General features: G+C 34.2%; 1 pseudogene; it reads left to right on the top strand.

Annotated features, from left to right (window-relative positions):
- Positions 1-9,604: 9,604 nt before the first annotated feature.
- On the top strand, positions 9,605-38,772 carry LOC149771169 (dynein axonemal heavy chain 2-like; annotated as a pseudogene).
- Positions 38,773-72,089: the final 33,317 nt, after the last annotated feature.

Genomic DNA, 72,089 nt, shown 5'->3' on the forward strand with positions numbered 1-72,089 from the left:
TAAAATACGCACACCTCAGTTTTATATTTTACCAAAAATACATAAAAAGGTTGATAAGTCACTACCTTTAGGATATCCAGGTAGACCCATTATTTCTACATACAACTCAGTTACAAATAATATATCGCAATATATTGATCACATTTTACAACCACTAATGAAATTACTACCTTCATACGTCAAAGGTACTTTTGATTTCATTACCAAATTGAAATCTTTACCGAAACTAACTGAAAATTCATTCCTTGTTACACTTGATGTGGTTTCACTCTACACGAATATACCACACAATGATGGTATCGAAGCGTGTAAATATTATCTTGAAGATAACGAATATGCATATAAACTATCAAAAGAACATATTTGTGATTTGATAAAACTTGTGCTTGAAAATAACTTTTTTCAATTTGGTAATACAAACTATCTCCAAAAAATGGGAACAGCAATGGGTAGTCCTATGGCACCTGCTTATGCATCTTTATTTATGGGAAAATTAGAAAATGATTTTCTAAATAAATGCCTCTTAACACCGAATGTATGGTTAAGGTTTTTAGACGATATCTTTATGATTTGGAGTTATTCATTAGAAGACCTTTATTACTTTATAGACAATTTAAACAAATTACATCCAACAATAAAATTTACATTCAATGTCTCTAACACTAAAGTTCCATTTTGGACGATGATGTCGTGAAAAATGAAAATAATGTCATTACTACCCTGGTTCATGTTCAAAACACGAATATTTATCAATATCTTGAATATTCTTCATGCCATCCTAAATCATCTAAAAATGGGATACCATATAGTCAAACAAAAAGATACAGAAGAATTATTTCGGATGAGGCTGTTTTTAAATCATCTTTGACAGAGCTAGGTCAGCATTTTTTAAAATAGAAATTACCTTATTGACATCATTAATACTGCTTTCCAAAGAGTATCTTCTCTTACACGGCTTGAATCTTTACAATATAAAATCAAAAGTAAAAATGAAGATATCATTCCTTTTGTTATTGAATATAATCCAAGTTTGCCTAATATAGGTAAGATTATCAATAAGTATTGGGATTTATTAAACTTATCATGTAAAGCAAGTGTTAAATCGCTACACGAAAGCAAACCCACACTTGCTTATAAAAGAACTAAAAATCTTAAAGATTTCCTAACTAATTCCAAATTAGAAAAATCATCATATAAAATAGGATCATCAACTAAATGTAATAGACCTAGATGTTCACACTGTTCATTTATTAATGGAAATACTTCTTTCAATAGCAATAATACGAAAGAAACTTTTAATATGCGTTGTGATATTAATTGTGCAACATCAAATGTTATTTATTTGATAACATGCAAAAAATGTGGCATCCAATATGTTGGACAAACCAGTCAACAAATATTTATGAACCAACAAAGATCAGATATAAAAATTATATCGATCAATCATTTTCATCTCATGTTGCCGCACATTTTAACAAAAATTCCCATACATTGCAAGATTTCTCCTTCCAACCTATTGTTAAAGCTGATTCTGAAATGGAACGTCTACTAAAGGAAACCTATTGGATTCACCGTCTTAATACGGTATATCCAAAAGGTCTAAATTCAAAAATACTATATGACATTTAGTAACTTTTTTTTAAAATTATTTTTCTTTTTGAATTATATCACCTGTTTACAATTAGAGATGAATATTTCATATTATTTTACTTTGCCGAAAATCTTAATTGGTAAAAGTATAATCTAATAACATAAAAATAAGTTTACTAATTCTTTAAAAGTGAAAAATGAATTTGTAAATAAATTTTTGATATAATATGATTAATTATTTATAAAATACTTGATAGTAAGCGTTATGCACACCATATTTTTTATTGTATAAAGTTCTGATAACTTCTTTAACAGTTGTAAAGATTATATTAGTATATATATATATTCTATATATTTATCTTTATAATTATTTTTATTTTATTAATTAATTTAATATTTTTTCTCTTTTGTATTTCTTTTTTATCTTTTCTATATATTTATTTTCTATATCTCTAAATAGTGTGCATTATACATAATACAAATATAACTAAAACTGTTTATCTCTATTTATTAATAAATTATATATATAACACCAACACGTAGAATGTGTGACCTGTTTCGGTTTAATGCTTCATCAGACTGAAATCAAACTGAATTCAATATCATTGCTAACGTCATTAAATATGTCGTTTTTAAGTGATCAATGAAGGTGGCGCTCTACAGTTTCGTATTTTGCAAAGGGTTAGAATTTTAAGGAAAAAGAATTTCCCATGACTTCTTCACTGGTTATGCAGGCTATATAATAAAGACTTTGTATATCTTAGTGCAGTTAAAAGAACTTTTAATTCCATTTATTTTGATATATGATTGATGGGTGTACTATGTGTTCTAGAGTATACAGCTTGGGCTCACTTAAGATGTGCTCGTTTAAAAAAACTGCTAGCTCCGCATGGTCATTTTCACTTCCTGGACCTAGATGTAAAGTGTAGAAAAAAGAACCGATAACTTTTTATACTTTTCAGATATTTTGTACTTGGTCCATTGCGCTTTCAGTAAATGCTATTGTCTACTTCAGCAAAATTCGTTTTCCCTATTTTAATAATTGCTAAAATTAATGTACTTTTGATTAATTCTGGTTAATTTGTCAAGCACAGGGGAGCATCCATTTTGTTCTACCGTGTGCTTAGGTCATGTACAATTTCCACAAGTACAGTATCCAAAGAAATGTCAGCCACATTACATAAAAGTAACATAGAGGTATGCCAACATTATCCCCACTGTGCATCTTACAAATGCAAACAACTTTACCTTACCTACGTCACTCTCTCAAAAGTTCGAATTAATTGGTGAGCGCCACTGAAATAAGCAATGACATAAACAAGATGACGTCATAGCTTACATTTTTAACGCAATTATCTTATACTTTAAAGAAAAATTTACATGAAGATGTGCATATACAGCAAAGATGAATGATATCTTAATACATAAAAATATATAAAACTGGATCTTAAAGATACATATATCTCTACTGATAACTATATATAAAATTTATTAATAAATAGAGATAAACAGTTTTAGTAATATTTTATTATGTATAATTCACACTTATTAGATGTATAGAAAACAAATAAATAGAAGAAAAACATTGAAAAAATAAAATAAAACAAACCCCCACTTGCTTATAAAAGGACAAAAAATCTTAAAGATTTCCTAACTAATTCCAAATTAGAAAAATCATCATATAAAATAGGGTCATCAACTAAATGTAATAGACCTAGATGTTCACACTGTTCATTTATTAATGAAAATACTTATTTTAATAGTAATAATACGAAAGAAACTTTTAATATGCGTTGTGACATTAATTGTGCAACATCAAATGTTATTTATTTGAAAACATGCAAAACATGTGACATCCAATATGTTGGACAAACCAGTCAACACGTATCTAAACGTATGAGCCAACAAAGATCAGATATAAAAAATTATATTGATCAATCATTTTCATCTCATATTGCCGCACATTTTAACAAAAATTCCAATACATTGCAAGATTTCTCCTTCCAACCTATTGTTAAAGCTGATTCTGAAATGGAACGTCTACTAAAGAAAACCTGTTGGATTCACCGTCTTAATACGGTATAGCCAAAAGGTCTAAATTCAAAAACACTATATGACATTTAGTATTTTTTCTGAATTATGTCCTCTGTTTACAATTAGATATGATTATTTCATATTATTTTACTTTACAGAAAATCTTAATTGGTAAAAGTATAATCTAATGACATAAAAATAAGTTTACTAATTCTTTAAAAATGAAATTGAATTTGTAATTAATTTTCAATATAATATGATTAATTATTTACAAAATACTTGATAGTAAACGTTATGCACACCATATTTTTATTACATAAATTGAGTTCTGATAACCTTTTTAACAGTTGTGAAGATTATATTGGTATATATGTTCTATATATTTATCTTTATAATGTTTTTACTTTTTTAATTGTTATTTTATTTTTGTTATTTTTTATATTCATTTGTTTTCTATGCCTCTAATAAGCGTGCATTATACATAATACAAATATTACTAAAACTGTTTATCTCTATTTATTAATAAATTTGATATATATTCACCAGACATTATGTAGTGGGGATAAAAAAAAATTAAAAAAAATGTTTTCAAAAGCTTATATTTTAAAACAAATGACGTTTCAGCAAAAGGTCTGTTTACCCTCTCTGCTGCCTGATGTAAGACTTGCTATCTTGCTTTGCCAATTTAATAGTGAAATATTTTCGAAGCAGCTCATTCACTTTTGTGGAAAATCAAATGAGTTAACGTTGTTTTATTAAGATACAATAGATAGTCATCAGCAGCCATATTTGTGGTATGCTGGCCATTTTTCCGTTGAGTTTATATGGTGCTGGAAATTTAAATAAGTTCATTAAATCTCACGATCCTTTTCCCCATAATAATACATTTATAAAAAGAACGCAAATCAGGCTTTCTGTTATTATCTTTATTTGTAAGCTGATTTTCCTTCAGTGTACCTTGTTAAAATTGATGTTTTTTGGTGGTCATCTAAAAGAGAAACTGCCAGGCTATCCATCATCCATGTAATATGGGTAGAATATCGTCTGCTAGTATATTGACAAAAGTCGGGTCTTTGTTTGTTTTTTTTTTGTTTTTTTTTTTTTTTTTTTTTTTTTTTTTTAATTTATCGTTATGCCACTTATTGAATTATATTCTGATAGAACTTAATCAAATTGTACAGGCCTAATAAACATTGAAATTCTGGTCCTGACAAATGCATGCTTTAACTCAAAATAGTATCGTACGTCTTCATTCTGCGAATTTTATGGACCTCGTATTCATTATAATAATAAACTATTTTTAATGATTAGAATATAAAACATATACTGTATTCAATTGTTTATCTTTCTTATATAATATTTCACATAATCCTATATAAGCCAGAATTTTCGTGGAGCAATGTGGATCGACCATCCTTCGATTCGAATATGACATCCTATTAGCATGTGTCTTGCATGAAATCTCACAAATCCTCCTTGGAAACGTGAATTCAGATGGATTGTCAAAATAAACATACAGTTGCAAATAACAGGCACTTGATTATGTGGAAATTAATGCGTATACTCACTATATAGTGAGTGTACACATTAGTTTCCACAGAATCAAGTGCCTGTGTTTCAAATGCCTGAAGTGGTGCAAAACTATATGTGGAAAAGTTCTTTTTGCAGCTAAATGTATCAGAAAACAGCATAAAGCACAATGTCATGAAACACTTTGGACGATTAAGGTAGGGTAGATGTATGTTACTCACATTTTTTTTTACAAAACCTAACTCGACGCTAGGATTAAACTTGCAGGTCAGTGCGCGCTTAATGGCTTTCATCGCACAAGGACTTGGAATATAACGATGGGGTATTTGTGGTGAAATTTAGGATTGGAGAAATCGATTTATGCCATAACGAGACTGACTTGTGTATCAAGTTCGGACATTTTACATTGCATAATAATTTATTGCACAGCCACACCCCCACCCCAACTTTACTCGATAGCCAGTTGTGCTAGCTATGGTATTCTTACACCATCCCATTTGTTTGCAGTCCCTACCGATTTTATAAACAGAGAGCATCGAGGATATAAAATAAAATAACAACATTCATTTCATTCATTGATTTGTAAGTTCTAACTTAATTGTCGCCAGTTGGTCCCAAACAGTGTCAAAACGTAATTTCGTTAGCAACACGATCGCCATCTTTGCTTAGACCAGTCTATGTTTTCAAACAATACATATGATATAGTTCACTGTATTGGAAAATCTCAATAATTCCATAAATTTTGGATTTACATCTCTTTGAAGACATTTATACAAGATTTCCTCATATTTGTTTTTTTCAATTTGTTTTAGAAATATTAAAACTAGACATTGTTAATGTTGGAAGCAGACGACACATTTGTTTACTAAAAGAGACTATTCTATTAACCAGAAATGGACAGCAGCAGTCTGATTGGTTGGTTACATCTGGACTAGCTTTCATTTGCATTGAAATGCCAATAATTTGATAGAATTAGGGACCCTGTGGCAGCAATCATGTTAGAAATGATTAATACAAAGTGAATGAAAATGACTACGTTTTGTTCATTTTTTTATATTGTTGATGCTTTTCATTTTTAAAATTGGTTGGGAGGTACAAACAAGCTGGAATGTATGTGAATACTATATAAATAAATAGAGGAGCGTCCCACCAACTTAACATTCTCTCTCCTCTATTTTCAGTGACATTGTACTCACATCCCTTGAAAACTTACATGCTTTTCTTCAACAGTATTTTACTATTTACAAACTCCCATGTGGCCTTGAGTGGCCTATTGGCCTATGGCACTCACCGTTACGGATCATTGCTATCTCACCTATGTCTGCATAAATCTGAGTCTTGGGTTAGGCCAACATGGGCATATGAGAAAGCTTGCCAGTAATTTCTAGTGGGTCGGTGGTTCTTTCCGGGTTTTTCCAGGTTTTTCTTTTACCATTTATACTGGCCACCATGTACAGCCTATCTTGTTCTGAAAGATGGCGTTAAACCCTACAACAAGAAAATCCCACAGGATTGGTCACTAGCAAATACTGTTCCAACAAATGTAAGCAGGCAGTGACCATAAATGACTCTCCATTTGTCATTCATTTGGGTCTCTTGTAAAAATGTTTGTTGAGCCATTATGAAGCACTTAAATAATGTGTATATCATATCTGCTAAATAGTATGCCTTCCAGAAATTGCACAGTTGCAAAACACAACTTTGTTGTGTTCTTGATTATAGGGATCAACACTTAGATACAGGTAACCAAATAAATATGTTATACTCAACTTTGAAATAGCTTTTGACACTGTATCACATGAAATGTTTAAGAGTAAATTATCTTATTATAAAACTGTAGGCAGTATTACAAGCTGTATTACATCTTTGTTGAACATTTTGAGTATAATGAATGGTGGTAAATTGTGGGTCCTGAGTACATAAAGGAACAGTACTTGGATTTGTGCTTTTTTCCTTTGCACATCAATGATATCATGATTGAAATTGCTTCAGAAGCTCACATCAGTTGTAAATGAACGCATGGTATACATCAATCCAGACCTGGCAGGACATTACCAAGATACTACAAAATGATATTTACTTTGGACATTGGACATGCAGATGCGATGTGTGATTACAACACATTCTTAACAGTTTAAAGCATAATGCAGAAGAAAAAAAAAACAGGTTCTATCAGGACAGAACGGGAGATTTCCAGAATTTACATTTTTTTTTATATTACAATAACCACTTAATCTGATCGAGTAAGTCCTTCAACCCATTATGCCATGGAGGTTTTTGTCGTTTTCGCCTGAATTTCGAGTAGGAAACACATTTTGAAAGCTATTTCTGAATACATCTTAATACATCAACTTTCAGGTGATCTTCCAATAACATAATGCCTAGTTGTGTTAGAAACATCGTCTGGCTCGCAGATGAGCAGAAGGGTAAAAGTTGGAGTTCTTTATTATTTGTGTTCATTGCAGAGCTACATCTGTCTACCTTTCTATAATACCACCCACTTGAGTGTATCATACGTGACACGGACGCTACAGAGCTCAGCAGTAGGCTACTACCTCCAGCCAAGTAAACTCATCACCAGGGGTTAATGTGTTAAACTGTTGACATTCATGCTCTTCTTATATATACCACAAGCATTTCTTTGATGATTACTGAATTATATAGATTGAAGTCCTCATCAATGTGGATTGTAACACTTAGGAGATGATGTACTGTTACTGGATCCAGGTTTCCTCTGGAGACATACTGAATGTTCCTCGGAATAGAAATGTCCATGTTTGTTGTACTATTATGAAGCACTTAAATAATGTTTATGCATTGGAATGTAGCAATGTAATTACATCTCTACTGTTTTCACCAAGACGTTTAAATCATTACGAGCCAGTGGATACATTCAGTTTGCTGACTACCTGCTAGAACTGTTCAAGTTTGGAACTATCTGGGTTTAATTGCAATATTGTTTTAATGTCCGTAACATTCTTAATCTGAGATACGAACATATACCATCACACTCTTTAAGCCTGATTTGCAGATACCATTGTTGTTATAATTGTCATCGCAATCGCTGTTCTTTAATAATGACAATGAAATCTGGAAAATGATTATCACTTGCTATAAACAAAGACAAAGACTCCATTCATCGTAGGCATTCCAAAATAAAAGTGCAGTTAGTGACATGTTCTTTACTTTGATTTATATTCATGTTTACAATGGGTCAATTTCATCATGTTCAGTGGAGTGTATATCATCTTTTGTGATGAGGTCATTCATATTAGTGTCAAATGCACATTTTGGGTAAAACTTGTGATCGCTGGTCACATTCTCCAGATAGTCACCTACAATATATTTGTTTGGCTGTAAAGTTGGACAAATATATCTCCACTTACCTGACTTTATCCACATTTGATTATGTGAACATGGACTTTCAGTGATAGCATATTTGTTGTCACTGTTAATGTTAATGTTTTATGAGTTCCTAATGCTGCATGACATCTGATGCTGTTGTTGCTGGTGTAAGGGTTTAATGTCATTTTTCAGCGCACGATAGGCTGTACATGGCGGCCAGTATTAGTGGTGGAGGAAGAAACCGGGAAAACCCCTGAAAGAACCACCGACCCTCGAGAAGCTACTGGCAAGCTTTCTCACATACCTACATTAACCAGATATGAGACTCGAGCCCACGCAGATAGAGGTGAGATGGCAGTGATCCGTAACAGAGAGCGCTTTATGTGACAACACATCATGGTCCATGTTCTTTGCAGTTGAACTCAACCTGTGAGTATATTGTGTGTGGTGAATAATTCTTTAAACCAGTAAAAGGTTGAGATTATATTAAATTGGCATATTTTTTTAAAATGTGTAAGTGTTCATGGTGTGACTGCATTATATATGGTATATCTTTATAATGAAGGTACATTATGACAATGAAAGTTGTACATTGTTTTTCCTTTAACTTACTACAATATGGTCTTCAATTTAGTTAAATATTAACAATTTCTGGATGTAACTAATTTGAATAATTTTAGACCTTAATCAACATTTTGTTGCACTATTTGAAAGTATTGAGTTTATAGTCATAATCTTTTTTGGCACAATTACATTGTATAAGTGGAAAGAAAGTTTGAGAGACCTCTAATATGTTTACATGTAAATAGAATTTTGCACCAATTTTAAATAATTTCACAGGTCGCCTTTTCATTGTTTCCTTTATAATTTACATGTTTGATTTTATTTGGGGATGCAATGGAAATGTATGTTCAATACAAATTACAAATCTAATTTAGTTTCCTTAAACACGGGTGATCAGATATTTATGAAATTACAGAAAAGTTTTGTTTTGTCAGTCCAGATAAATGACGGTTTATATGTATAATTAAATTTATAATTTGATGTAGATACATTTCCTGACATTTTACAGAACTAGGATTAAGAAGTTTTGATGACCCAAAATATGTCACAGAAGGGTTCAAGGTCAGGAACCCCGAAAGGAGAATCAACCAATGGATCAAAAACAGGAACGCCACTAAGTTCCAAAACTGGAACACCAAAGGCATCAAAAAGTAAACCGCCACTTCCTGTTGAGGTTGATGATGGTGCAGCAAATGGAATTTCAGATCAGCAGGTCTTAGGAACAGGTTTGTTTCCTATCAAAATAAATGTGCACACCTATCCCGATTACAAATTAATGGAATATTAGTGACCTGCTTTCCTATGCTTTAACTGTACAGATGGATGGATGGATGAGTATGGATGATTCAGTGGATGGATGGATGGATTTATTGTGTGTGTGTGTGTGTGTGTGTGTGTGTGTGTGTGTACAGTGTGTTCCCACTATAGCATGCTCCGTTAAAACAAAAATGTATATATATCTCGGTTGTGGCATGGCTTCCTAAATTGCAGATACATGTACTTTTCTTATGCACGAAAACAAAATCTTTTTTAAAAGTATGAAATGTAACATGTAAAAAGTTTCTTATTATTTTTGGGGCATAGATCATATATGAATTCTAATATAACATGATCATGGTGTGGCTCCTGCAATTTCATACGTATTTTTCTTGTACTTGATAAAAAAGGTTTTTCTTAAAAGTACAAAAAATACCTTATTGTTTATTCAGGGATCACGCTGGGCTCCGCCACTGTCGCAGATTGCAATTTATATTCCTTATTGGTGACAAAATATACCATCTGGCAACCTTTCCCCAACAGTATTGACTCTTTAACCTGTATATACAACTTTCGGTTTGGATTGAAGAAATTCAGAGACATCATGAAAGGAAGCCACACACCTGATATGAAATGCACTGGAATTTATATATTGTTAGATAAAACAAACTTTTTGTTAATATTGACAAACCATTTTAACGATGCATTGTTATAACATAATCTGCTTACTCTGACATCTGGCCAGAGTACTGCATGCTGTGGGATCTCAGCATTTTTATTTTTATTTTTAACATTTCTGGTAGCAGAGATCAATTGGACAAGGCATTCTCTCATAATATATTTTTAGGATGAAATATTTATGGATTATCTGCTGCTCACCAGTAACTAATTTATTTATTTTGACTGAACTCTGTGCGTGGATGGAAAATAAAATTCCTCATCTCTTCACTCATTGAATAACATCCTTCAGAGTACTGGCATTTTCTTTGTAATTCCTGTCAGACCAGAACACGTGTATTCGTTGTCTGTTAGCCTTTTTTAAAATTTCTGATGAATGTGTGGAAGGCAGCATAATTCTGCCACTAGAGACAAATCCACAAAAAATGAATCTCTACTTGTTGGTATATCGGTGTTACTGGGACTAGCTACAACCAACCAACTTTTGAAGGCAGGAAAAGTAACTGCTACAATTGACCGAACAACGGGTAATTTCTTTTGTTTTTACAATGTGCCAAGAAATAAATAGTGTTGCTGAAATTTCAAAGAAAACTGATCACCTTTGAAGCGCTAGTAGTTCTTTATAAATGCTAGGCAGATGAAAACATAATCAGTCTCATTCAATGGTCCACAATTATTTTAAGGCAGAAAAATTAATGGCTACAATTAACAGAACAATGGCTATTTTTTTGTTTTTAAAATGTGCCAAGAAATAAATAGTTTTGCTGAAATTTCAAAGAAAACTGATCACCTTTGAAGCGCTAGTAGTTCTGTATAAATACTAAGCAAATGAAAACATAATCAGTCTCATTCAATGGTCCACAATTTTTTTAAGGCAGTAAAAATAATGGCTACAATTGACAGAACAATGGCTAATTTCTTTTGTTTTTAAAATGTGCCAAGAAATAAAAAGTTTTGCTGAAATTGCAAAGAAAACTGATCATCTTTGAAGCGCTAGTAGTTCTGTATAAATACTAAGCAAATGAAAACATAATCAGTTTCATTCAATGGTCTACAATTATTTGATGTTGCCGCTGCAAAAAGAAACAGACTTCTGTTTGGTCCTCTAAAACTGTCCTTTAGTGGTAATTGCAATCACACATACACCTTTATCAAAGAAAGCCTACAATCTTCAATAAAAACAAATACCCTTTCATCAGAGGAAGTCAGCACCAAACTTAAATAAAAGCGAAGTGATTGGAACACATTTATTGTGCCATAAAAATTTCATAGAGAAAAAATTATGCTTACGGTCGCTACCAACGGTGGCATAAAATGCAAAATTAAGTTTACAGTCTTTTCAAATCATTGATATATGGCTGTCAGCTTCATGAAAAAAGAAATATATTGCTAAGACATTTGTTAAACTTTTTTAATTTCGAGTTTTCATTCCTTATCATCCCCATGTGAAGCCAGGCAAAATAATACTGTCTTCAGCTGACCAAAATCTAGACCAGTTTAAGTACATGTACCTACATTATGCAAAACGCTTTTGTCATTTGTTACTTGCGACAATTGTAGTGAATTGTTAATTGACAATCACATATTGATTTAAAAAAAGACTACCATTTTTTTTATAAAAATACACGTCATTTGTGTTTTCTAGTGGGGTTAAGTCATACATGAGGTTTATAACATGCGATTTATATTAAAATTCATGGATTTGTTATATGTAAGTATAGTACTTAACAAAATATGAATTGTACTGCACAAAGGTAAGTTGTCAATATGCAGGTAATTTTCAGACTAGATCTTTATCTCATTGTAGTGCCAAACAAATTGTACTTTAGTTATCTTTAAAACTGGAAATAAAATCAGTAATCATTTCTTTATGATTGTCAATAGGGATTTGATTACATAAGTCCCTATTTCTATGACCATCATAAGTTCAAATCTGAGACGCCAGCAAGAAAAAGACTTGTAATAATTTTGGTGGAAATAACGAAATAACACCAACACTTTGCTCAAGAAAGTGGGCAGGGCCCTGGTATAATCACAGCTGCCTGTCTGTCCTTCTGTCAACAAATTATTTCCCACAAGAGAATTTTGCTTGATTTTAACAAAGTTTTGTTTGCTGTTTTATATTGATAACCCTCATAAAAGAGTTCAGTTTCAAGCCTTCTGTATCTTCATTTGATGGAGTTGTGACTGGTTATCTGCTATCCACTCATTTAGGAAGGTTACTTTTACCAAGGACAGATGGATTTCAGTAATATTTGGCCTGCATTTATATATCGAAAGAACTGTATAGTGATGAGATTGTGATTTACTTTAGTTTACAGAATTCCATGACATGATGTACAGGAGTTAAATCCCTTGATTTGAATCAAATTTTGCATACAATTCTGTACTGTTGAGGCCTTACGTGATTTAATTTTAGTTTTCCACAAGATTATTTAGTGGCACTTTGGCCTTTGCTTTACCATCTTCCTAACTTTGGTTTTTGCAGGATAATTGTACAAAGGAGATATGGATTTTAACCAAATGTTATCAGTAGACCTTGATTTTGTTTTTCTTTCTAACATTACATGACATATTTTAAAGGAGTTAAGGCCTCAGTACTTCTGATGTTTCTATTGCATTGTCTCAACAAGGATTATTGGATGCATTAGTAAAAGTTGTCATATAGCTTTATGCTGATGAGATTTCAAATACTTTTAAATTAGATTATTCCACACTGACCAAGCTATGACCCCTGATTTCTTCTCGAAAAAGCAGTAGTGTCCATGGCATTTATGGAATATTGTATTTCAGTCAAATTTATCATGCACCATTATATTGATGAGTTGGAACCAGACAGTTCACATTCAAATTTTAAATTATTAAAACTTGCAGCTATTTCTAATTATGATTTATCAATACAATTTCCTCTGCATAAGGTCAGATAGAGCAAATTATTGTAAACAGGGCCCTTTTTAATTCATCCATTGCTTATAGCTCTAGCTTGTGATGTATACACAGGCAATGGTACAGGAGTGGATGGGGCTACAGATCTTGCTCCAACTGCCAATGGAACAGGGGATACAACTGAAAGGGAAAAAGAAGAACCAGAGGAACAAGGACCAAAGGAACCTGAAATGACTGTGGTAAGAGATTTCATCTCACACCGATGAATGGCCTGACATAGTTATCACGTTTATGATGACGATTAATTGAGTGTCAGCAATATTTTAGAGCCGTATAAAGGTTTTTGAGAGTCCTGTTTTCTATACTAATTGCTGTATTCAGCAAAAACATTAAAGTAAAAGATTACAACATGTCAAAAGTTTGTTCCCTGACATGCTCTGATTCCTCAATCACCCAGTACACTATCCTTTATGATAGATTTTAGCCTCCAAGTGACTTGAGACATGCACAAATGATACATAAATGTTATGAAAACATTATTTATTTCATACCGTGATTATTGTGTTAAATATTAGTTAAATATGTGTTACTCTATTTTCTGTTTGTTTTCAGATGGTAAAGTATAATGTTTGCTGTCTGAAAAACTTAAAAATATTTCATTCGCTATCTGAAAACAAACAAATGAAAACAAAATCTAAGCCCATTCAGCCAGACAAATCCACACATATGATATCAGACTAAAAAGTGAAATAATCATCATTTTACATGTTTGTGATGAAAGAAAAACAGACAATATTAGCCTACTTTTGTCTAATTTTGCAGTCCACAAGAAAATGCAGGCATATTAGAAAACACAACTTAACATATGAAAAGTAAAGAATCTACAATGTTCTAATCTCCTACCATCATCTGCTGTCAATGACAGTTTGAATAAATATAACTTGAATTGGTCCCAGAGTTTGTCATTGATTAAAAAGGAAAACAGATATGATAAGATAAATAGTGCATGTAGCTTTAAGATAGTTGAAGAAATCAGCCAGTGAATTTTGGTAGCAGGTGGGAGAGTAAAATGTCATATTACCAGCGTAACCATTGAACCAATTCCAGCTTGTACAACCCTTGGGTCACAACGTGAATATCACTAAATCCAAATATAATTATATTCATATACTTTTAAATTTGTTACGTTTATACAAAGCACTACAAATAAAGATCAGTTTTGTACCAGGCTTGTTTTATTTATATGTTATGATGGGAGGATACAGGTATCATTGTGTCTGTTTATTGCTCTGTTTTTAGCCTGTTTGTAAGTCTGTCCAGTCTGCGTAGGTTCGAGTCTCGGATTTGGCCAATATAGGTATGTGAAAAAGATTGTCATTAGCTTCTCGAGGGTCGGTGGTTCTTTCCTGGCTTTTCCCGGGTTCTTCCTCCACCATTAATACTGGCCGCCATGTAAAGCCTATCGTGTGCTGAAAAATGGCGTTAAACCCTACAACAACAACAACAACAATGTCTGTCCATGAACAGTTACTTTCAAAAGCATAGTTCTCAGACCATTCTAGGTATCTCTATAAAACTTGGTATACTTATTTGACTAGTGGTCCAAATGTGCCATTTCTTGTTCACAAATCAATTTCATTATTTCTTATTTTATTTGCTTGTTTTTCTATCCATTGATGCATCCATTGCCTATAGCTATATTTATGAGCATAACTCTCAAACCATTTTAGGTATAGCTATGAAATTTCGGACTGATAGTCCTCTTTGCTATTAACAGCTCTCTAGGGTCATCATATTTATGTTTTGGTCCATTTTCTATTCATCCATCCATCCATTTATCTTCATTCTCCGTTCCATGGCAAATCTTCGAAATAATTTAAAATATCTCAGTGACACAGTGAACAAATTCGACGTTTTAGTCTAGTAGTCAAGATGTGCCTTTTGGTATTCATAAAGTCAGTATTTATTATCATGTTTAAAATTTTTATCCATTTGTCTGTACATCCATTCTTCCATCAGTCATGCTCTAATTTCCAGAATATTACTCCAAAACTATTCAAGATATCTCAATGATCTTTTGTAGACATATTAAACAAGTTATCAGATGTGCCTGGTGTTATTCACAGTTCTTAATTTTTCACACTTTAATTTCCTTGTCAAAACTCCAAAACCTCTTTGAAATTTGGTACAAATATTAGACTAATATCATGTATAGGCCTTTTTGTTTTCAACAGTGGCTGTTGAAAGAAAAGATGGCATATTCAGGATATTGAACTCAAAACTCCTGACAAAATTTTGCAAAATCTCCTGATCTGGCCTAATCCGATGATTGTGTTCTATAACAGGCTTTTGCATTACTCATAATGGATATGTTTAACAAAATCATAAAAATGAAGACTTTGATTTTAGCAGGGTTTTTTCTTGTCATAATTGCTGGCATATCTTTTTAGTGTTCTTTTACAATTTGTTCTTTACAATTTAGTAAACAAACAGTATTCATTGTAGCAATGTCAGCACCAAAATGAATAGTGAGGCATGGTTCTGCCAATTATCGGCAGTTGACTCTTAACTTGTTGACGAGAATTGTAATGACAAACAAGCCATTCCTTCACTTCATGGAAAAACCTTCTTTCTGTCTTGTCCTATCATTTCTGAACTTCAGTACTGTTGCACCATAAAACATAAATACATAAATCAGATTATTTTAAAACAATATTGGGAATAATTATTTTGGAACAATAAGTATCTGAAAGCAAAGAGACAATACAGTATTCACCAAATGACAGCTGAACTTGTTTTGTCACTTTATTTAATACAAATGGGTTTAGCATGGCATTACAGTTACTCAGCTGTAGGACAGGTCACATTGAACATGTATGTGCATTTGCTCTTTTTAAATTAAATACAACATTTCTTTAACGAAAGTCTATTCAATCCAGATTATTGAATGCTCTGCACTTTAACTGTCACCTAGAAACTTTCAGATGAAAATTATCTATCGCTGTGAACTGTTACAATGGTGTCCATGTACTAAACTTGGGTCAAAATAGGAGCTCATCAAGTGGAATCGTCACAATCCTTGAATTTGTTTATTAATTTGCGTAACTTTTATGGTGACATCACAGCATGCAACATTCAATCCAGATTGTACTGGATCACACCCTTAGGTTCAATTCATCCAAAAATGTCTATGTACTTTAACATTGATTTTGCCTTATGCACCTCTCTGAGCATCTAAATAATGACCTTCCAAAGGAATATGGATGTATACGAATCTAAATGAAATGAATACTTGCCTCTTAAATGTAGAATCAAATTCTAAATATTGACACCCATTACTGAAACAGTCATTGTTGAATTCCTGTATGATTCATGACTTGTACTGTAGGCCTATTTATTCAGTAAAACAGCTTAATGCATTCTCATCATCATTTTCCCAATGTCGAAACTTGAAATATGTCATTAGCTAAAGTAGATAATGCATTCCAATCTGCAGTTACCAACCCTATTCAGCCACTTTTCGCTTTTTGTCTACTTTTATCAAAGTCTTAGTTACAATGATTTGTTTTGATGCCTTTTGAAGAAGGATTTAATATTTTGGACTTTGTATAATACTGAACTAAATTTGGGGTTTGTAAACTTAAAAAATATATAAAGACCAAATGTTTTAGTCTGTTTTGTTAATTGTTTAATAAGATAGTAAACCTTCTTAGTATTATCTTTCTATTCTTCAAAATTAGAAATTTTCTTGTCAACGTTGGGTAAAGTACCTTAATTTTTGGATTGATTTTTGATGTAAAACCTGTAAATCCATAAACTTGCAAAATAATTTAGGACATCGCACCTCCCCAACCTGAATTCATCAGTTCATACGGAACTGTTTTTGATATTTCAGCTTGAGATGATCAGGATGAGAGTGATGGTGGAGAATTTCAAGGAAGAACAATGGAAGGACATGCATGATGATGCCATCAGAAGATTTCTTGGAGATTCAGGAAGTAGATTGATAATGGCTTACAGTGACCCATATCGTGGATTTGTAATTGAACATTCCATTCCTCCCTTTATAGTTGACCAGTTAACTTTCTTCATCCGTGATGAGCAAGTGAAGGAAATTACTACTGAGAACTTTTTGAAAGCTGTCCATTATGGCACAGTGAAGGGGATGCACATTGAGAGTTTGTTGAGAGTTATGTCAGGGATTTTTGCTCCCATTTTCTTTGAAAACACCTCTTGGCCAGATAGTATCCTTACAAATACAATCCATTTGATTATTTATATTTGACAACACTATATAAAGAAGTGAAATGCGCTTAAAAAGTGTATTTCACTCTGTTATATGCTATATCTTGTATCCACTCATATCTTTTTTTGCTGTGACGTGAGAGTACTGCACCAATTTGAAACTGAGTTTAGTTCCGGACATATGTGGCCATGTTTATGGCATTCAACTTAAAACAGAGTTCAGTTTCAGATATAATTGTGGCAATATTTATGGATGTCAGCGTCAAATATTTTTTTGTTTTGGGTGATAAAGAATGTCGTACACCCCAAAATAAGACATATAAATAAATCATTGTAGTGGTGCACACATTTCAGAGTTGGCATTTAGTTACTGGAATCCAACTCTTTACATCATTACTAACACCTTAAATCATGCAAATTGTTTTTTTGTACAACCAGTTTCATAGAAATTAAGAATTGTTCACTGTCGAAACCCTCTAAATCAGTAGTATACCAATTGTTTTCAGTATTATAGAGTGCTCTACCCTTATATCCATGAGCTACAACCCTTTCTTTTCCTTCATTCTCTGACTTCCCTATAACAAATTATATTGTCCTGAGACATTTCTCTAAGCAGAATGTAACTTGTAAAGCCTCTGCTGAAGAAACCAACACTAGACCATAACGATTTAAAGAACTACGGCCCAGTTCATAATCTCCCATTCATATAAAAATCTTAGAAAAGGTTGTTTACCCCAGCGTGTATCTCATCTAAATTCAAACAGTCTTTTTAGCAATGTACAATCTGCATATCGCCTTGCCACAGTACTGAAACTACTCTTCTAAAAGTAGTTAATGACATTCTCTCAGCGTTGGATAGCGAACATATTACAGTCATCACCCTCCTTGATTTGTCTGTAGCATTTGACACAATAGACCATGATATATTACTTCACCGTCTCCAGCACGTATTTGGCATTCGTGATACAGCCTTACTGTGGTTCAAGTCCTACTTGGTCAACAGGACACAAATTGTATCTGCAAATGGAATATATTCCAGCCCAGTTGATCTATGTTGTGGTGTTCCACAGGGGTCTGTTCTTGCACCTATTCTCTTCATTCTGTACACTCAGTCGCTAGCAAGTGTCATAGATCATCATCCAGTGTCTCACCAATTGTATGCTGATGACACCCAAAAATACAAATCTAGCCACCCAACTGAAGTTGATGCTACCATCCAAGGTGTAGAGAGGTGTATTTCTGATGTGAACTCATGGATGTCATGTAACATGTTGCAGGTGAATGATGCTAAAACTGAGGCCATTCTGATCACAACACAAAGACTTTCTCATTCACATCCTTTACCTCAAACAATAAATATCAGCAAAACCAACATTTAATTCATACAATCAATATGAAACCTCGGTGTTACTCTGGACAGTACTGCTCTCACATTGCACCAACATATCATGAACATATGCAAGGCTGCATATCTTGATCTGAGACGCATCAGCTCAATTCGCAAATATCTTTCAGTTGATGCCACTAAAACACTTGTATGTTCTTTAGCATTCTCAAGACTGGACTATTGTAACTCAATTCTGTCTGGTTCATCTCAATATCTGCTCCAGAAACTTCAAAAAGTTAAAAACACAGCTGCTCGGATCCTACTTAGAGTACCATGATCAGAGCACACCTCCCCGCTGCTCTGTACCTTACACTGACTATCCATTTGATCCAGAATCAAACACAAAATGTGTTCTCTGTGCAACGTGTCACTGTCGGACTCTAGTCCGACATACCTCTCTGACGTCACCTATGTTTAACTACCAGCAATATACTTATGCTCCTCTTCTGATACTCATTATTCCCGCTATGAATACAAGGTCATATGGACAGCGTTCTTTTGCATACCAGGGCTCATCAATGTAGAATGAAGTGCCCACTGAACTTAGACACAAAGACACAGTGATCACATTCAAGAGGGCTCTCAAAACTCACTTATTTCGACTGCAAGAACAAACATAAAGACCTAATAATGTTTCCTACCTTAAATATTCTCAGCATGTTTTTTTGGCAAATATTTCTAATTTCCTGGTGTTTGTTTTTGGAATCATTTCATTATATCTTTTTTATCTTATAGGTGTTGTCTAATGTTGTAAAGCGCTTAGAGCTTCTGAAGATTAGGCGTTATACAAAGTCCTCATTATTATTATTATTATTATTATTATTATTATTATTATTATTATTATTATTATTATTATACATCTTTGGTTTTATCCTGCTGGGGATATGGGAGCTAAGTAACTTTACAAACGCAAACTGAAATAGCTAAACCAGTCTGGGCTGGGCAGATATGGATTATTTCACCAGTGAATAATGAGTCTCATGCTCTACCATCTGAGCTATGGCGTTTGCCTCTATGTAAAGATTTAATGCTTTACAAATTCAGGATCAATTTGGACTGGTGCCAATGTATCTTCTACTCATTCAAATTTTACTCATTTTACTAAAATAGTTGATCTAATGGTTGTGCTGTTTTGCAGTTCCATTATGAACTCTGTGATAGCAACTACATAGTCAAACAAATGATCTAAAATGTTCAGTAGGTTTTGGTCAGCAGGTTTTGGTGTGGGGAATTCTTAGACAACTTTAACATACTGTTGATCTACATTAACCCGATCATTCCAAACTTTGTGATCTGATTACATGTATATCATTTCAGGTAGTGTGAAACGACATTTGAAGGTTTGAGATCAAGATTGGCATCACATAATCTTTGAAATACATCAATCATCAAATGACGAAGTAAAAGTTAAATGTCATCTATGTATACGATGGCAAATTTCCAGTTTAAGTCTAGCTATCATACACTTAATCCAGGAATGCGTGAAAGCATAAATTATATCTGTTTAAAATATGATAAACTGCAGCAGACCCTTTATGGTCTTTGCTTTATATGTATCACCTGTCTCTATCTCATATTCATGTATAGCTCCGAAATCTTTGTTAAAAACAATATTACCCAAAAATGATAGGAACGTCTTTTTTTCTTTCCTCAGTGAGATAAGAGCTTGTCAGATCTATTCCTAACTACAGGGCAATTTCATTAAACTATTTATCACCTGTTATTTGTTAAGCTTTGATGACAGTAGGGTCATGATGTGAATTATTGGACTGTACATCTCATATATCTTCTCTATCTATTGTCAGGTGAGAACTTCAACCTGATTATGGTTTGGATGATTATGTGAACTTGTGGGATGTATGGTGTGATTAAATGTCCTTCCAGTTTCAATTTGTGCCCCATGATATTTAATTTTCTTGTTAAATTTTAAATTCGTCCCAAAACCCATCCCTGCCTAGTTACTGTATCATCCAATTCTAACTTCAACTCAATTATAGCATTTGTGGGTTGTAAAGAGATGCATTTAACTTCAGGTCCAGCTAATTGTTTTATTTTGTCTCCTTTCCTGAAGTAGGCTTTCACATATAAAACCACCATGAAGTTCTAAAACCGGCAATTCACAACCATTAGTGGTATTTTTTACATTAGGACTTCAGTTCCAAATTTTATGAAATCTCATAGACTGTTGATGACTTTAAATTGGTAAACCAGGTTAAGGTGAACTACAACAGTAGTGAGAGTAACCAGCCCAACTACATTTTAGGAGAGACTCCCCATCGGTTCCCTTCTGGATACTTAAACCTAATTTCTGTACAGAAATGCCTTGTACGAAACTATTCTTTCTTATTGTTTTTACATTAGCCGTGAGAAATTATTTTTCTACTCCAACATTTATAACATAATTCATTTTTGTGCTGTATAAACACTCAGTATGAGGGTCCTTTTAATAAACATTTGGCTCGATTTTGTTAAATTATGCACTTTAAAAAAAAAAATTATCCTTGAACAGATTTTCAGGTATTAAGAATGATTTCTCTGCACAATTGCACAGATTTCTGGCCAACTTGACAGACACACGGTGGAAGCTAGAAGGAAAGACAGTCCTGTACATTCCAACAGAGGGAATGAAAGTTCCCGCTGAGGAATCTGCCAAGGATAAAGATTTGGTTCAGAGGTTGGAAAATAAGTTTTATTCTTTAATCAATTCAGGTGGTTATTTTCCAGTCAGTTCTGTTTTTCTATATATTAAGTATATGTAACAAGTTAAGTCCTCAAGCTTTTGGGAAACATTCAGTAGTTTAAGATTCTTATAAGCCAGGTCAATATAGTTAATTCAAAATTTTGCTGACAACAAATAATTTATACACTTATATTTTTATGGAAAATAACCATTATATACAAATTTTATTAGACATACACACTTTGAGAATTCTGCAAGATCTAAGTGCACCACATCATTTGAACATGCAGATGGCTGGCATTGCTTATTGAACTCCATGTAAAATCTGTGAGGAAGGATATAGACAGTATGCAGTTTGCATTACTATAAAAAAAAACATTGAACAAACATGTAAACCATGTAACAAGTTATCTTTATTTAACTAGCTAGAACATCAGAACATCATGGTAAAAAAGTGAGAGAAAAAAAAAAACACTTTAAATGATTACAAAAATCGTAAGTACTTCTAGAGTAATAGTTAATGAGATGGAAACCAGTCCATGCATTTAATTCATTATAGAGTAATAGACAGGGATATCATTCCAGGCCTTTAATTCATAATAGTTTAATAGACAGAGAGACTCGGGACTTTAAACCTTGAATTCTTAATATAATGATATATAGGGAGATGGACATCTGTCCTGGCCTTGAAATCATTATAGAGTAATTGTAACAAGATAACTGGGTTGGATTTCGGATTTGCAACAGAACACTTTTGATGGTGATACAAATACAATGTTTAATGAAGAATGACTTGAATGAGAAAAAAATTATGATTAATATGTGCGTGTATAAGATCTTAATATTGGACAAATTAACATCATCCACATGAAGATAATAATTCATCAAAGGTGAATGAGTCACAGCAATTTCACACGATGAAAAGAATAATGTGTTTACCTCAAATAATCAAAAATATGGTGCTTTACTCATATAGTAAAATGCATTCATTCAAATAATGAAAATGAGGTACTTTACTCAAATTGTAAAATGATGAAAACAAAAGACAGATAAGCAAAATATCTTTAAAATCCCAAAACACTAGGTATTGCAAACCCCCAAATTAGCACATTGCTAAAATATTACATGTATGGACTTACACACTCCATCACCAGCGCACATGGCTACCAGTCACACTTGTTAATCAAGCAGTCAGTATTCCAGGTAGTCACCAACAACCATTCCGTTCCTTGGTAAAGCAAGGAATCAGCGGCCACCAATCAGTCAGTAACTCCCAATCGCCTGCTACTTGATCAGCAACACTGTTCACTCAGCTCTATGGTTGCTTTGGTCAACTTCTTTGGTTAGCTCTACAGCTGGTACCATGTCAACTTCAATCAGCTCTACAACTGGTACCCCTTTGACTCCGATCCCTCTAGAGCTGTGACTCCAATCAGCTGAAAATACATCTAACACCATGTACTATGAATGACACAGGCATATATGATAAAATGTAATTACGTTATATACGGTAAGCTATACAGATTACATTATCAGCACAATAATTAAAAAGCAATGCATGGTTTCAGAAGTCAACCTACCCATGCCCGATAAGAATCCTATGGTACTAAACATTTCTTAAAAATGCAACTTTATATTGCTAATATAAATCTCTTGTTAATTCACAAACAAGAACAGAAAATATTTGCATTATGCTACATAAGCTGCAGATACATAGAAACTATACAAAAATATACGTGGTAGTACAATAGTTGTAACTTATACACAAGAAATTAATAAATAATTAACATACCTCTACAGCTGAAGATGTGCAAGTCCTTATAGTAGACTGCTCACTGACAAGACATTCCATAATGTGTAGATTTAGTCTTACAGCAAGACATTTAAACACAGACGATGCTTTCGTACATCATCTTTGCACTGGAAGTATCCGGTTCTTCGCATCGAAAGCACTTGACACATGCAGTATAGGATGAACTGAACGCACTGTTTCCAAATATTGTACAATATTCATGTACATAAATTACCCTCTGGTATCGTTGTACACAGAAATGAAACCTGAGTACATATATTTAATAAAATAAAAGAATTTATATAATTATGTGACCGTAATAGATAGGGAGAGGGACATCAGTTGTTGTTGTTGTTCTTGGGTTCAATGCCATTTTTCAGCACAATATAGGCTATACATGGCGGCCAATATAGCTGGCGGAGGAAGAACCCTGGTATAAATACCAGGGAAGAACCACCGACCCACCAAAAGCTACTGGCAAGCTTTCCCACGTACCCATGCTAGCCGAACCTTGGACTCAAACCAACGCAGACAGAGGTGAGATGGCAGTTATCCGGAACGGTGAGCACTTTAGACCACTCGGCCACTCGGTGCCCCGGGACAACATTCCATTTATCATAATGCAATAGATAGGTAGAGAGACATCAGATTTTTAATTTTATAGTAGAATAATAAATAGGGAGAGGGAAATCAGTTGAGACTTTGAATTCAAAACAGTACAATAAATAGGGAAAGGGACATCACTCTAGGCCTGGAATTCATAATAGAATAATAGAGAGAATGAGATCGGTCCAGGCCTTGAATTCATTATAGTATAATATATACAGAGGTCTTGCTAGGATTTTAAAACTAGGAGTCCAGGACTTCCATTTTGGTAAATTTAGGAGTAAAACCATCAAAAGTTGCAGTCCCTTCTTTCCTACAGAATCAACACAGATGTGAGTGCATCTATTATTAGATATAGAAGTTTTCCTAATACAATCACTCACTTTAATATACCTTCATTACAACAGTCCAGGATTGAAAATGTATGGTTTATTTATTTTTCTATGTACTTACAGTAATTTTAGGCAATGGTTAAATAGTATCTGCTTTGCTGCATTTTTACGCATTTTCAGAAATACGTGTAAAGTCAGAAAACAACTTAGAACTTAAAGTGTATCTTGCGAATTCCACAACATAGCATTGCCCCATGCATTTCTAACCTACATAATCTGCATTTTAAAGTTAAATCTTTAATGAAATAATACCTAGGCTTTGTTTTCAATGATTTGCATATTTTTCTGAATATATTTGCCCAATGATTTACGAAAACAGACAATCTAATAAACTAGTACATCCCAAAATTAGCGAAGTCTGCCATAATTTCCCGTTAGGCCTACTGGTTCACGTACAGTTTCAAACTAATTTTATGACAAAATTGTGCACAAAAGGCAGTTAGTATATATCCAGATTACCAATTCTGATCTTAAGACACACGTTTGAATGTTTTATCATCAAAGGATATCATGCAGGAAATGTATAGTTGCTACCTTACTCGAAAGGGTAAATGGTCAATCAGCTATCAAAACATATGCTTGTGAATGGGCAAGAGTTTGTTTGTCAACGTAATTGTTATCAAAACTAGGCCTAGCTAGTGATGTCTTGATGAATACATTTTGCTACAACACTAACACTAATTGGGCTAAGGAGAGGGTCATTTTAAAAAAGTATGGTCAGTTAATGTACCTCTTAAATAATCACAGGGCGAAGTCATTTTTGCTTTCCTTACATAAGATGGCAAAGTGTACATTTTTAGGCGACTTAGTCATCCACTTCATCTTGTAGCGTGACCCCTGGCCCTCCCATAAAAACTGTTGAAATTAGAAGAACTATTGGTTGCCATTGAGTTTAATTTCTACTTTCTTTATAACACAGACATAGCTCTTGTTTGTCCATCAGAGTGAGACTGAATTTTGTCACTCCAAGTAAGGACTTATTGCAAGCACTAAGCTAGGCATCACACACTTTCTTTCACTTAGCTACTGTCCCATCCGAACTATCAATTCTAGCAGCTTTAGCATTCTTCTGAATCTCATTGTAATCTTCGTAAGTTTGCCATTTAACCCCAAAATACTCTTAATATCTAAATTTACAAATGGCATTTTGTCTAAGTCTCAACATGTCTTGATTCTGAGGTCACGTGCACGGCTTATTCTGCTAAATTCAGAAATGAACACAACAACAAAAGCTAAAGTTGTTTATTGGATGTACTTTTATAAATTACCACATGTACATCTCTGGGTCTTTCTGTCTATGAATTCAATCACTGTAAATATACATACATTTTCCCACCCGGCCATCAGTCAGAGGCTTTGAACTTGCCAAGATATTGCTTCATGTTCTTTTTTATATAGTTGTAAATGACATTGCACATGTCAACTAATTGATCAACGCATTTTCCCACAAAGCAGGTGGCTGTAGCAGGACTGGCAAGACTGTGAATTTTGCCGCACACCTATTGCATGCGTACGGAGGACTCCCACCTCAGTGATTTTCTGCATCCCAGATCTAAAATTGGCATCCAAATGCGTGTAATTAAGCGTTTCGAATACCTCTGAGATAGGGAGAGAGACATCAATCCAGGCCATGAATTCATAATAGTATAATAGATAGGGAGAATGACATCAGTCCAGGCTTTGAATTCATATTAGTATTCTCGATAGGGAAAGGGACATCAGTCCAGGCCATGAATTCATAATAGTATAATACATAGGGAGAGGGACAGCAGTCCAGGCCTTGAAATCATAATATCATAATAGGTCGGTAGATGGACATCAGTCCTTGAATTCATAAGAGAGTAACTGTTGTAGAGAGGGACATCCAGGCCTTGGAGTCATTATAAAGTAATCAATAATGATAGGGACATCACTCCAGGCCTTTGATTCATAATGGAGTAATCAATGAGAAGAGGGACATCAATCCAGGCTTTTAATTCATAATAGAGTAATCAATATGGAAAGGGACATCAGGCCATGAATTCATAATAGAGTAATCATTGAGGGGATGGACAACAGACCTTCAATTCATAACAGAGTAATAATTAGGGAGGGGGACATCCAGGCCTAGGATTGATAGTACAGTAATCAATGATGACAGGGACATCACTCCAGACTTTGGATTCATAAAAGAGTAATCAAAAGGAGAGGGACAGCAAGCCTTGAAGTCATAATAGAGTAATCAATAAGGATAGGGACAGCAGGCCTTGAATTTATTGTAGAGTAATCGATGAGAAGAGGACATCAGACCTTGAATTCATACAAGAGTAATTGATAAGGAGTGGGACATCAGTCCAGGTCTTGAATTAGAAAATATTTCAAGACTAAGAAATGACACTAATATTTGATACAAATATCTTTAAAATTATGGAAGTTCATTTAATTTACATGAAACTGTTTACATCAGAACACTTTGTTCCCATAAAGTCAACATGTGGAGTTTTAAAGCTTTTGTTTTATTAGAACTGTGATTTTTGACCAAAAAATGTCAAGGGGAAAAAAGCTGTCTATATGGAATAATGTGTTTTAATTCCAGGCCCGGTGTTCTCCCTAAAAATCAAAATAGCACCATGGATTAGAAGGATGATGACATCGAGTAAACAGTAAAGAATTGGGAACGAGGGTAATAAGTGACATGTATGACCTTGTTCAGACTGATCCTCAATGAATTCATCAGCTTTGTCAGTCTGATAAAGTTGTCTGTTCTGGTGAAGAAGAAACATTGTATTTAAGTGTTCAATTTATTGCTTGTGATAATTTTTCACCAAATCAGTCATATATCTACAGCAATGAGTCATAATCATTTATTCTGTGTGACAATGGCTGAGTTATTGAATTTAGCGGAAAAGCTGATGTTGTGAATTATCATGTACTTTTTAAGTAAATTCATAAAAGAAATTTACAAATTCCAAATTGTAATCTCATGTTCCGAGAAAACTTGTCTTTTCAGCTGCCATGATTTACTGGGCTAGACAAATCAAAGCGGTTCTCAGTACGCAAGATGCATTTGAGATGCCAGAGAACTCTAGTCCTCTTGACGAGATCGAAATTTGGAAGAATCGCTGTGCAGATTTGTCTGGAATTAGCACTCAGCTTGACAAATCTGGGGTTAAGAAGATGGAACAAATTCTGGACTTGGCCAAGTCATCTTATGTTGCTCCCTTCAAAAAGTTGGCCAGCCAAATTAAGGTAAAGTTTCCAGCTTTGAATGGTTCATAAAACCATGAGACAACTTTGAATTTGATGGGTTGTGTAAAAACACCTTAAATAATGTTTTACGTTTCATTATTAAAAAGTACTTGAATTTGTTGAAAAATTCAAACTCTTTGGATTGATTTAAGAGAATACAAAATTGTAAAACTAAAAAAATATGTGTAACTTTCTGAATTTAAATAATTTAAAGTAGGCAGATTAAATGGCTCAGAATGGTCAGCTCACAAAGTAGCATAATTATGGAGGGTTCCTTTCTGAAAGACAGAATATTCCTTCAGCACTTTCAAAAGTCTTTGAAAATACATAGACAAAATTACTCTCCAGGGCTGTACGAACTATGTACTGGTACAAACTGCAGTCAAAACAAGACAGAAAGAGAAGTAGATTTCTTGAGCAAAAGTTGTGGTGTGTTTTGTTTTGTCCTAGTTTATTTCGAATTATTACTGGCTACAACAGCTAACACCAGATTAAGGCTTGGATTACCACATATTCTTACATGTAGGTCAGGTCCAGTGGCAAACAACATAGACGATTATCTGCAGCTGCATTATACACTGGCAAATAAGGTTCTGTGTTTTTTTTACTAATTACTTCTAACAAACTGCATAGAACCAGACCCATATATATATATATATATATATATATATATATATATATATATATATATATATATATATATATATATATATATATATATATATATATATATATATATATATATATATATATATATCTCGGTTTTATCGTTGTAACTTTTGTGACTGAGGCCCAGTAGCTGCAAAACGTTCAGAGCACAAAAATTGCAATTATGCTCCAATTTTATGAATTTTGAACTTATATTTACTTCATTTGAAATGAAAACTGGACACACACAAATGAAGTGGTTTATTATTTTTAATTTGTATCTCTGTGTATGTGCCAGATTACTGCAATAATAAACAGCTTTATGTATGGTCTCTAATTTTGGTGGTCTGAAAATGAGTTTAGGTTGTATGTTCAGACAATTTCTGAACTGCAAATTGATGAAATCAGCAAAAGAAAAGTTACAATTTAATGTACCTAAACATTTTCAATTTTTAATATATAAACATATCATTTGAAACTAATGGTGCTTTTATAATCAATATGATGCTTTTTTTCTCCCTTTAAGACAACTATATTTTTCACTCTGATTCACATGCATGGTCAAATCAGCAAAGTTAGAGAATGTACAGGGTCATGCAGATGTTTACTTAAAAGAGAAGCGTATCAACAAAGCTAATTGCTTACATTACTGTTCCATTAGAGGAAGGCTTTCGCCAAGCTGAGAGCAACCTAAAGTTTCTAATGGTCCTGAAGGATCCCTGCTATGAGCTGGCAGATGCCAAACCAAAGGACATTCAAAATATGATCCCCAAAATCTTGCTCCTTATCCGAATGATCTGGGTCAACTCGGAATTCTACAGATCTAGGGAGAGGCTTACTGGAATCCTCAAGAAGGTACTTATCAACCCATTTAATATATCTTATCAAGTTTTTAAAGATTAAGTGAAAATGGCATATAAAAGCAAAGTAGATTACTCCTGGTTTTGTACTATACCTTTAACATCTGGATGCCCATCACACTTATTTGTAAGCAACATAGCTAATTGTATTGAGTTAGATAAGGCAGCAATTGATATTTACGTACATGAAGTGGGTTCCAGGACATGTTTGCTAAGTTTTATCAAGTCAAACAAGACTACTGTTGATATATACTGTATTTCATGTATTTTTTCGTACCCTTTAATTTTTTGTACAGAATCCAATTATAAAAATAATTACTTAAATGTATCATAATTTCTCGTACATATCACTTTGTATCTTTTGACAAAAATACATTAAATTATCGGACAAATAATTTCTACTAAGAAAGGTTTACGTTTGGAAAAAGATCGAAAATATCATATTTCCATTTTGTTTTTATCAATTTTAATAATTAATTTTTGGTGAGAATCTACAATGATGCATAAGCATGGGCATCTGCAGCATAAGTCAATGGGGTCACGTGCCCCCCCCCCCCCCCCCCGACAAGTTTAATCATGCAAATGAAGCTGAAAATATGTTACAAGATTCTGTTCAAAATGTTTAGTAAATATTAGCTTTAGTTTCAGACTGCTTTCTATACTAACTCTCCTGGCCGTGACTGACCCTCCCCCCCTGCAAAAAAAAATCCTCCAGGAATCCATGTGTATAAGCTCTTTTTTTGTCATTACAATATATACTGGTGTTTATAAACAAATGGACAAAGGACTTCACAGACCATACCTTTAAATATTATCGTTAATTAGTTTTCCATATTAAGTCTGTCACCATAACAAAACACCAGGTGCATACGAAAATTAGTTCGGAAGACATTTTATGTTTTCTTCTACAACACAAATTACATCTCAGTACACACTAAAGTGAAGACTACTGACCATTAGCCAACTAGTCTTATTGTTTCATTATAGTCATATAAACATGAAATATAAAAACCTAGTCATTTTCTGTCATAAATATGAAAGTCACGGGTTCCATTAAATTCATTCGGATATATACATAAACTATCTTTTAAGTACTTGTTCTGTGTTGACTTGGATATAATTAACATTTTATTGCAAATCTATTCTATGATATATCCCACTATTATTTTTATTGGCGAGTTCGAATAACAAGTAATGCGTATGATCGCTTGTCCTTATAACATCTGCTGTATGGACAACAGCTTCAATAACACAGTGACAGATTTTCATTTCCCTAAAGAGAACCTCATTTCCTACTAGGCAGTCTCGCTGATTTGACCTCATCTGTCGATTCTTGCATTCTATCTGGTTTTAGCTGGAATAACCCAAATGCTAAGCATTTTTAATTACCATGTAAATAACACTGCATATCCATGTGGTTGTTGTGACAATGTACATCGTAATTAAAACAAGAATGAATTGTTGATTTAGCTGTGTTTATTGATAATGGAATATTGTAGGGTCGTAATACATGAGGATCATCACAATCGTCAGGTAACACTCTTATTTTCCTCTTTGCAAATGGTATCAATAAAAAAACACCCTGAATAAATACAGCCTTCTACTTTGACAACGTTTTCTACATCTCTCTCTCTCTCTCTCTCTCTCTCTCTCTCTCTCTCTCTCTCTCTCTCTCTCTCTCTCATACAACTACGCACGTTCGGTCACAAGCATTAACTAAAATGTGATTTCACGTTTGGTTTTCTATTGCATTTGATAGTGAGTTTATTGTTAATGTTAAATGACAAGTTGCAACTACACATGCTCTAAATGCAGACGAGCTTGTACACTGAGACATAATTCTCTTTCTCTCTCTTTCGCTCACTTGTAACAGCAAAAATCGTGGAGTACTTATGTTTTTGTTGTAATTAGATTCTTAAGTTGAGAGCAGAAAGAGACAGAAAATATAAGTTTACTTTGTACAGTTGTACCGTTAGATTGTTCAATAGCATGTGTTCCATAGAACTTGTTCAAATACGATCCCTTTATTTTTCATACATGGTCACTACCACCAAATGATAATTATTTATTTTGCATATAATTTTTCATTCCCTGAAATTAATAATTTTTTCGTGCATGAAAAATAACATAAAATACGGTAGTTACATAAAATGGTTTCCAAGACATGATTAGGTTGTGTTTACTGTGAGCTTATCTTTCCATTTTGTACACATTTTTGAACATTTGGGACTTGGACTTTGGACAAAAATGCTTTGTAAGCACATTTAGAAAAAGATACTTGACACTGAAAAATGGAATCTGATACGCTTATTTGGAATAATTTGTAGCTGGCATAATTAGAGTTTAGAGTTAAAGTTTTGCTCACAAAAACCTTGCACTCGTGATCAAGTAAATGTCACTTGAGTTAGAACAGTAATTGCCCATCTTTGGACTGTGGTTTCTAACAGAAGTTATTAAGTTTAATAAACTGTCAAGCAAATATAAACAGGTCCATTACATTGCATTAATTACTACTAGGTCTAGTCTTGGTTTATTCTATCAGTTTATCAGAGTACAGCTTATGACTTATCTTTTGAGGTATATTCCAGTGACTTTTGGATTGTCAGGATAATATTTTTTAGATCTTTCTTTGATTCAAAGGGTAGTTACTTCTTTTTATTCCTATCTATTAGTAAGTCATTTACCTTGAAACACTTCAGCACTATGAAATCAATAGCACTTAATATGTATATGTTTCAGCTTAGTAATCAAATTATCCGACGCTTGTGTAAAGAGATCAACCTCAACAAGATATTTGATGGACATTGTGAGTCTTGCATAAAGTCACTGAATGACTGTATTGAATGCTGTGAAGCTTGGAAGGGAATCTATGGCAAGGTTAGATTTATGAATGCCCAACAGCATACAGTAGAAACATGATCTATGACAAGGTTATATTTTTAATGCCCAACAGTATACAGTAGAAACATGATCTATGACAAGGTTAGATTTATTAATGCCCAACAGCATACAATAGAAACATGATCTATGACAAGGTTAGATTTATTAATGCCCAAAAGCATACAGTAGAAACATGATCTATGACAAGGTTAGATTTGTAATGCCCAACAGCATAGAGTGGAAACATGTTGATTTTGTCCTGTCCAAGCATACAGCCATGCTATAAATCTTGTTAGGATATGGTTATGCAAAAGTCTCATGAATTGTATTGGCATGTTTGTATCCATAAGTACATGTAAACGATTTGGTTAGCTTGTGTGCATTTCAAGTGATATTGGAAGTTGTATTAGATTTTTTTTCTGACTTTTTTTGTTGTTGATGAATTGGTTTTAAAGCATAATCACACAAAAACTGCATGAAGCTGGTGAATTTAATATCTTAGCAAAACCTCTCTCCGTCTCTCTCTCTCTCTCTCTCTCTCTCTCTCTCTCTCTCTCTCTCTCTCTATATATATATATATATATATATATATATATATATATATATATATATATATATATATACCTTTTTTATGAAACCTTGTTACCGACACTAAATATGGTAATGTTACAGAATATGCATTTCATTTGTTTTTATTCAGCATTTCATTTGCATTCTGTTCACATTTGCATCTTGTTTGTCGCTTTATGGTCTCCAAAAGATTCTTGAGTTTGTGTTTATTGCCTCCATTCATTATTTCCTTTCAGTTGTGTCAATTTGGAATGCATTTACCCAGGGACATGATTTTCATCTACAATTAAATTAAATACAGATAATTATTACTTTCTTATTATATTTAAATGTATTAAACGTGTTCTTTAATAAAGTAGAAAGTGCATACATTTAAAAAGACAACATTGAGTTTACATTAAAATTCTAACCACAACTGCAGTAAATGTAAAAATCAAGTAGAGTATTTGTGAGCAAGTTTTATTCATATTTTATGACTCACGGTACTAATTTAGTTACCATAGTAAACCTATGCAAACACCATGATATTCAAAATTAAATAGCTTAAACGTTTTGAGTGCTCATGACCAAACCTATATTTATCAGCATAGATGAAACCTGGATGTCAAATTCAGTGTAGAGGAAATGATATGAGCTGTAGCATTTTCTGGATCTGCATGTGTTTAAAGTTTAAAACATGTGCTTTTCAATTCCACACCAAAGAGTCAGGTTCTGAATTTAGTACTGAGTTCTCCAAACTCAAGACTGTTAAAGGACTGAAATTCCATCAATAAAACAATGTCTCTGTTATTTTCTTCACTTACAACTAGAATAAGCTCTCAAAAGATTCTTTTTCATATATTACATTAACTTACATTATTAACTTATCCTGGCCAGCCTAACCCATATATACTCTTTTATGTTCACCCATTTCCAGGCTGGTTCCCATTTTTCCATATAATTAGTAATGTCTGTCCTTTAGTTTCATCAATATAAAAACTATATATATGCAAATTCACTGAGTCATTACGTCAATGGCAGTTTTTAGAACAATATCATGGCTTGCAATTAATGGGAAACTGTCTGCCAATATGAAGAATCCGGTCTCTGATTATTATGCCAAATGGCTTTCTTCAATAGAGATTTATCAGCAGCCCAGGCAACTGTCAGATATATTTTCAATTCCATTCATGGCATGGATTTATGTTTTGTTTTTATTTATCATTGTGCATTATTAATTTGCACTCTCTCTTTTCTTCACATTGCAGTCCTCATTCAATTTGCATTCCTTTTGCATTTGATCTGCATTCAAGCTGATTTTTGTTTGTATTCCATTTTACCTGTTTCAGTGTTGATGTAATGAATAAAATGAATCTGGCTGACTCAGGTTTCACATTTATAGGTTACTATATTTGTATGGAAAATAAAAACGAGTTTATTTCTGCATGAATTTAGTATCACTGAGAAAAAAATTTGAATTTGCCTATTCATTTGTAAGAACATATTTATCAAATATTCATCCTTTTTTTAAGTAAGAGTGATTATACAATAAATACATTTATCTCCCTGTATAACACATGAAGAAAAAATAGTATTATCTGTTACAACAAATGCCTGTGTTTGTGTCTTCAAGAGCAATATGAAAGGAACATTCCCATATCATAACTAATATGCACGTGGATTATTTAAAATTGCAACATGGAAAACAAGTATTTATCAAATAATGAAAAGGAAACAAGTGAATAGGTTTATTTCAGTTAATTTAGAAGGAATGCATAACTATATGCATAAAAATTACAAACAAAAATACAATTAATTAGTCACATGTCCAAAATACTATGAATTCGGTTGCATGTTGTACACATGTTATGCAATATGGTGAAATACCGCACAATGACAACAATGATAATTAATGTTGAAAAAGATGAATATATAATATATATGTGCAAAGATATATTATCTATTTTCAGTTTTGTACCTCTTAAAGGATTCTTTTTACAGGTTTATAGGGTTTTTGAATTTTCTGGACTTGGACTGTTTTGTGTGCATTGGGGTCCTATATGTTTTACAGACACAAATATAGTACCAAGTTGATTTGACTTCCACAACTTGTTTCTTTTTACAGCTCTGTTGTGTTACAAATATAGTTTCAAATTGATTTGACTTCCTCAGAATTGTTCCTTATTTAAATCTCTGTTGTGTCACAAATCAAGTATCAAGTTGACTTGATCCCCTCATAATGTTCCTTTTTCAGTCTTTTTGTCTCAAGATCTTGCATGAAGCTGACATTGCTCTTCAGAATTGTTCCTTTTTCAGTTGATTTTCTCACAAATCGAATATGAGGTTGACTTGACAATCTCAAAATTGTTCCTTGTTCAGAATCTATTATCTCCCAAGTGAAGAATGGAAATGATTGACTTTCTTAGAAGCATTCCTTTTTCAGTCTCTGTTTTCTCACAAATATAGTATCAGGTTAACTTGTCGTAGAATTGTTCCTTTGTTCAGTCCTTATTGTCTCACAAATCTAGTACCAGTTGACTTGTCCTCCTCAGAATTGTTTCTTGTTCGGTACATGTTGTCTCATGAGTAAAGAATGTAAATGTTTGACTCATTCTTTTCTTACAAGTAATGAACATAAACAAAACAGTATGTGTAGTTGAAAAGTTTTATTTAAATTGTTTATAAAAAAAGATGTATTCCAGTACCAAGAATATCTCAAGAAATATGGTTTTTGTCGTAACTAATTGCTTAATTATGAATGTACGAAAGAATTAGTTAGTCAATATAAGAGTGGTTAAAGATAATATATATATATATATATATATATATATATATATATATATATATATATATATATATATATATATATATATATATATATACATATACATATACATATACATATATATATATATATATATATATATATATATATATATATATATATATATATATATATATATATATATATATATATATCTGGTTGACTATATTCTTATATTACAGACTGCCAAACTGCATCACAAGTTCTCCAGTGTTGGCTGGGTATTGGACAAGAGTAGCATATTTGTCCAAGTGGAAGTTTTTGTACAGATATGCAAGGATTTGTTAGAGGTAAGGCACAGTTTGTCTCTTTAATTTATTACTTTGCTTTAATAAATAATCCTATATGTGTACTTGGTTAAACTCTCCTGATTTTCCTTTTGACATAACATTAAATGAATGCAGTATGAAACAGTTTTTTGCATCTACCTGTTGATATATATCTGGGACTAGAAACATTTATAGTTTTCTGGTGTTGCTTAATATATCATATAGAGCTATGATTGTAATTTTCATTTTACAGACCTGCAATGTCATAATGATCACATGAAAACTATGATTTTATTTACTTCCCCATGGACTTTATAGCTTTTTTAAAAACACAATTTCCAATAGGTTCCATTTTCAGATAAGGAGAATTGTTTTCTCAAATGACATAAACTTGTAACCTTAAGCCTCCGTCACAAAAGAAAGAAGTTTAATTTTGTTCTTGCACCATAGGTGTGTGAAGACCAGATCCATTATGCTAGGCGTGAAGAAGGAAATAAGAAATAAATGCCCCACTTTGCTGGCCATAAGGGACCATATATTGCTAGAGGGCTTCTAGAGAATGAGGCAACCTTTGAAAAGAATCTGAACATGTTAAGAGCAGTAAAGAAAACCATACTGAATGTCAAGGCAACATCCTTGCATGATCATTGCAATAGGTATGTTGTAATGCATTCTACTGAAATCAGTAAAATTGTATGAAGTCACTGACGTTATTTCTCTTGGTGCTGGTGTTTTGTGGATTTCATTGTTGTTGCAGGTTGCAAAGATTCCACGTACAGAGTTATTACATTAACCAGTATACTCTGTATCTATACATGGCAATATATGTGGAACGAAAACTACACAAACAAGCTTTTGATCGTCAAACCCATTGCATGATAGTTGCATCCTACATACAGAATAAATCTTGAAGATATTATGTTGTTTATTTATAGGACACATATACCTGTATTATGCATATACATTGAAGGGTATACATCAACCAGAGTATCTACCTTGTCAATGTACAGTTATTGGAACATACTGCCATGTGACAAATGGTGATCATCTGAGGAAACAGTAGTCCTCTTTCCAAATCCACAAATTTAAAGACAAGACAGATGATGATCATCTGCAAATTCATTAGAACTCCTTCCCGAATCCACAAAGTTAAACACTAGACAAATGATGATTGGATTAGTAAACAATAAGAGTCTTTCTGAATCCACAGATTTAAAGACCAAATAAAGGATGATCATCTGAGAATACATTAGGATTTCTTCCTCTTTCTACACATTTAAGTAGTAGCTTAAATGGTTCTATGATAATCCAGAATAGTTGATACCTAAGAAAATAAATTGATTCACATCTCAGTCATACAAATTAACACCTTATTTCTTAATTAAACACAATCTGAAAAAATAAACATTATTCCGCCTCATGACACAGGTAATAAATGCAGGAATATGAAACAAATTAAAGAATGTGATAAATATTTCTGCCTGCAGAAATTATTTTGAAACTGAGGTAGTTATTATAAAAGAATGAGATATTTTACTCTAAGCTGATTTCTTATCAGGTTTATATATTTTGTACTTCTTTTCATTTCTTACCAAGTTAGCACAAGAAGTATCACTGTCGTCTATTATGTGTTTTACTCATTGCACTTGATGCATGTCATGAGACATTTGCTTACGGTATGATCTTTGTCCATTATGTAAGGTTCCGTGCAAGTGTTAAGGACCTAGAGGTAATGATACAGAATGCAATTACCTCTGCCTTTGAGACATTCACTACTGTTGAAGGTGGTGTGGAACTTATGGACATCTTTATGCATTTGTCTTCAAGGGAGGTAAGTTGTTCTTTCAGACAATTCATGGGAGAGAAAATGTTAGTATATGCAACGTTCAAATTAATGTGTAGTTTTGTAAATAGGACATTTAATGTCTGAATTACAGCTGTGATCCTTGACTCCTCTATCAAAGTTATATTAACAATCAATTCAAATATTTTTGGTAACATTTCAAGATCTCCTGAAAGCAATATGGCTGTAGTGTTACTTTTATCCATTAATATATCATGCCTTGCTTATATTTTTCATTTGGTTTCTGTATCAAGCGATTCTAGTTTGTCTTTTTAGCTACATATTATAATGATTGATGTGTTTAGTTATAGCTAACTACTTCTGTTAATGCATAGACATTTAAATTACATAATATTCTTTGTTTGCTTACTGTAGTCAATTAAGAGAACAATTGACAAAAACAACGGTGGAGGTTTACGACATTTTTAATGAGGAATTAATTGCTGTGAAAAAAGAACTGACGCAGAAGGCCATTCCTCACTCATCCATCCATCCCAAGTTTGCTGGTCAGGGTCTGTGGGCACGACACCTCAAGAGGCGGATCGAGAAAAGCATGATGGTATTGTGATAACAATTTGTATTATTTACTGCAGTCCTCTAACAGGTGTAATTTACACCTAAATCATACCCACTTGTATCATGTTTTTACCATTTATGTTGAGAGAGAGACAGAGATAGGAAGTCATTATTGAGGATGCATTATCATTTTATCCATGTCGTCATTTTTCTTTGGTTGGCGGGGTGGTCTGCACTGCGAGGAAGAAAATTGTGGTAATGTACTATACTTTTCATCTGCACATTACTTTTGCATCTAGTATCTTTATGCTTGCATCCAAATTTTTATTTTCATTGGTCCTACTGTGGTTCGAGGTATGTTCAAATAAAATATTAAAACTGATATTATTAATGCACTTTCTTTACAGCTCTATAGTTGTGAATCATAGAACTAGCATATGTAAAGACAAATGTTGCTACTTTAATACTACTACTACTACTATAATAAAAATAATAAAAAAACTGATTCATATATTTTTCTACTGTGATTCTTCAGGCTTTGGACCGTGCTCATTTTCTGCCAGAGATTGGATCTGGTGAGGAAGTACTGAATGAGTATCAGCAACTCTGTATGGCCCTTGATGAGTACAGCAGGAAGACCTTCCATGCATGGACTCTCACTGTGGATAAGGTACAGATATATTCACATCTATCCTAGTTTTATTTAATCATTATCATATTTACTTATCTTTCAAAGGTTTCACTTGAGGCTTGTATCGATAGTTATTTGCTGCAAATCATCTTTTCAGGCCCTGCTTGGCAAATATTCTTTGAGTTCCCTCCGTGTCAGTTAAAAAATATTTCTTTTCTTTCGTATGTTATTTTTAATTATAGGGACATTGATTTCATCCTATCTACTTTCTTGTCTGTTACACAAATTCATCCATTTACAAGCCATATGGAAGGCCTTTACATGTAAATTAAATATATAACACAATTATTGTTTATACATTTATAATTAATCTTTTACCAGTCCTAGTGCAAGAATGTTTTGAGTAGTTAAAATTGCAATATTTGACGCAGAAAACCTGGCTTCTAGTTAATAGCAACAGGATAGAGCTATTTAATATGTAATCCTGAGCTCTTCTCCTGACAGTGTTCTAAGCATCATATAATATACACCTCTCCCCCGATAACGCGTGCACAACAGGGTCCATAAACATAGACTACACTATAAGCGAGGCACAAGTTACCTAGAAACGTCCACAAATTGTAAAAAATCAATTTGACATCGAGAAAACTGGAGGGAGGGAGAAGCGATATTATGGAAATAAGCTGTTTATTGACTGAATACTCATTCTGCAATCACGCTGACAATAATGTTTAATAATGTTCTTTTTCTAATGAATCTTTTCGTTATTCTGTTTAAATAACATTTATTTTCAAGATGTCCAACATCTGAAAGATCGTTATAACTGATGTTAACAATCATCACGTGTACGCAAATAAAGTATGTGTATTATGTTACTACTTTTTGTTTTTTTTGATGGTTTTTAATATTATCCTGCCAAATAGGGAGTCCCCAGGGCAGGGAACTAGACTAACGGTTGATACACCACCAAATAAGATTCCTTTTTTCAAAAACATGCGACATTTATTTTGTGTGACAATCATCTGAGTCAAAACTCAATTTTTGTATTGTTCATTTGTACTGTAACAGTATTGATGTTGTGATTTCATTGGAAGTAATAATGAAACTTCTTATCATCCTTGAGGATATCTCTAAGTGCCAGTTCAAGAATTCTTTAAAACTGCTTGCCCACAATGGTCTGTATCTGTGAAATCGAGCTCTCTTTTTCACGAAATATTCATTTTGCTTGACTGCCCTGTTAATTTTGGTCACAGTTATGAAAGAGACAGTTGTTTTAAAAATGAAAAACTATTAAGATTTTGTCGCAAAAAATCCTCACAGAATTCGTCCATATTTGACAGAAAGTGTTCAGGCATAAATCACATTCACATGTTAGCAAAGTACTGAACAAAGTAAGACTATATTTGTAAGAAAGTGCTATATAGCTTGATAAGTTTAAGTGTTTGTACAAACAATACTGATCTGCCATAATATACACACACATTAGTGGAAATAAGCATTTTATGAACTTTGACAGTAGAAACTACCCAGCAGAAAAAATAATAAATATGTTAATGTAGTAGAGTTCATAAAATATGCAATAAACACTAATGAAAAAAAAATTCTAGAAAAGCATCATACTGTCCCAGATTTCTTGGCTAACTGCAGTTGCATTTGGTTAATGGGCTTATGTCAGCCAGGTGAGGAATTTCATAACCACTTCAGCCTCTTGTTTACAAGCAATTCAGATGATTACATGCAGTCATCTACTTCATTTAAATGATAGCATGAATCACCTTCGTAGTGGTCTTTGTTAAATGATAACAAGGAGCTTTCGTTGTAGTCATCTACATTTTCCATACTTTAGTGATACTACAACATTCTTAAAACATCCTTTTCAGTTGTTGTACCATAATAATCCCTTGATTAGTTGTTAACACTAATGAATTTTTACTATGATTTTCATATTAAATTTTTTCAGGAGTGTTGGGCCTCTACTGAATGTACTAACCAGACTTTCGATCCAAAGATTATAACAAAAGATGCAAATGGGATGATTTCTCTTTTATATTGTAGATGTGTGAATAGTTTAGTAAACTTCTGAACTTCCTTGTTACTGTTTCGTATATTACTTAGATCATTCAAAAAAAGAATTTAAATTCAACCAAATATAGTTTAGATAGCAAGACAAAGTTGATAAGATGCTTAAATAGTGTACCTGCACACTAGAAAATAAATCGACCATCACTTGGTGAGCATCATCTGTCAACTGTTTTTTTCAGTCTAGTTTTTTTATAATAAGAATAATAACATTTTAAGACTGATATGATATATGTTCCATTGAAGTTGGATCCAACTGCAGAATATAGAAACATGCATCTACCATTGCATAATGCATCAAACTAACAATGTCTATGCAGTTTGTTAAGGGTGATCAGTAGAACAATTAATATTGACCTTGATCTATCAGCAAATTACAATCGCATGTCAAGGTCTGCATTGTTTTTGTAGGATCGGAACTATGTACACATACTGTCACATATGGTACTTCTACCAAATTTGTGTTATAATTAAAGTTTAATACTTTGGGGCCAATGGGATATTTGCAACAAGTTCTTCTATAGGTTTGCCTCTCAAACAGGCAATAATTTGCTCCGAACCATGTCCTGTACAGTTAACGTTTATTGCAAACCTGCGAGTACACCAAGATGGATTCACTGACAAGGCCCATGTACTAAGAGCAGAACCACTCTGCAGAACCACCCTGTGAAAATAAGTCTCTCTAAAAGACAAAATTAAACGAAAATATCATACATTACAAATGAAGTCACGTTTATCGGGTACAGAATATAGGCCTAAATAATTAACACTTGAAAGTGGCAATATATTGACTTAGGAGCTAAACAAAAGCATCCTTATTCGTTATATATTTACTACGAATGGAACAATCTGCACACACCAATCACTCGCTATTCATCAACTGAACTATATATCGAACAAGCCATTGATTGTCCACGTACATGGATGGCATGATAACTAGAATATTTGTTATTAGAAAATTATCTTCTAATTAGCGACAAATACCCACAGTATAAAAAAAGATGAGACATGTCTGGAATCGTGTTGATTCTTGTGTTAATAATGTATTTAGCTCCTCTTCGAGTTTCGTTGGCGTGGTTTAGGACGTAAGGATATTTAACTAACACTGTCTTCCTTGCGCCACTTCTAGGAAGAAAATACTAAAAGACATATGTTTCAGATCCATTTAGTAAAATCATTATTAGTATGGTATTTGTAAAAGGAATAATTTGTTTAATGTGCGATTATCAAATATCTGTATTGTGACGAAAGGGCATTTAATCATAAATGTTTGAAACAAATCAGAGCAAGTAAAAGAAGACTTATAGAGGATCTCAAATGGGTAACGATTTGCTATTGCATTTATAAAACAAGTTAGAAACATGTCCACCTTTTGCGAGCCTTGGCGAGCAAAAGCTGTACATTATTTAACGAGCTTCCTAAATTTAAATTTAAAGCATTACCCAATTGAGATTTGTTATCATATAGTTTTATGTTAGTAGAAATTATATAGATAGAAATAACAGCGAATAATTTCATTCATTCGGACATAAGCTGTACCTTTCATTTGTTGTGCGATACAATTAGTACCAAACAATGTTGAAATAGTTAAAGAATATTATACATTTTTGATAACTTTAAATCAAAGAATAAACGTCCATCCAAATAAGCAGAACATTTTACAAAAGACAAAACATTTGTCAGCACAGAATGTATAATTCTTACACAACACAGTGACGCTGTTTACGTTGAAAATACACAACTAAACATTACATAGTTGGGATACATTTGTGAAAAAAGATTACTGGATGCAGAAATACACATATTTACAGCATTGTATTTGTGACAAGACATATGCAGTATTCGACCTGGAACTTTAATTTGCAATGAAGACATAAATAAAGCTATGTTTGAGTCGGACTTGCATCACACATTTACCGCATAAATAATGGTGTGGTTGGATAAAGTTCTGTCAGTTCAGGAGACCGGTGTAACTCTACAGTTTTTCGTGAACAAAGGTGAGTTTACTTACATTAGTAAGTTCACATTTAAACCAAGCTTTTACATAGGATGGGATTCCATGCTACAGATATAACGCTCAACCGTCCCCACCCAACCATCGCTATCATATACGCAATGCCAGTAGTTTTACTTGCTAATAGTGTTCTCGTCTTGGTGTTTTCTCATTTTACATGTAAGTATATGATATACATGACATTACAAACCCCTGTGCTAGTAAATTGGCAGTATTGAAACAGACAATATCGTTTTCGCCAATCCCCTTTCGTGAGTCATTTCAAACAATTGAGGCCAAAAAGAGACAATGAAAACAAAACATTCAAGAAGACGGGGTTTATAAAGGTTTCCCACGATCGCAGCCAATCAATCCAGAGAATATGGCACAATTATTTCACGTGTTTATTCGGACCAATCAGAATCACATAAAGTGATATGTTCCCTTGTATAATATGAACTATATAAAACTGTACACGCTATAGGCAAAGTGTACCTACCTGATGATAAATAGAGGTATGTGTGTTATGCATGAAATGCAATTATTCACTTAGTACTAAACAACACCAAATCCATGGATGGTCAAAACGATGAAACATGATGGTTGTGACCACATGTATTGAACGTGTCAAGAACGAACCAGACAGATCTCGAAATACGAGTATCACCATTGGCGTTCTTTTCATGACCATTTACAAGCTTTTTTCTGTTTCGATTATTCTAAGATTTGTATGCGTTTGCTATGTATTAATTAAGTAAATTCTATATATTATTCATGTGATATTTCGAAAGATGCAATGTCAATATAAATATTTACTTTATATCTATAAATTTGGATGCTTAATTTACTGTATAACAAAATATAAAATCTAGTTCAGAACTGGTGGAAAGACAGCTTGTTATGCTTAGCAATATGATTCAATTACCATCCTCGATTTCGTTCTGCATGTTATAGTATACATGTTAAATTTAAATATGTACAGGCCCAAATAAAATGGCATTCCTATGCATATTAAGTTTTCTTAATATTTCAGCATTACGGTACTTTACGTAAGAAATGTTAATAATTTAGAATTTACCTTATCCAGATTCTGGATGCGTTTCTTAAGTGAAAAGGTTAGGCACATTTATGCTGTTTCCACTCAAATCAACGCGATTATTAAAATACTGTCTAGACTGAACAATACAGTTTTTTACCTTTATACATTACAATTTCGTGGAGTAAACTCGTAAACACGTGTTTTCTTTATTCAATATGACAAATTAAATGATGTTCGGCATAAATCGTTTATCAGGTTCAAAACTGTTGAAATACAAAAGTAAAGAAAGGGCCTGCTCCACAAAGTTACTAATTTAAATAATGTTTTGTGTGTCATTATATTTTTCAGTTGTTTTATTAGGTAAGACATACATTTCGAAAATTTATAATTTATACGAACATGGCATGTATTTATTTACAACATGCGAAACTCAGAAACGTGCTTACTTTTCGGAGATGTTAGTAAATGCGAAATCTCTTAAAATAGCAGCTCAATTTCTCATGACGTTTTGTCGCCTGTTTTGTTTTCAGTACAAATCGTAACATTGTACTAATCTGAATTAGATGTACTTAATTGATTGAAGTGGATTATGGAGACTCTTTGTAGTTTTCCGCTGAACAGCAAATCGTACTCTTAGATATTATTCAGCCAAATAAAAATAATTATACTTTCGATGTAGTAGCTTTAGGACGGAAAAGATGGTTTGTGGTTGAACAAAAATATATTCATGGTCACTGACCCTGCTAAAAAAATCAAAAAGTAACAACTAACATTTAAATATATATATATATATATATATATATATATATATATATATATATATATATATATATATATATATATATATATATATCAGCTGATTTTACACACGCGGAAAGAAACCCTTTTAGTGCATACATTACGAAAATGGTTGTATGTTTGTATTTGATTGTTTGATTCTGTAATGAAAACAGGTTTGATATTGTATGCGAGTTGCAAGAAAATTAGACAAACATATATGGAATATACTAAATGCAAGCGGGGCCACGAGTGGCCGAGTGGTTTAAAACGCTCTCCGTTACGGATAACTGCCATCTCACCTCTGTCTGCGTGGGTTCGAGTCTGGATTCGGCTAAAGTGGATATGTGAGAAAGCTTGCCAGTAGCTTCTCGTGGGTCGGTGGTTCTTTTCGGGGTTTTCCAGGGTTCTTCCTCCACCATTAATACTGGCCGCCATGCATATCCTCTCGTGTGCTGGAAAATGGCGTTAAACCCTACAACAACAACATCAACCACTAAACACGAGACATACGAATTCTCACGAGACAACGTAAGGAATCACTAAGACGCATGCCTAATTAAACGCTTATGTGTCTGTGATGTATGACTCGACATGGCCTTTTTACCGAGAAGTTACCTTTATGCATAAAAATGAAAAAAATATTTGTCATATCCACACACGGTGTATGATCACTGTTCATAACAAGAAACATGTTTAACATGACATTTATGATTCACAAATATTGTATATCAAAACGTAGATAAAAAGAAATGTGAATTATTTTGAGAATGTTACTTTTTCAAGACTTAATCATAATGATTCAAACAAAACGTCGTCTACTCAAAATATTTTTGAACTATTAACTTAATATATTCGCATTTATTGTTCTTGTTAGTTACCTCGTTTTGCTATGACCCTTTTTCTTGTTTGCTCTGATTCTTGTCTTTTGTATTGTTTGAGTTAAGTTGTTTCACAGTCTCCTGCTGTATTATCTGTCTACCAGCATGTTCAAATGATATTCACTAATTATAGTGTTGTAGATACTTTGACAATTTCTAAATGCGTTTCATGGCAACACTTGCATAATCTGCTACATGGCAGACATATCGACACAACTAGTAGCTTGCTTGCACATACTCACCATCTCTAGCCATGTTTAAAAACAGAAATGCATTGATCAGTGCTGCTCCATGTCCGTGGCCGAACAGTGTGACACTGTCCTTGTCTCCCCCCGAAAGCGACGATGTTTTCTTGTATCCAAGACAGAATAGCCAATAAGTCAAAAAGATCATAGTTTCCATGCGCAAAAGCATCCACTGTACTTAGGAATCCTAGAAATGTAACAAATGAAGACTGAAAAGAGCTTTAAGGAACGTCATGATTTTCAAAGAACTTATTAATTAATGTGTTATGCGGTTTGATGGAACATCTCTAATATTGGAGTTATATACAGGTTTTCAATTATGCCCGAATCGTTTTGAATATGTCTTTAATTCGCCTGTTATGATATCTTATTTATATGCAAGTTAACTTTCATTTATTTGATAATGTTAAAGAATGCAATATTATGTTACAAATAAGTGTAATCAAAACAGCTATAAAAGAAAATGATCCCGCGACGTAATAAACTAATAATATATCATCCTATTGGTTTCATCTCCATCTCCATTCTGGGAAAGGGGTTAAAGCTTTAAGATTATGTATTGCGTTTAAAATATTGACCGAACTGGCTTTATTATGTTTACACTCTCGATGTAGGCATACATGGTTGGAAAAATAGACGCTGAAACATAAGTTAGGGAACCAATTTACCGAGAACGCCAAGCCTGTAATTCACTGTGACTACAATAACTTTGCCATAGCTGGCAAGGACAACTCCCGTCATATGCATTTCCTGTTCCTATTTCATAGGACTCTCCATGTATGAATATCATAACTGGCATGAGATTCGTGTCGTTCCAATCTAAAATGAGGAAAAGAGAGTCCGCAACTTTTAGTAATATGCGTCAGTTGAGTAAAGAATATATACATAATTAATTGATCAACCTTCTACATATATATTTACCCATTTATAACTTTTGGACAGATATTCATTACAGACCGTATTATAATGTCATGCAAAATGCCTGAAACAAATACAGAAAAAATACATTAATGTTATACAGTAGGACCTGTAATAATGTTCTGGCCTAAATAAAATGCCCTAAAATAAAACATACTAGGTTATTATAGATATTAAAACAATCATGCAAAAAACAATGAAATTGAAAAATGCGTAATTATATAAGGTAGCTTAAACCTTATTATTCATATCGTTGTTTCACTTTAATCAATGTATGCAAATACATTTGTATTATTTTTTTCTTTTTTATCTTTATTTGGCCGATGTTTGGTTCTTTCTTAATTTAAATTTAGCTATGGAAGATTTTATTCACTTTTCTCAGTCACAAAACTTGTGATTAATTATGTAAACAAAATATATCAGGAAGGCATTGCATTGTTTTTGTACAGATCATAGACTTGTTGCAGTAGAGCATAAATATTGGTAGTCCAGACAACTGTGGTGTAGGTAATGTACTGGATTTCGTGTCCACATTGTCAACCTTCAAGCCTCCAAAGTATTAGTCTATTGCAAGCATTTGTTTTCAATCATATAAAGCAGAGCTGTATTCCAAGCGTTGCCGATATGTTTCGTTGTGGAAGCGAAATAATGCACATGATATTAGATCGTCTAAAAGGCAGGATCCCTCTCTTCCTCAGTCTCTCCATCAGTTGTATTTTCCAAGGAATGAAGGTGGGCCATAACATTGCTGTACTAATTTATATTAAAACGGCTGTTTCATTTAATTTCACGTTTTAATGGCACAGATTTATTGTTTAAATACTTTCTCTTTGCAGTCTTAGATAATCACATAATGCCGCACGGGTTTGAGAAAGATTTACTCTATTTAAAACAAATATTTTGTCTTTCCCAAACATTATAACCCACGCTAATGACTCATATTTACCAAACGATCGTTGGCACCGATAAATGAAAACATCTACCATACGACAATGTGCTTATGTTGTTTTTGTCTATTGTAATATGTTCATGACTTAATGAAATCATGTTGTGTTAGTCTACATCATATATAAGTGTTGCTTGGCTAGTTAATCCAATCAAATAGCCTACTTGCGGATTCTAAAATATAAAATCCATATAACTTTCTTGAAGAGAAATTTACACTGGAATAGTCTGTACGAAATTTTGTCATAATAATGTGTGCATAAATACACTTTCTAAACTTGTATTTAATTGAAGAAAAGAAGCCATCGTAGAATCTTATATTGTGATTTTGTAGCTTTTATTTATTGTTTCAAATCTTTAATGTTTATGAAAATGATTACCGAACCTTCTTAACAACCGCATTGATTAGCTATACATGTACCACGTGATTCACGAGCAAGTTATGTATTAGTACATTATACAAAAATAATATACTTATGTATTTGCACGCAAATCACTTATTTTAGAGACTTTTTCTATGCAAATGTTAAGTATCGATGTGGTGTGTTTAGAACTTGAGTTTCGTTATTATATTATATTTATAACTGTGTTGAAACATAAGAATTGTACGTCATATTATACAGCATGCATGAACGTATCATTCTTGAAATCGAATACAAAGTACATGAGCGGCCGTATCAATGATATGGCTTCCGGTGTATGGTATGTAATGGATTTTCTACAAATATGTCTTCGTGAATCATATATAAGACTGAGTTCAGTTCTTAAGATATTTTGCAAAATATTATTTCCAGAACATTTCGACTGCATGTCCACAGTGACGGACCAGTTGAAAGATTTAATATTTTAATTGTTAAACATTGAACGCCAATGCGTTATTAAAGCTGACACTATAATTGTAGGGTTGAATTTGAGGTCATGTTTCCGCCACAGGTTCTGATAAACATTCCCCGCAATGTGCAGTCAGGCTCTTGGTCTATATGTCCCGTTAGAACAAATATATAAATTCATCCGTGTTGCCCCTCCTACTGATTTCAGATGGTTTACCATATTTACATAATATAAATATCAGCTTCATTTGATCGAATAATGTGTGACGTTAAGTGAAATATCTTCTTTTGCTTCATATCACAAAATGTACTTCCGCAAAATGGTTTTCTCTGCCTGATAGGGGAGAATATTGCATAATGTCAATATAGCATTTTAGCGTCACTTAACATCAAACAGGAAACGTGTATAGATTGTACCATTAGGTAATTGCAACGCAATGTTTTCACAGTCGATGTTGCATGTTATTTCTGATGATGAAATCTTGCCTTGCTATCCGCCAGTGAATTATACAAGCTAAGTTTAAAACATGCTGATACACTCATATGACATTGACTATAACAAAGAGTCTATTAAGTGAAAATCAAGAACGGTTACTGTAAAATACAAATCAATTTTGGGATGATGGGTTAGAATTTGAATACTGAATTTGCACTCCCTCTGGCTACGCTAAATCTGTATACACGTGTTCAGTTACGTATACACACTTGCTTTTTCAATGCACATAATTTCCTTTATTTCTATCACTTAGAGCAATTGCTAATATATAGTATTTAATTTGTTCACCTTTGCAAACACATTAATCGTACCAGAGAAAAGACATATGTGAGTTTACTTCCTCACTGATTTATGTTTAGAGTTATGCGTGTCGGTCAAAGTAGACTAGATTGCAAAGGTACTCGTACCTGCAGTTATTATACAAGTGTAAACGTATATTTAGAACCTAAGTGTAAGCCATTGGACCCGACAGGTAGTAGGGATATTTGCAACTGCTTATAATTTCTATGCTGTTTTTCTATGCATACATTAGCACATGGCAAATTACTATATCGGATTATTTTGTATGATCTGACTGACTTGTTGCATATGGAAAGGCAATGAAAGACAATAATGCATAAAACTCTCGAATGAAACATTTGTCCTCATCTTGAAAATATATCAAACTGTCTGGAAAATTGTGAATAAAAATGCATTGCGTTACCATTGACTAAAGTGCCGAAAGAAATATATGCTAGGTATTGATGTTGGATGCTCAAGACTATTACATACTGGAATATCAAACGGTGCCTATGAAAGTAATCTACCATAAACTTATAAATCATATAAGTATTCTAAGAAAGTCATATAACTTGCAGGTTGAATATAATGTATACCGGCTTGTGATCCCCTAACGCCAGATAATAGGTTTACATTTGTCATTTTTTGATAAACTGATTGCGTAAATGTAATGCATTTAATTTAAAACATTGACAATTTTCAAGTATCATCATTTGGTAACAGTTCAATCAAATCATTTGGTTCGATTGCATTCTAAAGACACACATAGTATAACATATACAATGCAGCACATTATTTAGTGTAGCTTCCGTATTATTCAGCTTGTTATAAGAAGTTTAAAAGTGAATATAGAAAACAAAGCTCATCACATGTATGGACTTCAGCGGCACAAGTACATATCTGCAACTATTGGCTTTCCTTAAGGCTTAATTGACAGCAATTTATTCTTGGTTTCACACATTTGTGAGTCAAAATTGAAATGTTTCCAACGGAAGACTATATTCATTGTTATGGCTTTGAAAGAAGTAAGCGATTTGTTCATATGAGACCATTGTGAACGCCATTTCATGTACGAAATTTTACATTTTAAAAAGATGCACGCGTGTGTGTGTTAATTATATAAATGCAGAATTTATGATATTTATCCTATGCTCATTTGATGTTATGAAAGCTAATATTTATCAAGATGCTTTTTTGCAGAATACATTTTGGCCTTCTGCCATAATGTTAATGGTTTACATAAAGAAATTTTGTACCGTTTGCTTGTTTATACACGTCTATTGTAATGTAGATTTAACTATAGTCATAATTCATAATGTAAGGAGACTTAACTGTTATGATATTTTACAATTATAATTGTCAAATAGGACTAAAACAAGTCATACAACGTAATAAATAATTAAGGGCTTCCATCGTTTGTAAACTCTTTTTTAAAAAATTTGTTATGTGTTTTGATTTATTGATAACGTACACTGAGGAATGCTTGACATTACGGAAAATATAATTCCGTAAATGCATTGTATACGTGAATTATAAACAATCAATATGAAAGCGCCCATGTATCTATGCAAGTACTTACTTAAATTAAATTAAATTGGACAACGTTCTAGCTTTGGCATTGACACTGAAACTACCTACGACATTCAACAGTAGCCGCTGTTTTATATAGATTGTTTACGAATTGTTTCGACGTAGATATCTTATTCTTAGTGAAATCATTCCGAGGTTTAATGTTTCATGCGCCAAATCACCAGAAAACCCATTTTTACTAATCATTTGCAACCAATTCCATAAATGTATTATATCTCATTTTGATGTGGTCCATTTTGCCGTTCGTCTTTCAGTTTGTAACCAGACAATTGGAAATCGTAAACAGAGCAGATGCAGATGTACAAAACAACGTTTAATATCGTATTAAGCACATAAATGGTCCCAATCTTTATTTTTGAGAATAATGTGCTAAGGTTAAAGACACTGTGACTTAATGTTTGCAATAATAAATGAGGAAGAACTATATGAGTGTGGATATTTACATGTGACAACAGTTATACTTCGTGGCCGAGGGAAACAAAATTTTCTTGTAGAATAGTTATCACACTGTAAATTATATTTGAAATCTAAATAATATCAAGTGCATATAAGATAACCGCCTTTGGTAATTATTTATATTAATTCAGCTGTCCAAAGCATCACTATTTACTGCTTGTACGATTTGTATGGATTGAATGATAGAGGATGATATAGGCTTCATCTCCAAATGCACTCCTGTGTCGAAGACATTGATTAAGCTTTTCATACCCCTTAACCCCTGAATCATCAACTACACTAGTAATGTCCTGCGACGGATTTTAACAAATTTTGAAATTAATAATAATAATAATAACAATAATAATGAGGACTTTGTATAGCGCCTAATCTTTAGAAGCTCTAAGCGCTTTACAACATTAGACAACACCTATTAGATAAAAACATAATAATATTATTACAAAAACAAACAACATGAAATTAGAAAAAAACATTAAAAAAAAACATGCTGATAATATTTCAGGTAGGAAACATTATTAGGTCTTTAAGTTTGTTCTTTCAGTCGAAATAAGTGAGTTTTTATTGCCCTCTTGTATGTGATCACTGTGTATTTGTGTCTAAGTTCACTGGGCAATTCATTCCACGTTGATGGGCCCTGGTATGCAAAAGAACGCAGTCCATATGACTTTGTTTTTATAGTGGGAATAATGAGTATAAGATTGTCAGAAGAGGAGCGTAAATATCATGCTGGTGTGTACACATAGGTGAGGTCAGATAGGTATCTTGGAGTAGAGTCCGACAGTGAAATGTAGCACAGAGAACAATTTTTTTTGTTTTGTTTTGTTTATATGCTTTGGAAACCACACAAATTAACATTAACCCACATACAGGTAATTCACTCCCATAGACCATAAAATTTATATTTGGCAAAAGTACAAAATGTGTTGGTAGAACAGCGAATTACGCTTATATCTCGATAATACTACATCTGAGATTAAACTTTAAAGAAATGAAAATTATACGCTGCGCGCTTAGTTTTTAACAATAAGTCAATTGCATGTGCCCACTATAAACACCCAGCCCTGCGTAGCATTTGCCCACATACTACCATAACTGTGAAATATCATCATTTATATCCAGTAGTACCTGTGCGGCTAAATCAATATTATACAAATGGCATCAGGTCAAATCTAATTATGGAGTAAAATTCGCCCATTCGCAGTACATCTTTCAACCAATCAGTGATCTTGATTATTTTAAATACGTTATTTAATATGCCAACACACTCCAACTTATTCCGTAGTTCATAAAAAAAAATAGTTTCTTGTAATCTGAAAAAGAGCAGTTTATAAAGATATTATTGTAGGCGATGAAAAGGTTAATGAAAAAAAATATGGCTTTAATGTTTGCAACAATTGATGACACTGATGTTTCGAATACATCAATTACTTCAATGCAGTCAGAAGGTGGGAGAATATAAAGCAGTCTACCGTCCCAGAAATTAGATCGTTTTAAGCGGCAATTACAGCTATTTTCGCTAGGTGTAAATTAACCTTTGCCACTAATGGGAAATATTGTTACTTAGGATAACTTTGTCGCTAAAGATTGAAAACCATCATACATATTAAATGAGCATCTTTTTACTGGAGCTCAGGGCATTATTGCATAACACGTCAGGCATGCTATTTTGTGCGATTGATTTAATTACGATTCTATTATCTGCACTATATGATGATCATGGCAACCTATGAAACTTGCGTATGTCATCCTTTTCATGTTGTCCGTTTTATTGGGAATAGTCTTTACTCTCGAATGTAGTGTGACTGATATAACTTTGGACTTGTTTAAGCGGTAAAATACTGAAATATTAATCAAACTATGTATAATACATATTCCACTGGATGACTAACGTAATCAATGGCAAGCTTGGTAGGAATCGTTGCACGAATTCGGTATAAAATCTAGTGCTTTCTAAACCTAACTGGGTTTGCTAAATTTGCATATGACATTGGTGTTTTTTTATAATGAATCCTTGATATTTCTCGAATTTGTTCTCTCTCTCTCTCTCTGTAATCAGTCATGACTTTGGCTTCATTCCCAGTTGTTGAGCAAACGCGTATTACATGTGCGGCACCAAATTGCAAGGTGTTTAGTGTGGTGGGGGTGCCTGATCGTTAAATTTGAACTTAACCTTCCATAGTAAACAAACATAATAAGTTCATTGAAAGAAATGCCTCATTTGAAAAAGCGTTTAATGGATACAATATACTTAAATGAAATAAAACAATGGCAGACTTAAAGGTCAATAATACTGATAAAAGAAACAAAATGGAAGTAATTATATGATATTTGTATTTTGTTTTCATGATAGCTGCTATAATCGACTATATTTTACCTAATACCTGTCAATGAACTCTTACTTCAAATTGAATCTTTTAGAGAAACAGAAGTAACGTTTACAAACAAATTTATTCAATATCATATGATGTCAAATGATATTGCTTCTACAAAGGATTGTTAATCAAGGCAGACAAATAATTCCAATATTTTTCTTCCAATCATATGTGTTTATGATGCACTCTGGCACAGCCTTTGAAGATCCTGTAATAGAAAGACACTTATAATACTAAGGAACGCTGTATTGTCGCATGCCACATGCTACAATTACTGCAAGCGCCACTACATTCGTCTCGCAGTCATTATACTGCATGCCCTTCCACGATGTTCCTTTGAGGCAATAAGTTTAGTTAGCAAACATCGTAACCTCTCTATGGATAAACAAGCAATTTCTTTTGGTCTACATTTGACTGATATATAGTGAATCTGATAAGTTATCTTTTTGTTTGATGTTTACTCACGTACTTTTTTGTTGCAGTCGGTCACATGAGATCTAGGAGCGTAGCGAATTGTAGACCGTGGTTTTCCATGATACGGGCAAACATGGATTCCAGAAGATTGCTTTTTTTAAATGTTTCTTTTACAAACTTATGAATTATGTCAAAGGAGTTTAAATATACTGTGTGACAATTAGTTGTATATTGCGGAACACAAGATAAAGTAAAAAATACAGATACCAGGATTCTTGTGTTTAATTTTATTATAACAATTACACTACACCGTATTTATGACTTATCCTTTTATTTATGTTCTTATTAATGTTGTGTCTTCGATTTTCGCATTTGCTTCTTTGTATTTGTTATAAGGGTAGATTGTTGATTATTTGATGTTAAAAGATCCATAATTCCTTGACAACAGCATCACATATCAAAAATTATTACTGTCGAATTTTGTTGACTTGCTCAGATTTGTAAATAATCCAAAACGTTAAAACACACGGCAGCAGGACAAAAATATATTGTTTTATGGAGATATATTTTCTTACTTGATACAAGAGCAGAAAGGTTGTACATGAGTATGCAATCTGTCAAATTTAAAGGATTTTTAAAAGCTATTTATTATGTTGAATGTCGTTCCAATCTTAAGTTCGCCTAATTTGATTACATGTGCCATAAAACATCATTGCCAGAAAATATTGACATGATAGAGAAACCGTGCATTAGAAAACCGCCGATCTTAAATGAATTATTATTTGAAAAATAAGAAAGAAAGGAGACTTTATATAAATTGTCAGTCTGCAGAACATACATTTTAATTACTAAAGAGTTACGTTACGATGCTGCTCAAGATCATCAAATCAGTATCCGAAGCAAACATTTGTGGTTTCCTAGGTAGGCGGGAGAAATAGAGATTACATTCCTATGCAACGTAAAGCATACATATATACTTCTAACAAAGAAAAGAACCCATTTTACTGTTATAAATTGTATTATATTAACGTTTCGGCATATCACCTTAATTTAGGAGCACATGATCTCATTTGGAAAGATCGATGGATGAGATCATAAGTTTTTTGCAGAGATCAGATAAAACATTTCTTATATTTTCTAATTTTACTTTAGGATAGGAATAAACCATATTACAAATAAGAATCATGTGCAACATGACATCACGCCTCATCATTTGAAAATGTTATATATGTAATACTAGAGCGAATGTGTGTATATATATATATATATATATATATATATATATATATATATATATATATATATACATATATATATATATATTTATTTATTTATTTATTATTTATGTTACATAAATATCTATCTAGCAATGTTACAATATATATATATATATGTGTGTATGTATGTATGTATGTATGTATATATGTATATATGTACGTATGTAAGTATCTGACATTCCGTTTTGACATATTTTCAGCAAAATAGTTTAACTATACCTAGAATCGCATTCACAAGTAATGTTTATCAGATCACATAACTAGATAGAATATTACTGTATCGATTCGAACAAGTGATATATTGCGTTTATATCACCTTTCCGGTTCATCGGTATTAATTATTGAAACAAGAATTTTGTGTGATTAGATATGAGCAAAGGTCGCATCTCGAGAACAGGCACATTTACTACTAAAGATCTGTTTTCTCCAAAGCAACCACGCAATTATATTATTACTCTAGTAACAGAGGTCCAAAGCATGTACCCGGCGATATTAATAATACACAAGTGAAATCATCAGTAGTTCCAACGCAGATACACCACGAAAATAACACTCATCAAGTGAGATCATGGAGCGGTCCAACGCATGATCAGCATGAAAGTAATACTCAGTAAATGTGATCATCAGGCTGTCCAACGCATGTACGCCAGGACAGAAGTACTCAGCAAGTGAGATCATGAAGAGGACCAACTCATGTATACCACGAAATTAATACTCAGTACGCGAGTTCATCTAAAGCTCAAATGCATGTACGCCACGACATTAATACTCAGCAAGTGAGTTCATCAAGAGATCAACCACATGCACACCACGACATTAATACTCAACACATGAGATCATCATAAGCTCCAACGCATGTAAACCGTGATTTTACTACTCCGCATGTGAGATCAAGAGTTCCAACGGATGTAAACCATGATATTACTCCTCAACAAGTGAGATAGTCAGGAGATCCAACGCAGTTAAACCATATCATTACTACTCAGCATGTTCGTTGTCAAGGAGAAATGGCGAAATAAAACGATAATCGCATTTACAATAATCATTAGCCTTGCCCTATATAAAATCTCATTTTCAAAGGTGTTTCTCACATTTGTTAGAATGCATCAAAATTGGATCATCTCTCTCTCTCTCTCTCTCTCTCTCTCTCTCTCTCTCTCTCTAACTCTCTCTCTCTCTCTCTCTCTCTGTACGTTCTGTTACAAACTTGTCTACAAGTCATGGGCAACTGATACATATCAAGCACCAGGCATCAACGATTTTTTTTACAAAATTGTAAAAAAAGTAATACAGTCTTTATAAATATTTTGAGAGCCGTATCCGTTTTTCATAAGATGGGCCATTTAAGTATGAAAATAACACGAGTCATAATTGCAAAATAAAACTTGGTCTGATGATCCTTTAAAGTCAAGAAGATCTTGGAAGCTGAGAAGTTGAGTCCGAAGTTGGAGAAAAGGGATTATATTCATAACATAACACATCTAACGTAGGAGAATAATAAATATGCATAATTATATAACTTCTTCTCTCTATATATGTTGGCTGAATACGGACAGGATTGTCGTATATATAATTCAGAGAGAGAAAACCCAAATCTGGAACTAATCGAGTTCTTCTTCAGGATAGAAACATATAAAGAACATGCACTCAAACAATTCTTAATAATAAAATAACGAAGCAGGGAGACAACCTTGACAGAACGTCAAAGAGGAATGTACCTAATCTTCCAACAATAATGAATACACAAATGTAAAAGGCCTTAAAATTCAATTATAATAACTGTTCCAAATGACCTTGGAAGAAACTGAACTACCAATGTTCGCTCATTTGTTTTGTTATAGATTTGGTACTAGTTTTAAGCTATAGTTAAGCAATTTCCAAATCTATATATGATATCTTTCCAACAATTGGGACGTTGCACTTTGATCTGCGACGCCAAAAAGTGATTACCTCCAAGGGTGTCAAACCATACATCAAAATTAATATTAGCAACACCTTGTGATGTAATTATTATCACACACTCCACCTACATATATAAAGCACACCTCTGATAACTGTACTCATGCACTCATAGTCGTGACGTCTCCTGCAAACAAAACCTAGCAAGATGAAATGTATAGGTTTCAAATTAAAAACATGTCAAGGGTGGGGATTACCACATTTAAGAACAGGTTACTGGCTGTCATCGTCGTTGAACAGGAAAATGACAACTCAAAGTTTGTAAATTGTTCTTGATGACTCTTCATTGACGAGATAATATTGTTTACATATTTCTTCGTTATTGCTATGTCAAATATGTTAGGGTACTTTATTATCTACTTTTAATACAAATCTACACTCCATGTACTGCCTCTTTGGCATATAAATATCTTCATGGTCTAATTCATCATCTTCATTTCAATGCTTTGTTAGCTATAAACTGAACGCAAAAGTAGCAATATTATAGCCTGCCTTTAAGCTTAGATATTGAAAAACAAGTTTTAGGCAACAACACCTCATCTGACCTACTTCCCCCAAAATTATTAAAGCTAAAATTCACATCCAAGACTGTACGTATTAACGCACCACCCGATTTGCTTTGTGATTTATGTCAAATGTATTTTTAAATTAACATCCTTAAAGTTAGGAACAATTAGGGCACCACAATAATTATAATTTTTAATGCGACCCAGTGAGGAAAATTACACCTTTCTTTCAAAATAAAAATTGATACCAAAGAAACTGCTAAATCTATTCCGTAAAAGAATCATCACCTGATTAAATATGTTTTATATTTGCTGATACATATAGCCTTATTATGACTCGGACTGAATTACGCAGAACATATTCTGCATTAATACATTCAGGGGCTTTTATTATGAAATATGTCTCTAGCATGACACGATTATGAAGACACGATGAAATATATACAATTGTATGTTGTCTTACTGGGATTTTGTCAAATGTAGCAAATCATGTGATAAAATATGCCGTCCAACCTGAAGAGTGATGCCAACACATTGAAAGTGATAACTAGCGTTGTTCACATAACGATTCCGCGTTCAGAAATTATATGCATGCGCAGTAATCACGCCGGCAGCGTAATACTTTTAATATTATAGTTTAGTAATAATAGGCGATTCGTTTACAGTCGATTGCAATGAGATAAAATGGTTGTAAATAATGTCATATTCATATATCAGTTAAAATCACAACATTGAATGCAATCAATGCAGACATGTGTGGATTTCATGGGACGATATCATCATCTGATTTACAAGCTCAAATGAAAACAGTCAATTCTAAATTTGAATGTGCAACCACAACCTGGCGAGCACATCAATTCTTCATTCTTTAAGAATACAATAAATTCAGTGTCCACGTATCTGATTTTATTTTAATATCTATTTAGTCGTTCGGTTTAATTTACATTAATTTATACATGAAAAGTATCATCACTAAAATTAATCTAAGGATGACTATATTATAAATCACACGATCAAATGCAAAAAGCAAAATTAACAAATCCCAAGATATTCTTATTGATAATGATTTCATTCAACCACATACGTGCTTTTGAAATGCAGTCAATATAACATTATATCTGGATTGCAATATATGTGACAAAATGTGCATTAAATGCTAGTTTGTCTGAATGACTGATTCAAGTGTGATAACATAAGGTGCCTCAACTAAAACGTTATTTGTTAGATACAGCGATAGCGCAGCAAACCCGTTATTGACCTATGATTTGACGTAACAGCGAGCATCGAATTATTCATTGCAGGTGCTTTGCTTTACAACGGTTTATAATGGACGAATAGGCCTTTCTAAGAAACGTCAAATAGTGTGGACAAGATCTGTCCCTGTGGCATAATACAGGCGCTCTTGTCGACCAGTACGATCACGTGATTATTGATCCTTTCATCAGAATAAATCTCAGTTTTAAAGGAAGTGGTCATATTCGTACCACGTGACATTCGTGCTTAAAGTGTTATATTTTTCCAGAGATGATTGTAAATTTAGTTTACTGTTTATTTCGATTACTTGGCTCTTAGGGTAATATATAAGATAAAAAGGTTACAAATATTTAAAACAGAACACAATAATAAATAGTGGAGGATGTCTGCACCAGTCCACCATAACGTTATCATGCAAATGTCGGATGCAATGTGAAGACCAAAACGTCACATGCAGTCGAGAAGCGTTTGAAACCTTTTCGTCTATGCTTTGTTTAGCAGTCATGATATATGTCGTGATGCATTGGAAGAAAGGTATTCTTTTCGAGGCAACATGTTTAAAGATACATTATTAACAACATTGTTAAAACAAAATAAGACATTAACCCACTTTCTATGCGAAAATATACTTACCAACGTCATTCCAGAGTTATTATTATTATTATTATTATTATTATTATTATTATTATTGTATGTCGAATAAAGTTCACAAAAGCTAGTTTACAATTGGAATTGTTTGACTTATTATCTCATGTTGAACTATTCCAGATCAGATCAGTTGACCTTTTACATCCCATAACATTGATAAAATTTATAAAAAATGGAATTATAGTGTAATGCATAAGAATATTTCAACATAATTTCATATAATATCTCGTACTGATTCGGTTAAAGAATATGGCTCATAGCAACCAATCCAATTTGCATAGGCACTTAAAAAGTATTATGAATAAATGTAAACGGGTCAATACTTTTTATGACTAAACCATAAAGTAAAGATTTATGCTACATGCGATTATAACATTTTGATGATACTGAAGAAGAAGGTAAATGTGTTATATTAGGCAGTTATATTAGATGTATTACCCTTGTGCCGATTTTGCAACGACAGAAAATTAACGTGTAAAGAAAATTATCTCATCGATCAAATATAATCATTTAGTCACAAAACTCCTAAATATATATCTATTATAAATTCCAGTTTTATTCTCCAAATTTAATAATCTTTCCCTCTAATACCTAGAAAGAAATAGGAGTTAAATAATGCGCCTCTTTTGCAATCGCAGAAACGCTATGAATTTATTTTTTACTCTGATTTCATTGAATTCAGATGATTTTATATTTTAGCTCTTAACTACTATGTGCTCAGTCCATATATATATATATATATATATATATATATATATATATATATATATATATATATATATATATATATATATATATATATATATATATAATAATAATAATAATCTGACTACGAACAGTGCAAAACTAGTATCTAGCAAGCTTAAGTGTTTTCGACTCTTAAAGAGTCTTTATTGAAAGGCAAATACATTACATATTCAAGACAAGCAAATAAAACAGACGAATCATTGTCTTTGTAAAACTATGCATGACCAATTCTTGTTGCGGATGCTGAAAGATATTTTATATTGACATATAAATTGATGAGCCATAGCGTCATCTGTTATTTTATTTAAATGTAATGACGCGCAAATAATATCCCGGATAATTCATTTTTGCATTTGTCATTATAGGTTATTGGATGACTAATAAGAAAATTTAGAGAATTATTGAAAAGAGAACATGTTGGCTGCAAAGAGGTAATTTTATTTGTGAATGGCTGTCTTTTTCTTGTCTTCATGGTTTAAACCGCTTGGATTCAATATTCTAAGACGGCGTATCCAGTAAGGTTCCTTTTCTTCCCTAGTTTCGGAACTTCATTTGGGGTTGTGAGCAACTGCTATAAGTGTTATATCACTGAAAGTGTGGCCATGGGAGGAGAAGTGTTCTGCGACTGGGCTTCTGTACAGCTTCTTTGTCATCTAATCAGATATATGAAAGTTGGTCCTTTTGTGTAGTTTTTCAGTTTCTCCGACATACTCGATGCTACAAACCTTACATGTGATGAGATAAACTACTTCCTCTGTTTTGCACGATTTGTTGATCCATGTATGTTAAGTTTTTCTCTAGTCAATGTGCTAGAACATGTCTTGGTTTTTATCATATGTTGGTAGGTTTTGCACCTTTTATCGCCACAGGGGCCAGATTGACTAGTGTGCTCTTGGTTAGTGATTGGCGTTAGCTTCGCCCTGACCACGATGTCTTTGAGGTTGTTTGGTCTCCGATAATAGTACTTCAATCGTTATATACTCACCATGTCGGCCAGTTCTGCGCGTTGGGTAATTCTGCGCAACGATACGTCATTTCTGTAAACATTGGATCATGTGTTATTTTGGGTCAAAACCCATTTTGCATCAAGAAAAAACGGTAGTACTTTAACAAAGAACAGTGATATTCATACACCATACAAACATATCCCAAATTTCGACTCGTAATGCATATGAAAATGTGATTTCTAAATGTCAACACGGAGACCCACAAAGGCCCACTCCATGACTGCCTTGAACCTGTAGCCAAGAAACTGTAACCAAGAAATATGTTTTGATATGTATATTTTAGAATCGTACTAATTAATACATTTTTTAAAATATAGAAATGTATACCTTAAAACGATTATGCATTTTTATCCAAGTTTCCTATTTCTCAAGCACTTGTCCCACACGTACAAAATCGTCTGCTATCTCAAGTGTCATCTTGCCGCTAGAACAGGATTCAAAACATTCCTTGGCTTATAGTCTGTTTCTAAATTCTTTTATAATTTCCCCCGATAAACAAGACGTTGTAAACACATTACACCATATTCATTGAGTGTTTCTCTTCCACATTAGAGCTTATTTTTTATAAAACGTTAAATGTTAATAATTATTTTACAAATTCAGTTTAGCTGGAATAATATCGCTTGCCATTTATTTGCATTGTTACTTTGAATTTTGTAAATGTAGTTATAAACATGACCAAATTACTGCTGACAGAAACAGGCCAAAATGATGTATTTCATTTTTATAGCCCGACTGATAAATATGACATATTCTCAAAGCTATGCGCATAATAGGCCGACATATCGCGAGTCATGAAAACACAGAGGTGGTATCAGTGTGTCCAACATTAATATTATTTTGAACAGAATATTCTGGTGGCAATTGCCTCTTTTTGAATGGTAAGCATTACAGTAGTTTAGCTTTGTCAGTCGGTCGTATTCGGTATAGCTGTTATGATAATGGTTGTATCAAAAACCCTTCTTCTCATTTCTTGCTATGAGAAGGGATTACTCATAAGTTAAAAAAATGTATTTTGCCATGATGGGAGAGAGAGAGAAAGAGAGAGAGAGAGAGAGAGAGAGAGAGAGAGAGAGAGAGAGAGAGAAGGAGGCTTTCTTAACAAGGGTGTCACCCATAACGGCGTTGATACGGCTACATCTTGGGGAATGTGGTACCGGTTCGCTGATAGGAAAGACAGAGCTGTTCTGACTCGAGCAACGACATAAACATATAAAGCCTTTATACTTAAAATGCATGACATACATATAATATTACACTTTTCATTCGAGGTTACCACTTTCATCAATATGTATAATTTCTGCATTTTAGAATGTAATTCAGGTAGTTAAATCTCGATAAACTTCATGATAGCCATTGAGTATAAAATTAAACAGTTGCGATTAATGCAATAATACGTTACTGAACCTTAATCATTATTTTTTAAAGAATCATTTACTTCCAAATTAAATATAAACATGAAGTTAGTAGGAAATTCATCTTTTCCAATAATACATATCACAAATACAATCAAACATTAGTAGCAATACGGTATACCCTAGCGACAATGGAAATACTAGTCAAAAAGGTCGTGATTCACTATGGCGACAATGGGAATTTAACATGGGCAAATTTTACATGGATCGGGCTATAGAGCAACAAAAAGGATGGGACAGTATAACGACAAGAGTATGGGACTGTCTAGCGATAAGGGAAATTGCACATGGGGAATATTGTGTCTGCATAGCGACAAGGGAACGTACCATTCATATAGGGGTAAATACATATGAAACACATACATTATACAACATACAAATACAAACAGCTATATAAGTATAATACTAAAACAATTTTTAGGAACGAAAGCAATTATTTTCGAGGCATTTGAGTGGCCCTGAAAAATGCATTGGGTTTCTTATTCTTCTTTATATTTCACCATCTCCTCACTTTCTCAATAATTCATTGCTTCTTCTTCTCCGTGTTTGGAGTCCAGTCAGGATGTCCCATCAATCTAAATGTGTCCTGTATATTAATCCAGTTTTCACTCAGTCTTTCAAACTCCACCTTTTTCTTTGTTTTCGTTTTCATTTCTTTCTTTAGCCCATTAATTTTTAATCGTCTTCACTTTTTTTTCAGCATTTTTCTCGACGTTTATTCTACTTTATTTAGCTGATATAGTCCCCACTTCACAAATGATCACTCTGTCCAATACAATGTGTCTTCTAGAAAGAACCTTACTTCGATTACATTATCATGTGCCTCCTTCAAAGTTCCCACTCTCACGTATTTTGTTGTAATGAATTGTCTTGATGCCTTGACTTCCTCCTCTATCATACCTTCTACCAGATCTCTCTTTAATTTCAAACTGGTCACAAAGTCACGGCTACCTTTATGCGTCAATTCTTTATCAAGCCTTTGCACCACATAGGCTACATCCATCATCCAGAACCAACTGTGTTTCGAATTGTTAAGCCAATATATTGCCATTTTCGTTTATTCAATGTTGACTGGCGCGAACGATATATCTAACCATGTTTGACTATAGAGGTTTGCGGTCTTGCGAGTATGTAACTCTGATTTGTGCCTACATGATAGGCTATTTAATTGCTCCTAGTGGAGGCGCAACTTTTGTATTCAAATAACTAACACCCAACAATTAACAATCAACAAACAAACATTATTTTCACATAACAAACTATTTCTGACAAGGTTGACAACGTTGTGAAGTGAAGCTAGACTCCACTGTTGGAAGTCATTGGGCCATTGATGTACACAGTACGTTTCCTCGCTAAGACAAGATTTAACCATAATGGTCATGAAACCATCGATCTACTTTATCATAGTTTCTAGAAGAGTGACGATCTAAATAAGTTAGTAATGTTCTAAAGAATATCTATGAATGCGTTGATGAAGAAAATGCACACAATATTGTCCATACACCATGGAATCTGTGCCTTGTTATTCCACATTATTTGATCGTGTAGTTCGGGCATTTCTTCTCATGATGTCGACGATATCGTCTTCCAAACGTGACAATCCTTACGAATCAAAATACTTTACACAACCATTACGGGGGGGGGGGGCGGAGTAGACGGCTATCCAGTGGATGACATAAGCTTGATAATCTTGAGGTTTGCCATGAGGCAGTGCATCTTTGCCACACATGACAGGATTCTAATAAGCAGATACGATCTGTGGCTCAATATGCAATACATTTACCAGGCATATATTTGTTGGTGTTATGTTGTTGTTATGTGATCTTGCTTTGTTATCAGTGGGCGAAGGGTCAATAAAGACGCTGAACTCTTACTAGGAAAGGTAGCTGCTGAGGCTGTTTGAAATAATTATTGTACCACTTCTTCCTCAGGCATTCGTGGGACTGCGTCTGACTTTATCGCTGGGGTGGCTGGGTGGTGATGGTGATGGACTTTTCATCGTGGGCTTAAAATCTTTCAGAGTGGGCAGAGCTGTTTCGTCTAAAGATTTCTGGTGAAAGAGTTGTGGTCGTTGCAAGAGTTGACTGTACTTTTGCGATTTTTTCGTCAGAAAAATCTTTGCGATCGATCAACGATTATAATTCGTGTTGTAACTGGGACATCTTGGTAAAATTCGGATTGGGAGGCAAATGCGGGGTCCGTTTTTCTTGCCAAAGATGGTAACCAATCTATCGTTTTTAAGGCGCTAAAGCCAGTGTTCGTCCTTAAATTCGATTTCAGTTGGCATGTCTGAGATTTTCGGACTCATAGGCCCCTTTTATCATTTTTTTTTTTGGTCTTACACACATTATTCTTCCAACATAGTTCCCAATACTCCTTTCAGCAAGGGCCCTTACAAGATTGGAAAGATTTCTCAACGTTGTAATAAAAAATTCTTCTTCTTTTGACGAATGGAGATTTTGTTTTGGATCATTTGGCGAAGAACATGACTATGTTTGGCTAAGCTTTTTTCTGGTGTTTAGACAAAGGTATATTGCCTCTCAAGACATTCAAACAACATTCGCACAAGACATCGATTACATCTTTGGACGCTGTTTGAATAAGTTTTTTCGCATGGGTGGAGAAGCTTTGGACTGTACGAACAACATGACCCCATGCTTGAATATAGGCAGCTCGTTCCATTTATTTCCCTTGAGGTTAGAAGAGGTATGACATCTGGCGGGTGACATCATTGGGTGTTCAGGAGTACAAAATCACTGATTCCCATTCTTTGCCTCAGGTCTTTTTTATAGTGGAATGCGTCGTCACTGATAGTCTTTACGTCGTATCAACTTGATTACAGGCATCACACGTCGTGAAGGGGTTCGCAACAGACTAAATCAGGACAGTTCGTCCTCGGTAAAATCCAGTAAACCCTGTAACATGCCGGATTTCTCATGGATATAGATTTTCGGGGCGATTCCTTTCCAGCAGCTGATACTGCAGTTAACGAGGAGGATGGTGTCACCGCTGGAGGAGAAGTTCTTGGAGATGTGGATTTCCGTTGTTCCATCAAATGAAGAAGAACGGGTGGCAAATTGGGTTTGTCAGGCATCACCGACAACGTAGAAGTGGAAGTACATAAGGATACAGGATATGCGGTCACCGTCTCTGCAGGTCGTGGTTTGCAAATGAAAGGTTGCGTCCTGATCGAAGTACCTCTCTTGTGTGTAGTAGCTGTTTTCTGTGATCATTTCTTGGGACTTCTTTTTTCTGCTGAATTTTCCTTTTCTGGGGATGTGACCTGGTCTTGCAACCGTTGCTCTTTTTCTTCTTTGGGGCTCGTTTGGCTTTTTGGGAGTTGCTTGTGTCTTGGGGAGGACTTTGGGGGCATTATGATCCCATCTTAGGAGGGAACGAATGATGACACCTGCAAGAGAACCGCTCTCTCCAGGTTTCAAACCGATTTGCTTTTTGGTTTCAGTGTCGATGCGGAGATCGTCCAGTTGAGTCAAGGCTATATTTTTCTCTCAAAAAGCGTTTAATGTGACAAGGAATGTGAATGGTGCCTTGGAGTTATTGACGTGTTCTCACCGTAAACCATCGTAATACTTGATATAGTCTGGTTTCTAAGACATGAGCTGGTATTTGTGGATTGTTTTCGCGAGTGATGCCGTGCGTGGCACGAATCAATTTGACTGGAAGATGAGGCTGAAGGGACGTTATACTGACGCTCTGTGAGATAAACCCAAAGTGTCCGTGGGTTTTATAGATTTATTTTGTTACGTCGACGACCAGAACGTGTACACCACACGTCCTCTATCTTGGTGCCAGTGGTGAAACAGAAAAATACGAAATCACGAATAATCCGTGGTGGTGAGTTTTAAATCCACGAGTAAATAGGCATGTAGGGTTCTAGTGGCATGAAATTACGCATGAATCAGTCAAGGCGGTCCTAACTGTTTGGCTAAAACTTGCAGTACTTGCGATTGATCTCTAGTGCTTGTAAACAAGATCACTTAATGAGCATTGAGCCTAATGGTACGACGGGCTTTACTTTCTTGAAATAAAATATGGGTAATGTAAATGACACCGGCATTACGATGATCCCATTGTGCGTAAACCAGTTTAAATTTCTTCTTCGTCTTCTCGTTGTTGTTGTATGTTTTAACGCCATTTTTCAGCACAAGATAGGCTATACATGGCGGTCAGTATTAATGGTGGAGGAAGAACCCAGGAAATCCCCGGAAAGAACCACCGACTCTCGAGAAGCTACTGGCAAGCTTTCTCACATACCCACATTGGCCGAATCCGAGACTCGAACCTACGCAGACAGAGGTGAGATGGCAGTGATTCGTAACGGAGAGCGCTTTAGACCACTCGGCCACTCGGGGCCCCTCGTCTTCTCGTAACATGTCGTCGAATATGACCAGATGGGTTTGACTGGAGTCAATCACGATCCTGACAGCTTAGCTAGGAATGACTTCCACAAACACGATGGGAGCGCCTTGACGTTCTCGCAAGATACTGTACGCCGATTGCCACTCTTCATAACACCAAACGATTCGTTGATGTGGACGATCGATCAAATGATGTTTATGTTCGATCATACGTTTCACAAATTCGGTTTTGCCTGAACCGCTAGGTCCAACAATCAACATGTTAAAGTGATGGCGAAGATACAAGTCCTCCAAACTGGCACGATGTAAGTGTACGTCAATGACTTTGAATGTGGTGGAAGAGGGAGCAGAGACAGTACAGGTAGGCATAGTGAAGGGAATTTCACTTTTGACACGAAGACAAACAAGACTTAAGTTTTTATACTTTTATCACGACACGTTTATTCCAAGTTAAAATGGAACAACACGAAATACAAAAATAAATAAAAGACAAATTGTTAAGTACAAAATTAACGAAACACATCAACACAATAAAAGTGGAATATAAACACGTCACTGCACAGCAAATTGTTGATAACCAAGGTGTCCTAGGGACAGTGTGTAATGTTCGTACAGTCTCTAATTGGGTACAGGTATACAGGTGTCCTCCTGGAATGGTCTTTCGCGAATGTTCATGCAAGTCCTATCAGATGAGTTTTAAATACTTGTATCGGAGTTATCCAACATTTGACTCCTAGGCAATCTGGTTTCGTAAACGACATGCTATGCTACATCAATGACTATGGTCCCACTAAAGGCAGTGACAATGGGGAGACCATTGACCATGTTGCAGGTAAGCTGAATCTTTCTGCTCCCACTGGTGAAGTGACACACGTCAACTGAAGCACATGGCTTTATTCTTCGTGGGTAGTCATCATATATATTTAGGCCATTTTCCTTGGAAGGTTTGGAAACGACATTCATAGTCGCAGTATTCAGGCAAACGAATATTTATCTTTCATATGAATATTTCGATGAGGATGCGGCGAAATGCACAAGGGTTTGGTCTTATTGAATGACATCCCTGGGGTGGTAGAAGCATGGTCTCACGTGGAGGTTAACATTGACAATGAAAGCTAGTAGAGGGTCCACGAAAACGAGTGGCATCGTTTTCGCATACGTCAGGTTTGACACGCACATCATCACTTTCCATTGTAGGTGTAGTATTAATAGTAGGTATAACAAAGGTCCCATGTTGCGGTACTGCATCCCTGAGGTTACAACTTACGAGGTCACTCTCATCGCAAGGCAGATCATCGCACTTCAGATTCCACAAACTTAAAAAATGTTTGTTTGGAGGGATTCATCTTGCTCGCTTGGTCTTATCAGTGACAATGAACAATCGATCCTGGACGTTTTCCCTTTTAATATGCTGCCCGATATCGACGTGACCGTACGGTAAAGTTGAAAGATTGGGAAGCAGCACTCGCTTCTGATACACGAATTGATGCAGTCTTTCGAAGGGTCGACTGACGATTTGGTGAGCGGGTAAACGTACAATCTTGTGCAGTTCGTAGGTGGTCACTTTAAAGTTTCCATCATGTCCGGTCTGCATGGCTTATTTCATTACGCCAAAGTTCACCACTCGACTGGTCCGTTAATTGAGAGTCAATCCTTTCACTTTACACTCCGTGTGCACTTATCCTGGTTTGTCCCGGTATTCGTAGCCGTCATTTGTAGGACCACCACTAGCAAATATTAGAATCTTTTAGTCGGGATCTTTGTCTGTCCAGGCGCATAAACGGTCTCATTCAAAGTCAGGGTGACGTTGACACAGACGATCTGTGCAGATGCAACTGTCCATGTCAAAGTAGTGGATGCGATCACCTACCAGTTCTAAAGATTCGTACAATTTTAAGCGAGTATGTGCTGTCACGTAGGCCGCGATGATGACATTTCCAAATTTGTCGGCTTAGACAAAGTCCACTTCTTCTTCGTAATTGACCAGGATAGAATCCTAACGAACGACGTACACGTGGTTCATGCATTTGGTTTTGTCGTGAATCGTCTGAAAGTAACGGGAAGGTTCTGTCAAATACTGTGTCTTGGGTAAAACTGATCTTTGTGCCAATTTGCCCCCGAATCAAGCTAACATCACTTTGGAAAACGATCGCCTTTCTTCGTTTTTCTCCACATGGTCTAAAGTGATGTCTTCTTGCTCCCAGTATTTCTCTTTCAATTTCTTTTGGTATTCGGGAGTGTGGAAACATGAAGGATAACCACTGGCTTGGTGTTTTAGTTTCAAAAAGGCATCCACGTAGCCTGCGAAAATGCCATTATGAGTCTCGTTGCCCTTGGGGTATGTTTCTGCTTGTGAAAGTGGCAAATTTCGTACACTTCTAACAGTTGGTATCCCAGGTACAGAGCTTCTAAGTATTAACGTTGATCCACGTTCCAGTCAAGCAGCGTTCTTCCTTGGTGTGCTGACAAAGCCGGTCTTAGTTGCACCTTTCGGCACAAGTACGGCACTAGGGAAACATCAGTTTTCTTTGTCAATGGTGAGGTAAAACGGGATGGTACAAGTCCGTGGGAGGCAAGGCTTAGCAATTGATCAATCCTTCGTTGTGTCGACTGTTGTCCATGTCGACGTGTTCCGTCAGCAATAGCGGGTGCCCTGTGGAAAAGAGACACTATTTGCACACATACAGTGAACACACGTCCAAGTATTTGATTTATTTTCCTTACTCCTTGTCGGCTTGGTACAGCAAACATGTGGCATTTGTCCGTCCGCCGTGCAAGATATCCCGTGGGGTAAGTGTGGCCACCAGCTTGTAACTTTGCACGATGTGTTTAAACTGGGGATCGATTTTCAAACGGTGATCGTAATTGTGTTCCCACATTTACAACACTCGGTATTCTTGATGTTCTAACTTCAATTGCTGCTGACAAGTGGCCTGGTACAAGTCTTATATGGGCCGTTGTAAAAACTGATTGTTTGGGTCAAGTTCAGGGTAGCAGAGGGGACATCAGTAAAATAAACATCCGTTAACCTGGTACAAGATCTTAGGGTTTTCTAAGTCCCATCCATCCACTGAATATATTCCTATGGTCTTTCCACCTCCTCCGTTTCGGGCATGTTTAATGCATTTGTCTTCCTTGGTTGTTTGAAGGCTGTTGACAGCCAGGGTGTTTTGGGGCATGAATCGTTTGCGGTACACTAAGGAACACAGTTTGGAAATGGAGCAGGCTTCTATCAAAGGATAAATACCTCTGTGTTCCATGAACAGTTGTCGAAATTTTCCACCAAGCGTATGAATATTCTCATTGTTCGGTACGTATGTTGTCGGGTTCGTAGTCTTAAGCCTTAGGCAAAAGGAGTATAACGGATCGTCGATTGGCTTCGGTATTGAACAGGTGCGACAAATAACCTTTGGTCATTTATGTCATTCAAAACGTTTTAGGCACCTGACCCGAATGAATGGCCAAGTAGCTCATCGAATCTTTAAACTGTACTTGTCCCACTTGCATGGTAATGATATCTGCTACGTTAAAATTCACTTACAATGTTTAGTACTTTGTTTCGTATATTATCTCAAAAGATATTGCCCATCGTATCCCGAAACATTTTGAGCCATCACTGTAGCATGGCGGTGACAATCTCCGTAACCTTCGATGTCATCTTGGCTCCACGTATCGTCGATTGGGTTTAAGATCCATTTGGCGAAATCAGCTAGCGTGTTCGGTCCCCGAAATATGTTTTCACTTCCTCCAGGAATTTTGCTGCAGTTAGGGCAATGACTAAAGATAGGCTCTTTGATGCATGTCTCGCAAGCACGACGTGCCTCGCTGAGATTAAGACTGTGAATGCTGGTCTCTTGCATGAATTCGAAATCGAAAAAGATGAAATTTACATTCGTCTGGTCATCGTCCTCCTCCTCTTGTTTGAAATGTTATTTTTGAATGTAATATTCGTGTTACATGTCCACGATTTGGCATCGGTTCTTCCCTCAATATACGTGTAACTTTGCACTGTTGATACGTATGCCGTGTCACAATCTAAGCAGTTGACAAGCACCTTTCTACTGTGAAGCTTGCGTCTTTATATGTTTTCGGTAACAGGCAGGGCTGATGAAAGTGCGCTCAAAAGCAGGACAAGGCACTCGTTGTTGTCCTTCGTTCAGACAGGGCATAAAGGCGAAACATTCCTCACATTTCGATCCACAATGCTTGTATTACTCTCGATGTGTATAGCCATATATACAGTTAGCACAGTAATTCCCATATCATAAGAATGTGGCGATACTGGTAATGACATCAAAATGTTCATCGTGATGATAGACGTGAATGTATTTTCCGATTTTGAAATATTTGCCTAGAAACAACAGAGACCGCTCACTTCTTAAGGGTGTACTTTCAAGGTGTAGCGTGGAGCCAAGACATCTTCGACGGTTTCTCATTTCATGCATGCCACAAGTTGCGTCTTTGGATAGCCATGAGTGTTGTAACAGGAGTTCTGCTTCTCTTCGTTGTTGTGCTCGAACCTTGAATAGTGTTCCTGACCCTTTTCCTTTCGACAGTGTCATTCTTGTCGGCTTACGTTCGTCCCACCACGATGGCACGGACTAAGCACATCTGGTCTTGAGGATTGTTAATTCGGACGAGGCTGGTTTTGGTGCTACGAAAGTGATATACCAATTGCACATTTTTGCGTCCTGTCCCTTGGGGAATAGACACGTCGGTCATAAACGGTGTCGATTTTCCGTCGGTGATGTGAAACTTGTCGTTGGATTGTTCCACGTATTGAATCTTATCGATGACTTTGGCTGGTGTTAATTTTGCCCCTCTGCTGAACTCTTCTCTGGCTTGACACT

The sequence above is a fragment of the Sinohyriopsis cumingii genome, unplaced genomic scaffold, assembly GCF_028554795.1.
Source record: "Sinohyriopsis cumingii isolate HCF-2022 unplaced genomic scaffold, ASM2855479v2 utg002080l, whole genome shotgun sequence".
In the NCBI taxonomy this organism is placed as follows: domain Eukaryota; kingdom Metazoa; phylum Mollusca; class Bivalvia; order Unionida; family Unionidae; genus Sinohyriopsis; species Sinohyriopsis cumingii.